Here is a 72,089-nt window from a genome sequence, read left to right on the forward strand (position 1 = left end):
CCAAGCCCTATTGCCAGCAAGTTCTTCACCCTACGCATACCTTCAAGATTACTAATAGTTCTGTTGGTTTGCACAGTGCCAAACTTTCTGAACTTTATGGTTACGGTTTACTTCAGTTGAGTTTCCCTGGCAGAGCTGGGAGAAAACCTCTGCCTCCGTTAAATAACAGGGCGCTCATAGTACCAAACACAATCACAGGTACAAAATCCTCTCTACGTTTGTAGGCAAGCCCCTAAATTTTGCTGGTGAACTCCTGCCATTTTGTTACTTTAACTGCCTCTTGTCCTCTATGTGCATCAGTAAATATTTTGAGAGCAGATGATAGCTGACATCTTTTTATAGATGCATGTTTTGAACGTAAATGTATTAAACACATATGTGGGTGTGTGTGTGTGTGTGTACGGACCCTTTCAAACATCTCTCCCAGTCGGTGACAGTGGAACGCGCGGCGCTCAGTCCCGATTCCTGCTGGAATTTCAGGGTGTTGTTTCAAACGCTGGTATAAACAAAAAGAATAAAAAAAAAAAAGCAGCAGCAAGTCAGCACATCACAATAGCAAGTTAAATATAGACAAGGATTACAGAGCCATTGTTTTCACTCCTGCTAAATAAGACAGTCCTCTTAAAATGGAACGCCACTTGACCTTTCACGCCTCATCGGTCCGTGGCTGTATTTAACTGATGCAGGGAGGCAACATTTCCCCCTTGGACCTGTCCCTGGCTGATATGAGGAGCACTCCTGCGGGCTCACGCAATGCACAGGCGGCACAAACCCAGCGCTCCAGAACACAAGAGGGATTTTGCAGCTCATGGAGGAGCTCTCTCTGGGTCCCACAACGACACGCGCTCCTTTTTCAACTTCTCGCAGCTCGTGCTCTCTGCTGGCCATCTCAAATCGCCGCCGGTTCTCAAACATTCAAAAGTTACTTACTTTGAAGTGGAAATCCTTGACGTGCAAAGCAAGAGGCAGATCTGCATTGTGGACAAGGTGAGTGTGTGTTATTTCCAGCCCACCGGGGATGTGCCCAGCTCACGAGGTGCCATGTTACGGAGCCTGTTTTCCCTCTGCTCTGATCTCGTTCCATACTGGAAACGCTTTCAGTCTTCCCTCTGGGAGACAGTCCCAACTTTTCATGGTCCTTGTCTGCTTTTCCAGGATTTTCTACAGACTAAAGCTGACACTGATTTCCTTTACACCTCCTGGCTGCTCTGTGGCCGCAAAATACAGCCTTTGCCTGTCCCTTGAAGCTTATGAGATAACAGTGTTTATTTCAGAGCGCGATACTTAAACATCTGCTTGACAACGGGTGTTCAATTTTTTAATACATTTGCAAAGCTTAGCATCTCTGCAATGCTGCAGATTCTTGTTAGCATCTGAACGTATTCAGCTGAACTCTACTTACAAGGAATGGGCAGGAAACTAGCAACCTTTGTCTTTCTCTCTCTCTCTTTTTCCTTTTTTAAACAAAGGGACTTGGCTAAGAGTGCGGAGTTTTTCTAAAGTGAATCAAAAACCATAAACTACAGTCACATTTTATGTAAGCAGGATAAGAGAACCGGGTAGGAAGGATTAACAACATAGTAAGCAACAGCTGGAAAAATGTTTCATAAGTATTTTCATCACAGTCTTTGTGATTCATTGTCCTCAGCAGAAGGGCTGGCCTCTTGCATGCCATGCCATGAAAATGAGCATCCCAATTTTTTTAGACTACAGGAAATTTCTGTAACACAGCAGAGTTTTAAGACTTACTGTTTTGCTTAAAAAAAAAAACCCTTAGCCTCACCGGCAACAGCTGGAACTGATGAATAACTGTGCTTCAAATGTTTAGTCTAATGTCTCTGAAATACGCAAGGTGGACTACCACCACACTTCTAGTGCTCCTCATCTTTCCAAGGGTGGTTTTCTAATCTGCGTGCCTAGTTAACGGTAAATGCTTTCATTCATTCATTCATTCTTAGTAGAGCAAAACTTTATATGAAATTTTTGCCTTAGCCAAAGGGGAAACACATCTACAAAATGATCAAACAAATATGATGACTTTTACTATCATCAGTTCTATTTGCATTTACTGAGAAATATTTATACAATTATTAAAAAGGGTTACCTAAATGTTATATTGAATAAGGCTCCCATCCAGTAAAACACCTGAGCATGTTTCTTATCTTAAACTGTCCTATAGTCTCATTAAAATAATTATATTAACAGAAACAGAACTAGGCCCAGAGCCACATTTCAGAAATCCTCCTTCTGTGACACACAGAAGAAACACAGTCTGCTGGGACAACAACAGACCTGCGTTTCAATCTTGCTCTTAATCCCCACGTTTCCTATACCTTTCCCAAACCACGGACTCTGCCTCTGGAGCAAGGGCAAGGGAGTTAGGAGCGGTGACCGCGAAGCACGCGATAGAGGAGAGGTGAAATACCCAGAGAGGAGCAATAGCAAAGATGAGCTGCACATGGCCACAGACACCCTTCTGAGCAGGGACACGTCTTAACGAATTTGTATTTTGAGCGTCCGTTCACCTGGGCGCGTAAATCCCTCAATGCGGGCTCAAATACCCTTGCTAAGGCAAGCCCGGAAGCCTCGAAGCCGAGTTCCTCACTCGTGTGAACACTGATTAGTACGGGGGAATCTTATTCCAGTTGGGTATTAGAGCGAGCAAGAGACCTCTTCAACTAGCTATTGCATAATCTTCCGCTTAATTATATAAAACATTGATACAGCCCTGACATGACACTTCTAATGCCCGTTTTTGGTTCGCGAGATAATTATGATTAGCTTCCTTTCTCAGGGTTGCATGTAATTATTTCTTGTCAGGCTTTATAATAGACGAGAAAAGGAAGCATGTATTTTAAAATACATGTATTTATTCTCTCATTAGCAGTTCAGACTGCGTGATTTTAGCAAAGGCATTTGTAACAGTTCCGGGTCAATAACCCTGAAGGGAAGAACTGTATGACGACGGCGGAGAGAAGACCCCTTCCCTTCTCCACCTATTGGAAGCTCAGGCCGAGTGGTCGGACGATTAACGCTCCGCGGTTAAATACCTTGGTTTTCTTACCCTTCTTCTTAAACTCGGAGGAAGGATCACTCACTCAATATAGGCAAGCTGAGTGGCTAGTGTGAGGTCCTGATCATCTTTAATTTCTCAGGGCTCAGTAAGCATGGGGTACTTCTACACAAAGTCGGTTCTTTCTTGGGGGTGTCTTCGCAGGAGAGGGGCAGGAGATACCGACCAAGGCATCATCCCTCCACCTTGGGAAAGGAAGGGCCGGGGTAGGTCAGTGTTGCCAACTTCAACGTACCGCAGGACCCGCAGCCATGAGACTCACTTAAAGGCACAAAATAAAGAGATAATTTGCCTTCTGGTTTTAAGCCTTTAAGATACATTCACATCACGCCCCAGGCTTTTCCACTATCAGGAAAGCCAGAGGGGGGAAAAAAAAAAAGAAAAATAAAAATAAAGTAGTAAAAGAGGAAAACCCCAGACATATTATCACACCACCATCTCCTCCAGGAGCTGCGGCTTGAGGAAAAATACCTAGTCTTGCAAAACTTGAATTAAATTCACAGAAGTCAGCAACACTGGCAGTTCTTCTTGCACATGTGTACTTTGGTCATACTTTTTTTTATAAAAAGCGACATTATTTTTATTTAATACTGTCAACCGGCTCTCTGGGGACTTTTTTTCTCTGCTGTGGATATGATGTTATACAAGTGGTTTGTGGCACAGTAGCTTTTCCAACGCGTTATTTACAGAATTTAAAAGAGACATAAAAGCAACATGAGGCATTTTCCCCCAGATTTGCTCATGGCAGAGAAATTAACTTCGAGGTGAGATATCACCAAGAATTGCCGTCAGATTTTGGGGATGGGGAGAAAAGGGAGGAAACGCGCGTCTGCCTCAGAGCTTTTTTTCCCAGTTATTCTTCAAAAAAAAGGTCCCCAAACAACTTCCAGCAGCAGAGCAGACGCTGGCTATTTTTAGGCAGAAAGGGGCTACCTTTGAGAGGTGGGGAAAAGGCTTCAGAAACGTTAGGATGGACCACGCTCACTTGAGCAAAGGCATCTGCACTCGCTTGTGGCCGCATACATAATCTGGTACTGCATTTTTAAAGACGATCTGCAGCTGAAACAGGACTTGTAGAGGTTTCTTGCTAAAGAAGCAAAAGAAATATTCAAAAGGAACAAGTTTCTTCTTTGGCCAGTGTAAAACAGCAGGGGAGCCTAGATGATCACACGTCCCTTCTTTCTAGCAATTTATTAATTTCTATGAAAGAAATGCCCATCTGTGCAGCGGAGAGTGCCTGTAATTAGTGCTGATGAATATTCTTATGTGAAACATTTTCAATGAAAAAGACTCCCAAAATGTGTAAGGATTTTGTTGGCTCCCATTTTACTTCTAAAAAGAAATAGAGGGGAAAAAGAGAGAGAGAACATGCAAAAATCATCAAGTCCTAAAAATGAAAGAAAAAGTTTCGTTCTGTATTTTTTAACAAATAATCCACTTCTTTCATCGTAAGTGAGAACTTACGAAAGATACATAGCTACTCAAAAACTGTTTTACTTGTACGTTATTCCAAAAGTCCAACGTAGGTTTAGTTGTAAAGTTATCGACGTGTGGTTATTTGATTTATAAATTTAGCTAAGGCAACTCATAACTGTTTCTGTTCCTGTTAAAACATTCATTGTGCAATATTTTTTTCTTCAAATTAACTTGCGGTAAAATGTATTTTCCTACAAATGTAGTGCAGTGCAATTAATTTTGCATGAGTCGCTTTCAAGGCAGAAAGTACTGCACAGTGACATCACCTCTGGGGAAACCAGGGGAGAAAGCTTTTTCCCCCGTCAGACGTGGCGGAGCTCAGCAGTTTGTGTCTCCCCACTTGGTAGCCACCCAGCGTTCGTCCACTTCACAGTGGAAGTCCTTTCAGAAGAACTGCCTAGGGCCTGTGGAGGAGGACTTGCTTCACAGGCTGTGCAGGCACGAGCCTCCCGTTTCGGTGTGCTGCAAAGATTAGGGGCGCCTCGTCCCTGCAACGAGCCCCCCCAAGCAGCCACGGCCTCAGGCGCTTGTATACTCTACGCTTTTCAAACACAGAACTGCCGCCTCTTGCTGTTTGACCACAAGTTGCTTCCTCCCCTCGCCCCCACCTCAAATTACCATCTCTGGGAATCATGCGCCCATTTGAAACCCTCAACTTTCATTATTATTATTTTTTTGGGTACGCTTCAGCTCTTTATTCTGACCCCCAGACACTCAGAAAACTGAAGGCAAATTAAAAAAAAAGATTTATTCCCAATTTTGTATCTTATGATTCCTAAGCCATATTCCAGACTTCAGAAAACCCAACTAACTGGCCTGTTCTTGTGTTACGCATTTTTGTCTCACGTAGCATAACACAAGTCTATGCATCTATCCAGCTACTTATATATCCAACTCTTCTTGCTGTTTTTTACACCTTCAACCAGAAGTACAAGTTGGGAATAGTTCTGATCAATCTGAAAGTACTGTGTGTCCCTGTCTGAGGGAGGTCACAATCATCATTACCGCTCTGTTAGTAAAGCACTGAAAACAACACTGTCCTCCTCTCTGCACACTATGGCTTAAAGATTGCAATGGAGTTACTCCAGCTTTACTTGCATGACAACAAAATCCAGATCCATGCAGAAATCGTTATCGACAGCATCAGGAATCTATCTGTCTCTCCCCCGTGGAGTGCGGCTCTGACCCAGAAAGTGAGCAGCCAAGAGCACTCACCACCAGCTCTCTTTTGCATGGACATCTCTAGCAAATAAAAATAACTTCTCCCACCATGACTTGGAGGCTATGTTTTAAACAGCACATTCATTTTAGGTGAGCAAATGCAGTCATTAATGTCGGCAATGGATCTCTTCAGGGATATTCCTCACAGCACCAGGACCTTGCCATTTATATCAGAGTCTCCTCATTTGTAGCCGTTGAGGCATGCTAGGAAAATATAGTAAGGAAGCCCTTGCCCAGGAAAGGGATACAGATTTTCACGTAATGCAAGAGCATGTTACAAAAGTCCGTTCAGCAGCTTAGCTTCATAACCTGCCAGACATCAGCCAGGCAAACCACCTTCCCAGGGACACCAAAAATCACTAGGAAATATTATATGTGAAAGATCTCCTAGACATTTTGAGGACACCTAGTTTCTCCACATCTTACTGCTGTAAAATGGAAAGGTGCTAGCTGGGCTACTGGCTGTATCTGTCCAGACGCTCACAAAGAAATATGCGTAAGGCTAAGATAACATCATCACCTCCCGGCACCTTTTGAGAGACGTAAGGTTCAAGACCATTCTTTTCAGAGGTTTAGTTTTCATTGCCTTGTAAGTCCAACGCTTATGTAAAGCCGAGCAAAATGCCTAGGAAGCACCGCCCCTACGGATACCCTGGTGTTTTATGTACGCTTCGCACAGCTCGAGATGACAGGACAAGATACAGGCTTTAGAGAATGAGATCCCATTTTTAGCTCTTTATAACTGATATATCTTTATCTAAACACAGAAACTGGGGACCAAATCTGAAGCTCTCACACGGTCCTTTGCGTTTTCCTTTAGGACTATGCCCTCTCCTGGCCAGTCTGCCTTGTATAGTTGTTGCTGTTTTTTTCTTTTTTTAAATCTCGCAGTTTACATATTTAATTTCGTAAGACTCTTCCTCCTTGTGGGGAATGAGCAGAACCTCTGGACTTCCCACAGCTGCCTCATTCACACACAGGGCTTTCGAAATTATCACCTTTCTCGTTCAAGCAGTCTGTCATTAGAGACATCCTGCTTCCGTTTCAGGGCCAAAGATGCTCGCGGGAATTGAACAACCAGCTGTGCCAAAGGAGGAGGCTTCCTTGGGGAGACCAGGTGTTGGTACTATGTATGTCCCACAAAACGGGGAACGCCAGAGCAACACGGAGGAGGGGATGCAGACACTAACCTGGCTGAACCTGCCTCACTGCTGTGTCAGTCAGTCCTTCATTTCACGGAATCACCGAACGACTGAGGTCGGAAGGGACCTCTGCAGATCATCTAGTCCAACCCCTCTGCTCCAGCAGAGTCACCTCGAGCAGGTTGCCCAGGACTGTGTCCAGGCGGCTTCTGAATATCTCCAAGGACAGAGACACCACAACCTCTCTGGGCAACCGGTTCCCTCTGGAACAGGTTCCCTTCTTCCCTTGCAAGGAGGAATTCACGGTGACTGTCTTTTACTGTCTGTTTTCACAGCATCCAGCACAACAGGGGTTTAGGCCCCTGCTGGGAGGCACTGCAGGAAAATACAGCACATTTACAAACATGTTATAAAGTCTATGCATTTTCTTGCCCGTAAGAATTGAATCTTATGCCTACTACCGGTGCTGGAGGTGATGACAACAGCAATTTCTTCCTCAGTTATTAGTTACACCTGGCAAAATATCATGTAGGTAAACATATTCAAATCCTACTTAAGCAATGCGTTACACTCATTTCTTCCTGCTCCAGTAGACGCTCACCTCCTTTTTATGGCAATATAGCTGCAGACAGTTTCCGATGAAAAAAGGCAACTGGACATACTAACTTCTGCTTGCTCTTTGCTGTTACCATTCGTGTTTCAGCACAGATCTGCAGATGGAATACCTTTGATTTATATAAAACAGAGAGACTGGTCAGGGAAGAAGCTGGGCATTTAGCTCATTTAGCTTTTGTAAAGGGGTATTTTAAAGAATTACAGACACCACTACAGAAGACTAACGCTTCAGCTGATGTTGATTTTCAAAGCTTGGAAGTGCCTTTGAATGACAGGTTTTATACATCCCTTATTTTGGATAGAAAATGCTTAGCCAGGGGTGGGGGGAGACTGAAACGTAACAGACAATGCCCCAAATGATGGCTTGATTCAAAATTCAGTGAAAGCAACAGAATGAATTATTGAGACATCAGGGACGCTCCAACTCTTCATGAACGTATTCTGGCCAACAGCACGCTTTGTGCAGGCCTGTGAAAACCAACCATGCCACAACAGGAATGAGTATTACCGAAACTGTACCCGTTGAGACAGGTTCCCAGCTAGTGTGGAAGTGTCCTATTTCCCAACGTTACGACATTTTACCCTGGCTACACATTTGCCTTATTGCATCAAAGATAACTCACGGATAATTGCAAATTATTAATGTACTGGAGCAGTATAAGACCACAGGGAGCCGTAGGTGTTTTATTAGTCTAATAGTTAATCAGCGCAACCCATGATGGAAATTCAGTTGTATAATGATATCTCGTACATGCATTACTGCAGCATTAAAATACTCCTGGCTGTGATTTATTGGTCCATTAGAACATGCTCCAGGTTCTTTCTGAAATCTTAGTCCTGTGATTCTTCACAAAATACCTGAGCCATGTAGTAATGGATCTATGAATACAGAACAGTATATGCAAATGCTACCGTTGTAACATCTCTATCTACATTTACATAACTTTTATTCCTTAAAACTCCTTAAAACACAAGTTTTCCATTTTTTTTATATGCCGCTCTTGTGCTACAACAGGAGAACAAATTGTGACAGCCAGAGAATCTGCAGCAGAGAGGCAGCAAACATCCCTTCGTAGCACTTGTTACTGTGAAAAGTATTTAGCTTTCCAGCCTTCCCGATGATGTCTAATTGGTCTCCCACATCACCTTCGTTCCCCGTTCTTTTCTGCTTCCCGGCTTCCTACATCCCCTCAAGGGCCACGGGGGGCTGCCTGGCTCGCCGTCTTTCTCTGCCTGCTCTCCCCAACATAACTTTGGACTGTTTAGTCAAATCTGAGTAAACCTAAAAGAGGAAAAGAAGCCCCCGAGAGTACTCGGTCCCGCCTGCCTCAGAGAAGCCGAGTGTTTCCAGGGCAGGAAGGACCGGCGGAGCGCAGCCGTGGCCCCTGCCTTCGCCGGTACCAGCGCGGCGGCTCAGCATGCCCCTTTCGCCTGGGCAACTGGCAAGCACAGGGCAGCCAAACAGCTGGTTTCGTGCTCAGCCGAGCCACGGTGGCAGAGATACGCAGTGACGGCAGCTAGAAAAGGCAACTTGCTCAGGGGAAGTGCTTGATTTTAAACGTCAGCAGTCCGCATAGACCTACAGGTTTGTGCAAGCAAGCACAAACCTCTAGAGCCATGTGATAGAAGAGGGAAGTCAAACACAGAGAGATTTCATAACTAAGTTACATACTTCATTTGTGCCAGGACGGGCAATTCAAATCAAAACAAAACCCTACAAATCGCTTTTCTCCTGAGACGAACTGGTCAAAATGAGATTTTTTTTTAAAAAAAAGCACGTTTCCCAAACTCTGTTCTCCTTGCAAATTACAGTGGAAACAAACGAGGTTTGAATTTTCCACGGAGTAGAATTTGGGAGAGGAGGATGGCATTACAAATTAATTTTGGAATACTTCAATCTGTTACGACACAATAAATATTTCATTTCAACTGCAATTTGTATCACAATTTAGTAGTACATTTATTTGAATATTATTTCATATCAGGTTATTTCCCGTTGCTTGAGAGGGTGTTATATTCTTATACACTGTCATGATTGATGCGTCATAAAATAATGCAGAAGTAATGAAAGGTCCATGGAGATGAGAACTAAAAGCAATGAAACTATCACTGTGGTATGAATTTTCAGCCTATTCCTGAAAGAGCATTTCAAAATGAAGCCTTTTCTATTTCATTTTTTTAAATTTGAAGTCAATACTAATGTACACATCCAAAGTTTAGCAAGAACAATCCTATTTTCCAGGTGGAAAACCGTTCTGACAAAACCGTTCTGAGTGGTTCTGCTCCTGAGCTTCTCCGGGCGAATACAGAAACCTTAGCCAATTTTCTTTAACCAAAGGTTAGAAGGCAGAGAGACATGTCAATTCCGGTCAGATTTGCTCAGAAATAAGTGAACACGCTGAACACTAACGTGTTCAATTGTAAACTGCGATGGCCAGTAAGCCTGCTATCTGTTAGTAGATCACATTCTCTTTACTTCCGCTCCCGTCTTTAGCAGAGGGAGAAAAAGCTCTTTCCAGGGCCGGTCTCTGTTTTTCAGGAAATTTCTTGTAAAGGAAGAGGATTTTTCTTTGTGTAAGACACCCAACCAGCGGCACGGAAAATTGTAACACAAATTCAGAGACAAACTTGGACAGTGTACATCAACACGGCTCTGTGGGACCCAGTAAAGTTATGTGCATTCATAGATAATTCCAACCTCTAGTCACTGGGAATGTGAGTCAGATTATCTCATATGCCAAAGTTCATGTGACCACGTAATAATCTCCAGGAGACTGTTAAGTGATACTGTGCTCTGCTCACGTTTATTGGAACAGACTTGAGCTAAACCTAATTCTGAAACTCTCCCATTTCTGGAAAGACTCGGTTGAGATCAGCGCTAGCTCTTTAGTATACTGGTTTCGCTGCAATCCACTGATTAAAATATTAAACTTAACGCAAAACCATCCGGTAGTTCTGACAATCCTCGTCTCTATGTAGCTACTAACATGTCATTTCCAAGGTAGGGTCACCTATTTATAGCTGTTTGGACATGACCAGCACGCTGGCTCACCAGGCTAGCCAGAGACCGTTGTGGGACACGCTGAGGGAGGTTTTCCCAGCACCCGTTTTTAATGCTGTCTTTCAAAATGAACAGTAAGAAAAAATAATCAGATCTAGAAGCCAAACTCACTTTCCTGGTTAACTTCCTGTGAATTGCTGCTGATTCCTAATACTGCAACATTTTCCCCCTAAGCAAGGACAGGATGTGAAAGCAGGAGTGATGAAGGATTTGTCGAGCGCCGAGTTTGAAAATGACCTCGCTTTCCCATTATCTGGTTATCTATTTTGGGACCAGATCCTCAGCTACAATAACCTGATATCATCCCTTTGAACAAATATGCCTTGGCCGAAGATGTGGCTATCTGTGGTTAATGCACAGTTGGAGTGGCAGAATTTCTGAATTTCTGCAATCACAGAAAATGACTGCCTGTTGGAAAGTGGGTGATTCAGCAGTGCAGTAATACTGACCTTTCACAAAGAGAGCAAAAAGGGAAACGTTCCATGAAAGACCACTTATTTGCTAAAATTCTATTATCCAAATTCTTATTGGTATTCTTCTAACCTCCGACCCCCGAAATAATTCTTTAGTGCAAGAACTGTGTGATGCAATTACATACAGATCACCGGATTTATTATAATTCCTTCACTTACAAATGTGAAAGAGGTATGAAAATGGGTAACTATCACCTGATTAGCTTGTACTTACAAAAGGCAGTATCCAATTCCCATAATATCTTCCTTCTACTTAGGGCTCTTCCTTGAGTCATAGCCTAAGTTACTAATATGGTATTTTAAATCTTAAAAAGAAATGTGATACTTTGTTCATTGCTGCATAAGGGAAGGATAAAACTGGAACTGATGACCCAGAAGAGCCTTTCATTCTCGAATTCCTAAAAAAATGAAAAATTGCCTGGAATGGAAAAGTAAAATCATTTTTGCTAGGAAAAACAGAATTAGAGGTTTTAAAGTCATCCTTTTCTGAGCGAAAAGTGTAATGAATGCAACATAATATCTACAAAATCAGCATTTTTTGCTAATTTTTTTGTGAAGACTCTACTTATGATGACAACTTACTAGAAACTTAACTACGTCTAAAATCTGGTGTTAGACTACAAGTTGAGGAGCTGGAGGGAAAAGTAGCTTGACTGTCAAGACATAGAAGATACGTGCCAAATAAGAGGTGCTTCTACAGCACAAATCATCTTGTTCTAGATAAACCAAGGATGGTATCTTAGCTCTGTTTTCCCTTTGTGTATCTGAAAAATGCTGAAAGGACAGTTAGAAGACTTTTGGAAATAATTTAAACGAATAAAAGGAAGGCAGGCCTAGTAATTACAGTGGAGCGTTTCAGTGTTTCATTCAGTTAGCACAATGGGTGATAAGAGCAGGTGCTGTTCCAGTCCTTATATTTCTTTAGCTCGTATCGATGTACGATGAAAAGAACAAAAGATAATTAACGGAGTATGAAGAGGACACTCTTAGTAGTAAGCTGATGTCTCAGCATCATCTTCAAGTTGATCAATATTAGAATCTATAACTTCACTGGTTGTTTTATGAGGTCTTTAAAAAAAGGACACAGAGTTATCAAGATCGTAAAAAAATGTATTTCATTCTTTTGTGGCTGTAGCCTCATTTCTCTGCTTGGGACAGGACGCCGTGACTCCTCCGTGACACAGGTCGTTCTGAAGAGGAACGTACTTGCGTTATTTTTCCACTTCAGGCCTGTCTAGCTTTTCTCAAGTGAGGCGAACGGCCATCCTCTGAGCCAGCCGGCCCATAAAGCACACGTCTTCCCGCCCTCCTGGCTGGCTCCGCTCCGGGCCTTCCCCGGGGACGTGTGCCCCATCCGGCGCAGCGCCACGCAGAGCTGCGGCTAACCGACCAAGCCCTGCCCGTGCCTGAGCTGACACAACTGCAACCATCTCCAGCCTGCAGCAGCTTGGAGCTGCTCGTGCCCATCAGCGCTCTGCCCGTCCAGCGGCGCTAGGGAGGGAGCACGGTCCCCTCCGCCTCCACCTGCCTGGCTTCAGACGCGCGTTGAGTTGGTGTGCCATGGCTCACACCCCGTGGTGCGGGTGCCTCGGCCGCAGTGGGTCACCGTAAGCACAGATCCTAACGGGCACCTCTTCCGCTTCTCAGCACCTAAGGGACGTGCATGACTTCAGAGGTAAACGTCTTGCCCCTTGACCTAAAATGGAAGCTAAGACTCATTTTTTTGGAGAGCTGAAGTTAGATGACATGAACCCCAGGGCAGGTAGGGTCGGATTTGGAGGGGAGAGGCACTGAAAGCGTCAGGTTGAAAATTCAGAGAGCGACGTGAAGGTAGAGTTGCTAAGCAGGCCTGAACGAGAAACTTTACGCTGCTTGAAAGCAGCACTGTCCTGAAGTCAACACACGCTTAACTGGTGCGGGAAGTAGGGAACTTGAGCTCGTCCTGCCCTGCGAGCGGAGGCGGGGTTACAAGTCTTGCCGTTTCCCCAGCTTATTCAGATGGGCACCTCTCCAGAGCACCAGTTACCCCTGACGGCTACTTACCAGAACCTAGCACAGTAAGGTACCGATCTCCCACAGGGATGCAGGCTCTGTGGTAATAGAGCTTACTGTATTTAGAAAGACAGAGGATCCTCCCTCACGTCAGAGAAGGCCAGTTCCTTGCCTTGAGATGGCAACGTCAGCTCTGAAAACCGGCTCCCACCAGCTCTGTGATAGGACACACATCTGGTTTTGGTCTGCAGTCTTACGTGCCATATGTTTGTCGCCAGCTATACAGCACTTGCACCTATCTCTGACGTATTCGGGGCTCTGGACCTTACAGGTGTGAAATTATTACGTATGAGAAAGCAATGTGAGGTGTTTCAGGGGCTTCTAAAATGTTTAAAAAAAACCCCAAAAAACTGTCTCCCCAGTTCAAGTCCACAGCAGCTGTACAGACCATATGCAGACATGCGAGGATGCGATGTTCTACTGGAAGCTGTGGAATGACTTAAGGGTAGTGAGTGCAGATGAAAATGCTTTTCTTTTGCTTTTGCAGTAAGGGAGAAAGCTCCGCCTGCTTCTCGTATTGTCCCCTGTGGCTCAGCAACTCCAGGGGGAACATCCCTCTCCCGGCCCAGCGCTGTTCCTCGTGGTTTGGGTACAGCTCGGACCTTGCTGATGCCAGGGTGAAATCTGTCCTTGCTTTCAAGGATTCCAGCCCCTGATTTGGGGGCAGTTATTATCGCTTAACAGGCACATCAGAGAGGCTTTAAGTAAAGATTCACTTAACAGTAGTTTCTTCAGATAAGGACTTTGGAATGACCAGTAAATCCCTCTAACACTGAGGGAATGAAAGCGAGCAGGAAAGACCTGAACTTTGCATAGCAGCCATTCACTAGGCACCATTTAGCACAGGTATCATCATAAAGCTTTACGTTATTGAAATCTGTATAGAGTTATCTGCCTGTTCATATTATTACTGGAAAAAGCCTGAGTTACTCCTAGCACTAGTGACACACAGATTGCATATTTGTGTTGGGGGTCAACTTACGTAAGAGCAAATCTCATTTTTTTTTTCCTATATTGATTTGTTGCTTTTGAGTCAGCAAATTTATTTCCTTGCATCAGTATTTCTCCAGACTCACAATCTTTTCAGGAAAACAACCTATCTTAAGGTGCTGAACGATCTCTACCAGCAGAACTGCCTCATGTTCCTCTCTATCCCTTACGAGCAGTTACTATCACAGTTCCCTCTTATATCACGTTTTGAAGAGGGACTAAGGGCTAAAGATGATGCCAAGAAGGAAGGATCAGTAGGTATATTTATGTGCGAGTGCAAAAATTCTCGGTGATGCAATGAAACAGGCATTGGCGTTGCCCAGCAAAACTCATTGAAGTCTTTAGTTTGAAGGTGGGAAGAGACAGACCAGCTTCTACAGAGCAGAAGGGTTAGGTCCCTGTGTAACTGCAGGAGAGATGAAGTGGAGAAATTCTGCCAGGTTTTGCTTAGACTGTGGGAAGATCATGTTCAACTGGAGATGGCGGTGGGCCCAGACTGACGGGTGACGAGCGCAGCCAGGGCAGCCAGGGAAAATGGTGTGCCATGGCTATTTCTCCACCTCTACCAAAAGAAATCCTGCTGCTTTTCAAGGGTTCGTTGTATCTCACCACACTTCATACCGGTATTAACCTATGCCACACAGGCACCTAGTGTCTCCAGGGAAGGAAGCTTGCTGTGTTCTGCCATCAGCTCTTCCGAAGAGCTCTCTTGCTGCAGCCAAAGCAGTTCCCCCCAATTTGGACTCAGTTACTGCTCAGGCTCTGTGCTTAAATGAACAAATATGGATTATTAAATCAGTGTCATGTGCAAGGGGATGGTCTCATTAAGATGAGACCCTTGCCTCTGCCAGCTACATCTCAAACTCAACACATTATTTCTGTAAGTGTTCCATTCGCTTTCCTTATAAATCCGAGGCACTCCTAAGTCTTTCCCTCCAGCAAATTCTCATTGTGTTTCTCAGATGCTTTGTACAAAGTCTGTTAAGAAATCAATATACATAATAAAACAGAGTCTAAAAGGCCTCGGGACTGCCATCCAGCACCGTGACACCTGAATTGCTTCGGTGCAGGTGAACGACAGCACGCAAAAGCAAGATGATTTCAAGCAGAAAGGACAGAACCTGACCCCTTTGCTACTGGCCCTTCAGAAAAACCCCTTCGTATCTCTAAGATACAGAGCCTACTATGCTTGAACTTGACTTTTAAGCTCACCCTTCAAGTTGCCCCGCTGACTTGATCTTGGGGGCAGTCACTGCCTCTGCAGGGCCAGCAGGTTTCCCTCTTGCCCACTGGGATTGCCCACTGCCTTCTATTGACCAAGCAGGGCTGGCCCAGGTAGTATGTGAATCAAATGTGACCAGACCCTAATAACAACATATCCACACGCAAAAACAATTGCTATTTGCATCATGATTGCCTAGAGCACTAGGAGACAAACTGTATCATCTCTTCATTAAGCAGAAGGAGGGGAAAAGGGATTGCAGAACGAAGCAAAATTAATCTGCTTACATTTTGTTTTCTTTTTCAGGTGCCTCCATCATCTACCCTTCTTGATGTGAAACAGAAATTTCACAAAGCATGTGAGTACTACAGGCTGGAGGCATGGTTAGAGGCCTTTCAGCTTGGAAAAAACCGTCAAATTTATTTTTCATGAACTCTCGCATGAAAGCCGAGACTGGCTTGACACCTCCAGTACTAAATTAGAGCAGTTTCTGGAGCAAGGTGCTACTGTAGCGATCACAGACTTGAGAGGCTGGAAGGAGAAGCCTGCATAATTTATCACCGCCAACCCATGAGCAGATCAATCCTTTTCTAGCCTCTGCTTTTAACATTACAGTGTCATTTCGAGACCACAACTGTGTCTGTCCTCCTAGTGTTATATCAGACAAGCTTCAATAACATTGTAGTGCTTCAAGCTGCCCATAAATAGACCATGTGGACCAAAGAGCTACTGTAGACAGGAACTCAAGCACAGAGTGATTAAATGGCTTATCTGGGATCATGCTGGCAATCTGGCAGAGTTCTCAACTGACTCAGCACTGTCCAGTTCCCTAAGAGTCAGGGCAACTCGCTCTCTTTTAGCAATGCTCTTCTTTCTTTCACATCTGTGAGGAAGGGAGAAAACGTCAGTGGGGATAAGATAACTTCTGGTAACCTCGAGTGTCACTCAGATTTGAGATATGCAGGTCTGTGCAATGCTAGTTAACCTGAACTGGACTTCTGAGAACTGCAGGGGTACTTAGCTGGGCAGAAGAAGATGCAACAAGAATTCAGGGTTGGAAGGGAAGGCCCGACAAACTCAAATTAGGAACGAGGCAATTGTTTTCCAACATGCAGCATGGTTCACTGTTGGAGTAAGCATCTGAAACGATGGGCTTTCATTAATTTTACAAAATAAGGTGTCTTCAAGTAAAGACCGGATGCCTTTTTGAAAGAAATGCTTTAGTCAGACACAAATATTGAGTTCAGAGCAGGGTAAGTGGATGAAATATTAGGCTTCTCCTCTGTCTTTAGCATTTTATAAAACACTAAAGCTCAAGGCTGCTGTGACTGCACCAAGATTCAGTTGATGAAGCAAAAGGCTGTTGACACAACTGCTCCAAAACTACTTGTTTTCACTCCCTGTAAGGATTTGTAAAATGCAAAACAGGAAAAGTTTGAAAACTCAGCAGCTGAATATGAAAAGAGTGCATAAGATTTAATATTTCAGCAGGAGTATTTCTTCCCCTCAGTTTCTGAAAACGCAGCGCATTTCTGCATAGACTCTCTTAAATCAATCGGAAGTGGATTTATATTGATCCAGCCTAAATCATTTGAAAATCACTGGCACAAAAATTTATGCCAGTTTAGCTATAATCAGGTTTTCAATGGAATTGGGTTAAAATGGTGCAAGGTTGTGTATAAGCCCATTTAATGGTACCTGTATTCATATTTAGAGGTGCCTTACTTCTCAGATATTCCCAATGATGTAAGCAGAACTGAGTGTGAGGAAAGACAATAAGCATACGAAAAAGCGTGATTGTGAATGGAAACTCTGACAACGTGGCCCTTCATAACACGTGTAAGGGCCGGCATATTCCTTCAACGTTTTTTTTTTTTTTCTCAATGTCCTCAGTTTCTCAGTTCACTTCCCCCTGATCTGCAGACCACACCATGTCAGTGTCCTGTGTCCTTTCTTCCTCTTCCAGCTCATTGCTTTGACCTCTATTTTCCAACTCAGCCTAGACGTTGTTGTCTGAACAAGGTTCCTCCCTCTTGCATTTCCGTTTGCAAAGAACAAACTTTCCCTTTTCGTCTTTGCATAGCTCAGAGGATGACAGCTTACTGAATACAGTTCTCTCAGGCAAGAGTGGAGAAGGGCCTGAACTGATCTGCGGATGCCTTTGGTTTGCTTGCTATTTCCAACTAGCTCATGCATTCACTGCTGTCATTTCATGTGTGCCAGACTCATGTGTTCCCTATAATCTCTCGCTAAAACACACTCCTATACACAGACCCCCTTACAGTCTACCTGCCTTCACACATTTTCCCTTGATCACCCACGCAATTAAGCTTCCTCCTCAGCTGGTATCTTGTCAGTCCTTCAGTCAGTGAGAGGAGCCCCTGCGCAGCAGTTTCACAAGCATCATCTCTTGACACTGATCAGTTTTTGCTGCCTGATTTAAGAAAGGAGCAGAAAGACTGACTTACGAATCGTGGCCGAAACTGTTAATCATTAAAACGAGAGAAATGGGATGCAAGCGGCACACAGCACGTTACCGCGCAGGAGTTTCTAAGTCAGGCAAATGTTCGGTCGGGTCTGTGTTTACATGTCAGGCAGAATATGGACTCGCAAGGCCAGGAAGAAATATTGAAATGCTTCTCGGGCCTTACTTGAGCAAAACCGTCACTGACTGAAACCACCCTCGCAAAGCCTATTGTGTGGTGTCTGTTGTACGGAGGTCAGAGGAGCAATCCCAGTTGTATCGCTGGAGATTCTGGGATCGCTTAAGTTTTTTAGCGGAGAAGAGCCATTGAATATTACACTGTCATCCCAAAGGAATTCAAAGCTTTTCCCCAGACTGAAGAGCACTGTTGTGGGTCAGCCCATGGTCACTTTAGCCGCTGCCCCGGGCAGGGACCAGCAGCGCCAGGGTCAGCACAGAACAGCAGCTTGCCTTTGCAGCCTTCCAGCCGTCAGCTGCACAGGCGCTTCCCGTAGCAGATGTTAGACCCAGGCCGTTATCCTTAGCAGCAAACGTTGCACCTGCCCACCATGAATCTGTCTAATCCTTTTTAAACCTATTTATAGTTTTGACCTCAGCAAAATCCTCTGGGAAGGAGTTCCACAATGCGACTCTGTGTTGCAGACAGAAATACATCTTTTGTGCTCACATGGTACAAACCTCTACCCTTCTGTTGCTTGATGTTTTCCGCCTGAAACTGGGTGGCAGCCAAGTGCCTGAGTGTTGCTGGTCTTCACAGAATCACAGAATCGTTTAGGTCGGAAGGGACCTCTGGAGATCATCTAGTCCAACCTCCCTGTTCAAGCAGGGTCACCTAGAGCATATTGCCCAGGATCACATCCAGACGGCTTTTGAATATCTCCAGCGAAGGAGACTCCACCACCTCTCTGGGCAACCTGTTCCAATGCTCTGTCACCCTCACAGTGAAGAAGTTTTTTCTCAGGTTCAGATGGAACTTCCTGTGGTTCAGTTTCTGCCCATTGCCTCTTGTCCTGTTGCTGGGCACCACGGAGAAGAGGCTGGCCTCATCCTCTTGACACTCCCCCTTCAGATACTTGTACTTGTCTTCACCCTGTACCATCTAAGGCATGTTCTGAGAAGCTTCGGTCAAACTCCTGCTGTGCCCCAGGTGACTTTACTGCGGTCTTCCTCATTCCCTTTGCTAGTTGGCAGAGATGAAACCAAGTCAAAAAATTTACTTAGGAGAAGGAAGCCTCTTGCCCCATTTCCTCAATTGCTTATAAGGAGTTAGGCACCTAAGGTTTTCTTTATCTCTAAGGATGATGTTTTTAATTGGGAAATAAGTACTGTGCAGACTAAACTTTGCAAGCTCTTGTCCTTGGCAACAACTCTTCACCTTTAACTTATTTTTGTCTTTGCAAAATGCATTGGACTGGCGCGAGGGAATCTTGCAGATAAAAAAAGAGAAACTATAATAATGATGCTAATCCAAGTATCACATAACTAAAATAAAATACCTCTAGAAAGGGTCATATAGTGGAGCCAGTGATCGGGTCATTAAATATTTTTAAGGTTACTGCACAAAAGCTACTGGAAAAGCTCTTGAAAGTGGAGGAAGAACAGAAAAGGGGGGGGGGGTTCATGCCCTCAGCAATACTGTAACAAACCGATGGCTCCAACCTCCTCCTGGAGGAGGCAACTAGAGCTACTCCTTCAAGTCGCAAGAGCGGGCTGAGGGAGAGCAGGAATTGCCTGGTGTTCAGAAGGAGCAGGCAGAGAAGGAAGGCCAGGTGGGAGGAAGCCTGGGGATGGGGGGAAGACAAAGGGGAAGTTGAAGGGGAAACTGAAAACATCAAGTCCAGAGTGCCCTGGCCTGCAGATGGGAATGGAGCGCTCAGAGAATAAGGAACACGCAGAGCTGCCAGCTATCCAAATAAAACATAAATTCCTACTCCTTCAGCTCAAAAATTGAAGGCTTCCCCATCTGAGCTAACATATGTTACACAGGGTATTTAAAATAAGCAATATCAAGGAAGGCGCATCATTAAGAAGGAAATTGTCAGTAGATGGCACTCAAGAATAAACAACATCATTTCTGGGCACTATGAAAATTAGGAGGTTTGCTGTACACTCTGAAGACCTCTTCTTGCAAGTATTTATTCAGAGACTCTAAGATCAATGTTCCCTAGAAGACAACTGAAATATATTCTGCGGCTTTCCACTAGAGAAGGGACAAGGAGAAAAACAATGCAATTCCTTCTTCAGGTTGAGGACCAGTCTCTCTTTCAGCCTCCTCCTTACAAGCTGCAGGGTAGTTAGTGTGTTAGGAGCCCTCCCTCTGCCGTGTTTCACCTTTCACCTACTGCGTGCATCCTGTACGCATCTCCTCGGAAGTCACAGCACAACAGGAGGCCTCTGAGATGTCATCACCCTCCAAAACACCTGGTCAGAGCGTACCCAGTCTGTCTCCCTGCACAAAAGCAAGGTCAGATGCTCCTTTGCAATCCCTTCAAGTGTGACAGTTCAGTGAGTCTACCAAAGTCTCCCAATAAGTGCCTTAATGCTTTTTATTGCCTAATACGAGGAGATACCATAATATCGCAGAGGACAAACGCTACCAGCTTCACAGGAGGCCTATGCACAGCTTCCCTCTTTTCCTTCCTGCGGCTGCTGCCAGCTCTGTTCTCCTCCCAGTTGCTTCTCAGTAGTGCTCAGCTCAGTGAGGCCTGACTAGCTGGAAAGAGAGCAACTTTTGAGAACCAGCAGGTTCTTGTTTAGCCCAAACCCTGAAGGAGCTGTGCAAGCCAGGCTGGCTCGGTGAAGAGTAAGAACAAAAATCTCTCAGTGATTAGAAATCACAAGGCAAGGCTTGTGAGAGGAGCTGAAAGCACACAAGGGTACTAAAACTTATCTGGGGTTGGGGGCGGGGGGGTGTCTTTAATTTTTTTTCCTTCTAAAAAGTCTGCTAGGGATTTCCAAGCTCTGTATCTGCAACTTTCCTGTTTTAATGACCTCTGAGAGCTCACATAGTAGCATGACCCCTAGAGCATGGGCTTAAGGAAAAACTCCACATTTTGCAAGCTCTGCGCTAAAGCGCAAGAGCTGAACGCAGCGCGGTTGCTCAAAAGGACAACTGTTCTTACAGCATCACATTATTCACTTCTAGAGGCTGGCCATGTTGTTAAACAGCAACGCTCAGAAAGGTGAGAAAGGATGCTGTAAGGATTAGTCATTAAGAGTAGCACCAACGAGAACGGTGACTGCTAAGCCAGCGCCTTGCCTGCCGGCTCCGTATAATCAGCGCTATCTGATAGCTCAGTCCTGCTGAGAACCTGCAGTTCCTCTGATTTCTCCACACTGGCTATTACAGCTGGATTCTCAGGTTGAAGAAAGTTAATGAAATCTGTCAATTTTGATGCCTGGAGAGACTCATGTGCCCAATGAAAACACCTGCTGGGGACTCAGAGAAGCTGAATTATGCTATTTATGGCTTTCCCAAGCTGGTTTCATTGTACTGGCCTGTCAATCAACTAGGAGCCCTTCATGTGTCTCACAAGATGAAGAGACCCAAATAAGCTATATATCTAGGGCACAGAGGCTTGCAGAGAGATCTTTCCTCTGCTCCATATTAAGAGATCAGGCTTTGAAAAAAGAGGTCCATGGTCTGATCCTGCCATAAGTGGCCTTGAGCTGGAGGCTCCCCACAGACAGGAAGGCAGCTGCAGCACACACAGTTCTTAACAAATCTCAAACTCCTTCCTCCCTGGTTTTACCCTAAGTAGTTCATGCTAGCCCAGAGCCACAGCTGTAATCCATACATGAATGAGTTTTCAAAGGGACAGGCAACATCGCCCTGTGCAGGCTGTCTGACTGCGGAGCGCACAGCCCCAGCACTACGTCCCCAGCACGGATTCACAGAGCACACTGGGTTGGCAGTCACATCAAGACACTGTTTTCAATAAATTTTCCACTCTCTGCGCTCATAACAACTCAATCGGAAATTAGCAGTGAAGGCGAACCACTAGGCACGGGCCGTTTCTGCAAATGGGCGCTAAGAAGTACAGTGATTTCATCTGGAAAAATTGCTCATTCATCTGTATTGGCTTTGTAAATGTAAATGACCAGATTAGGAGGAAACATGATGAGATGTATTTCATGTTATATTTCTAAATTATTTTTCTTCTGTCTTCGCCACACAATAGCTAACAGCAGCAGACGAGTTTACGATGAATTTCAGCATCCCTCAAACGAGACAATTCTAAGCTCCTTTTACCACGTTATGCCTGTCGACACAATTTAGTTTACTAGAAACCACTTGAATTTCTTGTTACTGCCATAGTGAGGCTTGTATGCACTTAAACTCTCCTTTTTTGCTTTGCAAGGCTCAGCACAAAGTAAGCAACAGCTCCTGCCACAAAAATCAGTCGCTGCCCTCTTCCTCCCCAACACGCAGTCCAAGATCCAATCCTTGAGTAAATTGCTTCCTGCCCCTGCAAAACGTGCATGCCAGAACAGAGACCTGAATTCTTCCCCTGGCTTGCTGCTTTAGCCATGAAGCCAGCCGGCCCCTTACGCTTCATTTTGGATCTACACAAGAAGCAGTAGCAGGAGGAGGACCCAGCCCCTTATTTCTGGCACATCTGTGCAAACCTCTCCATACAAAATACCAGAGTTTGCCTGCTGGTATAGATTTGTGTAACTTAAACTTATGGCTGATCTGCCAAAAAAACTGAAGCACACCTATGAGAGCTTCGAATACTTTCACTTCTTTTGTAATAGCTAGCCAGGAAATGAGAACGGCATTACTGACCTAACATAGCTGAAAAGAAAGCAGAAGCCAAACTGAGTTAGCATCAACAACACTCCTCTTCAAAGTAACTACAAATTTAGCTTATGCTTACTCCCCAGTTTTTCAGTCTCTCTCTCTCTCTCTTTATCGCACGTTCTGTGCTGGAATTATAGAAAACTAATTCTGGCCAATTTGAAAAAGGAAAAGGTCACTGCAGGGAACGCCCCAGCTGCAATCACAATGGTGTAGCTGCTGGGTGGCCCCACAGAAGGTGCTGTGCGCTTCACAGACACCTTGTTTTGCACCCTTGTTTCGCACCACTTGTTTTGCTCGTCAAACCCTTACATTCAAGCCCTGATCCATGTGTCTCTTGCTCATGTTGCTAAAACCCATAACTTCCATTTGCGCATTTCTAGCTGGGGTGCTGAACTCCAGCTGCTTGCTCCCGGCTGTCAGGCTAGCAAGGAGAGCAAGCACCAGACTGGGCACCTGCAGCTCACTTTGACTGAGCACTTGAATTTCATTGGAAGGGCTGTGAAGGAAGAGATTTTAAATCAGCCTGAGAATCCTCTCATCAGATATCTCAGGAGTTTTGCGTTCAGAAACGTACATGTGGTTATAAAGAATATTTGCCGTGTGTACTGAATTACGAAACTATGGCTGAGGTTCAGCTTACCCAACTTGTTTAGGTGCAGTACACTTAGTCACCTATTACCTTAAGCAACGCTCTGAGGGTCAAATCTTTAAGGCTTTTTTGGTCTTTTAAAGATATCACTGACTGGGATTTTTAAAGTCTAACGATTCCCACTGAAGTGAACGTGATATTTAGGACTTGGGTCTTTAAGGCTTAATTCATGATGTGTGGGAGTCATGCTATTGACTTGGGTGAGTTTTGTGTCGAGCATTTTCCCAAAAGGGAGCTTCATTTTCCCATCTATAAAATAAGAATAATTTATCTACCTTTCACCCACCTTGCGCTCTTTTTGTCTATTTTGGCTGGAATCCCGTAAGAAACATTCAGAACTAAGACGGACTTAAATGCCTGCCTAATAACCTATTGAACTGGAGGGAATAAGTATCTAAAGCACAAAAGATAGGCTATCCATTCAATGCTTGTAAAAATAAGCTGGCCTTCAGAAAAACAGAGATGTTTCAACTAGCAATAGAAGAAGTGAAGATCAATTCAAAAACTTTTAACGGAAATTCACATGATTTCTCTTTTTTGGCAGCTGCTGTGTCTGATGTTATTGCATTTCATTAGCAGGATTACAGATATCATTTCAGATGAGTAATATAATAAAAGAAAAGGCAGTGAATCTATTGAGACATAGCTTGAAGCAGAACTGGTCCTCCCTGCTCTCTGGGATATTGTTCCCAGCTGAGATTTACAGGGCTCTAACAATGCATCACAAATGACATCCTATGTAAACAACTGGAGAACAAATGTGAGATGCTATTTAAATGCCTCATTAACAAACGGAAATTTCATAGCTAGATTCTTTGCTTTTCTTGCCTTTGCAGTAGATTTAATTGACAGATCTAGATGAGAAACAACAACATTTGTTTATCAGAATTGCTTATTACTACTCACAGTGGATCTTATTGTAGTGCCTAGGGCTCATCTGAGAAGAGGACAGTGCAAGGCACTGTACAAGTAATCCGGGCCCTAGCGAATGTGCAGTCTCCGACGCAAAGAGTTAAAGCCTACTAAACTGTTATTAGAAAACGCCAAAGTAGTTTTGATTTTTGAACAGCTCCTAGGTCAATTTAAACTCAGGTATTCCATTTTTGTCTGAGTAGCAGTCTGTTGACTTCCAGCCTTACCCTGATGTTCACCAGTAGCTTTATGTGGGCTAAATGTTCACTGAAGGAATTCCAGATAATAAAAACCCCAGGGGGTGTTCGCGGCTTGTGAAAAAAATTTCATGTCTGTTAATTCCATGGATGCCTGTTGATTATGGCAAGGTCAAGATCACTTCAGGTCTTTAACAGTGCTCTGCAACTACAGCAAGTTTTTGACAGGAGTTCCTCTCGCTTTGGACATCAGACTTGGGCAGAGGGCCCTACAGAAAGATCCAGTGGCTTCTTTTGGGGGGCGCCGTACGAACTGCGTCTGCATGAAATGCTCCGGGGACTTCTTGTGAAAGAGAGTCCAACGGGTGCTGGCGTAACAGAAGAGGAAGCAAATCTCCCCCGCTAGAACGAGAGCGACTTAGCTCCTTCCTGGAAATCTCCAGGAGGGTGTGAGAAAAAACTGCAAGGCCCCCGGTGTCTCCTCTGCTAGACAGGTCAGAGCAGAGGCAGCAGCTTCAGCTGCTGAGTTCAGACTTCCCACAGGTCTCCTCTGCCTGTGGCTTCCCTGGCTCCTCCTGGCTTCAGCAGGGCCAAGAGAAGGTGCGAGATAACAAGGAGTGGTGATTCAGGAGGTAGGGTCAGGTGAGCAGGCTGAGACCAGAGGAGACTGTGCTATATGTGAAGGGTGTCACCATCTCACGGCAATTTTTCATGCATTAGTTTGCTCTCTCTCTTGTTCACAGCCTGTGTGTTTATTTATGTTTTTGGCCTGTTTGGGGGTTGGGGGAAAGAAACCCTAAGCATAACCAAAATAAGAAGCCTTTGCTATTTGCCACTATTTCAAGTTAATGAAACCACTGCATCAAGGACAGAAGCTGAACAAATTATTACAATAAAAATAGTGTAGCGGAGGGGAAATCTGTGCCTCTTTCTAAGTTGTCCCCACATTGCAATGATCTTTAATTTTTTGCTGCTGGGAACGATTCATCATTGAAATAGTTGATGTATGAGCTATTCTGGATCTGCAGCTCATTCACAAGCTGTGCTGCTTTGCGCTCAGGGTCTGACCCTCGTTGCTGCTAGCGGATGCAAAGTGCCTGCTCCTGATCGCCCTTTGCACGTCTGCCTCCGTATCCCCGTCTTGCATTTGCTTACTTCCATTCCCCCAGCGATACTGCGCCAACCAACACTAGACTGTAACTAATTCCTATCCCTACCAGTTAGTCTCCAGTGTTTGATGAAGGACCCAAGCACCTTCCTCCTCACCTGTTATCTGGGGAAACAGAAGCACAGGCAGCTCTGGATCACTCAGAAGACTCTGGGAAGAAAAGCCAGTCTCTGAGCTCAAGTCCACTGCTCCACCCGCCGCTTCCCCTTTCAAAGCGTTTTCATTTGTTCTGTGGACATCTAAAAACAAGCAAACACAAACAAAGAGGCGAACTGACGGGACTTCTGAAAGTGCTCAAAGCCTGACCGCCTCTAGTTGAGAATTACCAGGTAGGGAGTTGTCTGGAATACATTCATCTTTTAGGAGCACAGCTTCGGGAGACAGCCCCAGTATCTATTAGATCAGAGCAGTGGTGGCTGTAGAAAGCCGACACTTGTACTGTCTCTCAGCGCGACCATTGACAAGGAGCGTCCTAATTTACACTGAGACGACTGCAGCCACCCTTATTGAAGGAACATTTCTGATCCCTAAAAAAATGACACTGTTCTTGAGGCTTTAAAGATCTATTATAAACCTTCCATCATACCCTGAGCACCTGTGTGAATCCAAACTCAACATACCGGCTAGCTGCCTTGATATGAGGGAAGTTTTGGACATGGCAGAGTCTAGCGAAGTTTTCTGTACCGTCAGAACAAAATTCACTACATCCGGATAGAGGCAGCAGAGGTTTTCAGATGCCCTTCAGCATTCACTGTATAGGCTGGGAGGAAGCGTCCATCCCTCAAAAACCAAAGAGTCGGAGCGTGGATAGGAACGGTTGTATTGCCCAGTTACCTCCGTAATCAAACGCCTCCTGGGCCACGTCTGTACAACTGCGGAAGGGCAGTTTGCTGAGCAACTTTAAGGACGTTATGCTGCTTTCCGCACGGCAGACGTGCAGACAGGCCGCCGGGGCTGACTGCTGGCCGGGAGGGCTGGGGATGGAGGGTGCTGTGCTAGCCTCCTCTCAACCTCCTAGAGGTGACCGGATGGGGGGAACTAAACTGGTCCCGGCAAACCTCTCCCAAACAGGGCACAGGAGAACGACGGCGTCTCTGACTCGCTTGCTGCTGTCTGGTCTGCCACCAAAGCTGGGCAGCTCTGTGCCGCCTTTTCCTCGTGGCTCGCAGAGAAGCCTCTTATCAGTGGGGAATTAACTCCAGCGTGGGCAACTAACAAGTGAATTTATCAGAATTCAGTTTGCATGAAGGAAGAAACGATGCCAGTTCAAACGTGTTAACTGCTGATGGCGTTGGTGTGGCCGTCTGACTCAAAAGAAACAAGGAAAAGTGCTGCTACGAGTGGTTAGTGAGGGGAGGCATCCTGATTAGATTAGAGAGTTATCCCCTAGACAGTCAAATACTGGAAGACAGTTATACTTCATTAGCTAATTGACTAAGGAACGAAACAGCCGGCGCCTGGGCTAGGACTCTTCCCTGCCTACGGGAGCGTCTGAGCCATCTTCGGCATATCACCCCGAGCGGTCCTCCTCCAGCTCCTGGCGGGGGAGAAGCAGACGAGGGAGACCACCGCCAGGGCGCAGCTCCTCCGCTGGCGCAGGCATTGCATCGCTCCTTCCGCGGGGACTGCGGCCTCTCGGAGCCGGTTTTTGTCAGGATATCTGTTTCCTTGTTTCTCTGTATCCTGCTCTAGGATTGCTATTAACGAAATAAAAGGTGAGTCTTGACTCCCTTCCCTTGCCCACGTGCGTTAATTGAAATGCAAATCCACACAGAAGGATCAAAATTAATTACACTTTCTGCAGCAGGCCACATGGAAAATGGAAATGCACTTTTTTTTTTTCCTGAAGTGGAAAGGAGAAACAATGTAGCAAAAATATTAAAAGAACATACAAATGTTGCTGACACACTTGCTTGTAAGCCTGCAAGTTGCTTTCGCAGTGTCCGCAGTTGCTTTCAAGTGTTTGAAAAGTGAAAGCTAAACCTCACAGTGACTAAACTGACCTTTACCTGACAAATAATATTCTGTTTACCGCTCAAAACAATGGACCTTCATTAAGAAAAACTATGCTGACTCTTAAGAAATTTGTCCCTTATTACCCAATTGTATCAGAACTAAAATCTGAAATGCTCTGCAGGGAAAAAAGGGGAAGGAGGGAAGCGCTCTGATCCTCAGCAAGTTCAGGTGTTCATCGCAGACAGTTGTCTCAGTGAAAACCTAAGGAGGTGAATTTGTGCTAAGCATGCTCCTTGCTGTAGAGACGTGTTAGAGGGGCTTTGAAGGTCTTCCTGGATCGGGCCCTTGAAGGAGGAATACGCCTGGGGAAGGAGGTGCTGAGCTGGGCAGCTGTGCTCAGGTGCCAGCAGCTCCGGGCATGAGCAAAGGTTGAGACTCTGGCACGACTTTACGTATGGCAAATGGGTGCTCACAGCTTTTCAAGCATCGAAAGTCCAAGGGAGCGCTCAAACGGACAGCTAAAGGGAAGCGTGAGGCCAGACACCTTGTCAGGTTGGGCCTTACTTGCTTAGCAGCCCGTGGGCAATGCACGTCTGCCTGCTCCTGGGCCACATCTGTCCTTAACTCTGTTGGACTGAGCAAATGCCCGGAGGCATCAAATTAGCCTGCTCACGGCTTGCTCTCCCGGCGCAAGTAGTGTGTTTGCAGCTAGCTGCATTTACATACAAGAAAAACTAGAAGGAAGAAATGAACGTTTATAATCAAAACGTGTTCCGTCTCCCAACTCCACACGTCATTAAGAAAGCGGTTGTGTGTGTCCCCACAGCAACCAGAGGTCAAGGTGCCTCTGTAAACACACGTAGCTGGAGATCTGCCCTGGAGAGCTCGCTCACAAGCGGAACAGATAAGAGGAAACAGAAGCTGAGAAAGAAAAGGGATTTACCTCTGGCTACAGATCCATTAAAAGCGTCTACTTTAGTACCCCACTTGGCAGGACACGCTGGATCCGCTCTTTCCACAGACTTCCCATGAAAACACAGGTCTAGTTCAAGATGCTGGTCTTTCTCTTTAGTTATTCTGATAGGGCACACCAAAGGTCCTTCCGCAACGAAAGACACCCCCCCCCCCCCCCCCCCGATCAAGAGGTGGATCCCGCAGAGCCGTGCTGCACCGGCAGCGGGGCACCTGCAGCCCCGCAGGAAAGACCCGGACGACTGCGCGGGTCCAAGAGGGCCTGGGACCAAAGGAAGGGACAGTGGCCTCCCAAATAAAAGCCGCAGCTTCGAGTCATTTCAGCATCCTGCTCGCCTGCTGCCAGCTCAGCGAAGGGGGGGTGTGCAGACCTAGTCCAGCAAAGGGTGCGACTGTCAGCCCAGCGATACCTCTGTCCGCTCCTGGTTTCTCAGAGGCGTCCCGGAGAACGCTCAAACACGTCCGCTAACACCAAGCAAAACAGGATTTATGACTGCTGCTGTTCAAGGTCACGGACAGGGAGCAACTGTACTTGTTCAGCATCTGCTTGTCAGGGAAAGACCTTGCCAAGTTAGTTTTCACACAATCTATGTGTCAGAGTAACGTCTGTCTGTCTCTCTCTCTCTCTATTACACCAGAAAACACCCTCTCTACACGCGTTATTAGGTGAATCTTTCCTAGCTACCTCTCTTTATTGCTGCCTATCAAGTATCATATCTGCAATCCGGTTTAAGGTGAATGTAGTTCAGCCATGCCCAGTTCACCTGAGCAAGTGCTGTTACATTTCTCAGCTAGTGCATAGCTTTTTGCGATCATATACGGGCATGCTGGTGCCACCGTGTTACCCAGAACTTCCTGTATTTCTGCAAATTTTAACAATATGCTGCTGCTGATTAATTACAGTAATTTTGTTGTTCATATCATCCTATTCATATCACAGCAGGTATGGCCTGTAATTATTAGCCTATTTGTTATTAGAGATGCATGAGTGGTGAAATACAATGAGAAGCAAACAGTTTAACGGATAATAAAATCAGCCATTCATGGAAAGTCAGTCCGCTAATTATCTCCGACCACTGTCCGTCAGCTCCACTTTGCAATTCCTAGACTCCTAATTCCCCAGAGGAATACCTTTTGCAGAGCTGCATCCTAAGGAACGTATCTCATTTCCCCGCACAGGAGGTCCTCACTATGTTTTTACCTTTGCTCTCATACAGGCTAATTCAGCTTCATAAATACTTTGTAACAAATGGCCATTTGATCATATAATTTGCTCTAAATCAGGCAGTGCACTACAGAACTTTCATAAAAGGAACTTTAGGAAACACAGTAAAAATTAGAGACCCCTTCAATTTCATAACTATTGGAAAATACCTAGCACTTGCTTAGATTTCTTAGTTGTTAGATATTCAAAACCGCCTGTGGTATTTAAGCTGTGGAGCACACATTAAAGTCAATTTGAATCGTGTGGGCAAATTTGACCACCACATCCTGCACTTAGCAGCAGAGGACCATGTAACATATCCATCAGCTGAAAACAAAAGACTGAAGACTATATAACAGGACACGCTAGATGCAGACGACCCATCTTGGCACACTAGTATTGGCAACCGGGCATGGAGCTGAGGCTGTCATTTCGGAAGTGTTTGGGTGGGTGTTTAATAGCCCCACATCTCCTATTCGCATCCAGTATTACCAGGTGATTTCATTCGTTGGAAATGGTCAAATTAAAGGTGGCTGCCATTTCTTATACATCCTTCTCTAACACGTTATCTTGCTTATGTTTTAATTTTTATTCTAAATACTGACAGGTACAACAAATAACTTCTCTCATTCATTTTTTTTAGAACAGAATATTAAAAATTGTAAAGAGAGTCACTTTCCAAGGAAATATCATCTTGCTATGAAAATTAATACGCTTTAAGGTTATAGCATTAAAATTTTTTCACTATTTTTCTACAATAAATGGCCTCTTCTGTTTTGGACTGAAATATTTTACAAAGTTGGAACAAATTACTGGCTGAGAAGATGGAATAAGGTAAAAAGGTTAATACTCATCATGAATCACTTGCATTTCCAGAATAAAGGGACCTTGTACACATACAAGGAACGCTGTCTGAATTGTAGGAGAAGGAAGATGGTGACGCTTAAAAATTGAGGCCTCTGTGACTGTGCCTTTCAGCTGGGGAACGGGGAACGCTCTCAGGTGCATATGTGCATGCAGTTGGGGGTGATGGTTTTAAAGACATAGAAACAAACGTTCTGTACCCTCAAGCGAAGGATAAGTCAAGAGGATAGACATAATTAAACAGGAGATGGAAAACCAGGAAGCCGTTTTGATAGCTATTTAAATAGGCTGCTGAGAAAGAAACTAAAGCTGTTCTACCCAAACGCTAGAAATCTAAGAAATACGATGGAGAAACCACAACATCTGTCTCTAAAGAAGACGCTGCTCTATTAGGCGTTATCAGAAACTTGGCCACTGTTGGAGGGACATGATATTGGGTTAACAGACCCCTGGTTTGAACCATCATGACCATTCTTATGTTCTGGTCAGCCTGCCTCTGCATTTTTCAAGTCAAAAATCATGAGAGATACGTGTGTGTTGCAATGTTAGCTATTTTTACAACTTTGTTCCAAGCGTGAAGCACATAGCCAAAACCACGACTCCCTGCGTAAGGGATCTAAATGACTCACAAGGGACCACCTAGAGGAATACGATCTACTGACGACCATGTGGAGCTCATGGCTGAGCTCTGATGCACTGTCATAACGTTAGCAAATAAATAATAAGTATGAATACATGCCTGATTTTTTACTCCTCAGGAGTCACAACATAAACAGCAGTCACCTACGCTCTTGGCTTGCCATTTAATATCTGCAAAAGGCACCAAGGCAAAGTGCTAATGAAGAATGAACTGGGAAGTATACTCTATAGGAAAAAAAAAATCCCTGGAAAAGAGAAGTCCCCAGTTTCAACTGGAAGCAAAGGGAGCTTTGCCGGACATGGGAGTGCAGAGAGGCCCTCAAATGCTGCACACAGCTGCAGCTACATCTCTGTGTGCAGTGAGCGCTACGACTCGGGAACCGACTAGCCAAACTCTGCTGCCAGTAAAGACTGAAAGCAGGAGACCTTTGTGTTCATACTGAGACCAGCGCACTTAGATGAGTTCTCCCACCCCTTTCGCAGAGCGTTTTCACTCAACATTACTCAGTGTCCTCCCCCCGCCCCAAGTTAAATGCTGAGAAGAAACACATCCCAACAGCTAATGCCAGGTCCCTCCAGCAAAGTACGCACCGCAGCCCAAGGATGGCCTGAGGAGCAGGGACAGTGGTGCAACACCTTGCCCAAGGTCACCACAAATGAGCAGCAGCAAAGGCGCAGACTTCCACCTGCCTAAATCTTTGAGCACGCTTGAAAATAATGGTGTACTGAGGCTAAAGCACTGAAAACAAGGGATGACGTGCCTAAACGCACAACCTCTGGTTGCCCTTGTGAAGATTATGCACCATACCTCAAAGCACACTGCCGCAGGATCAGGTAAATTGGCTTTTATTGAAACATACCATCATATAGGGGGGGCAGGGAGGAAGATTCCAATTTCACGCAAGTACACTGTGCTCCAGGCTCCCAAATAACTATTGATATCTGCTGTCCTGGAGCAAATCACATCTTCCTTCCTGCTTCTTTATGTTATCTTTAATAGCCATGCACCGTTGTGGTGCCTTGAAAAAATGTTTGTGACTTGATGGATAGGCGGCCTCCCCTCCTGCTATAAGCCCTGGTTCACAGGTTCATCCACTGCCTGGTCTTGCCTACAAAACTCGCCTTGGGCCCGGGGTGCTTTTGAAATGAGAGCGTGCTGGGTCCCACTCGGGCACGTTAGGGCACAGCGCACACTATACAGCTCCCTGCCTCTCCACCTGGCAGCTAGGGTGGGGAACAAGCTTTCGCGGTGATCGTGGAATAATTTAGGTTGGAAGCAACCTCTGGAGGTATCTGGTCCAGGCTCCTACTCTGAGCAGGGCCAACCTTAAAGTTATGTAAGATAACTCAGGGTCTTCTCCAGTTGAGTTCTGACTGCCTCCAAGAATAACGATCCTACAGCTTCTCTGAGTAACCTGTTCCCATGTTTGACCACACTCATTGTGAAGAATTTTTTCCATTTGTTTAAAGTATGGGAATACAAGTATCTTACATACAGGAATACTAACAATTTTAACACAAGTCTGAAGAAGAACGTGGCTGTATTCAACCAATTTCACCCAGACTTGGATTTGAAAAGACAAAGCCAATCTTTCAGGCTGTCTACTGTTTTAAGGCCTGTCAAAGGACACAAAGACAGATGCTGTAGAAATGTCTGGGGGTGGTGGGGTGGGGGTGAGGCTGTAGCTACTTCTTCACTTCCCTCTGTCAGAATTTGCTGTCCCCAAACAGTCAACACCGGGGGCCGTGTAAGGTCTCCTCAATCTGCTCTAGCGCCAAGTCTTCCAGGCCAGCCCAAACAACCTCCAGCAATTTGAAGCGGGCGAGAGGGTTAAGCTAAGCTAAGCTACATGTGTTTGCAATGCAAAGGATGGGTGCTAACCTTGTCCATTTTGACAGCACAGCTGTAGGGGCACAGCCCCCTGCATAAGGGGGCTGGACAAGATAACAGCTTGAGCAGCCATCGCTATTTCTGCGGGCCTGCTCTGGCATTTGCTGTGACATGGAGAGCCCCAGGAGCGGCTGGGGAACTGTCCCTCTCCAAACACTTTGACAGGTCTCCATCCCAAATCAAGGACAACTGCCAGATGCTATTGCATATTTAGGAACAACCTTCAAACTAGACCACATAAAAGGCTACTTCTAGGAAACTCCCTTAAGTCGATGGATATCAGGGAACTCATACCTACCTTCATGCAGTACTAGCTACCTGAAGCCTCTGCTTTTTGTCTTGCTATTGGTCTGTCTAATGGGATTATTGATGGCACATCCCCAATTACGGACTAGTGCTAGCTGTGTGACCCTAGTCAGGCTCTATATTCCTAAATGGGAGTTGTACCTTTGCAGCTTTCCTAACTGGTTGCCAGCTTACTGTTCAAATTGTTTTGCTATATATGTTAGAAAGCATGGGCCAGAGCGGTATTTTGAAGAGGTGGTTCCAACCTCTTCCAATATATGGGTGCAAAGAGCTATTGGGACATATCCAGATACAGACGCGTTTTCTGCATGAATACCTTTCCACTAACCATACACAGAATCATGACGGTGACCTCAGGGAAAATCCAAACCTGGGAAATTTCTTCAGGTGCAAGAATGTGGCAGTATTCTCAGAATTCAAGCCAAAGTGTTTCTGTACTGCAATTCACAAGGAAGAAAAAAAAAAAAAAGCAGTCCTTGGTACCACTGCTTTTGTTCCTCCTTCCAATGGAAAACTGGATTTTCCGGACAGGAGAAAACGAGCACAAAAACAATATTTTAATGATAAACATGAAAAGATTTGACCCATCAACCAATAGCCGAAAATGAGAAGACTTTTGTTTTATAGGAGGAGAAACGCATCCCTTTTCTCTTCCCTGTAAATTTCACTGAAAAGGGATCAGTGTGGTTTGGTTCCCTGACAGAAAACACCAAATCCTTCAGCCCAGACTGTAGAAAAAGCATCTCAGAGCAGGGGGACTGACCACGTTTAGTAAGGAGTTTTCACAAATATAGTAATAAACAGTGTCCTCTCTTTAGGTAGTCCCTAGCAGCAATTATTCCATGAAACTTGGGCATTCACACGCAACACTGCATTTTTCATGTGCTAACAGAGCAGTCAGCATTGAGATTGTCCCATTCAACACTCAAGAATGGGGAAAAGGGATTTCTGCTCCAACCTTACGTACTGTGTGTTCCTACTACTTTCTCTTGCATTTGCCTTCTATAGCTGAGGCCCACAGGAAGGATTTCTCACCTCACATTTGTAGCTATCAGCTAAGAAAAAGACAAATTTAGATCCTCCACCACGAAATTAACTGTAATTCTTTGTGAACTGAACAGGTCCCCAGTGGTACCCTTCCCGTGTTGGCCTGCAACTGGAACGCAGTAAGTATTCACGTGCATGTCAAACAGACCTCTCACATACTACTATGCTTGTGTTAAGGTCTCCTCCTAATGATATTGCTCTCTAGAGATTAACACTTTTTCATTAATTGATATCCATGATCAACTTACTGGCATCCCCATCAATAAAGGAATCTGATGATTTTCACAACCACTGCTTATAAAAATGTTTCAGAACAGAGCATCTGATGGAATAATGATGACGGGCAGTTTTTTAACGCAAAACCATTTGTGGAAAAACCAACCCTCTGCAATGTCAGTTATAATCCTTGTTCAGAAAGCGTCATCAGAAGACACAAGTGGCTGCAGGATATGGCCTCTTTTTTTGTGCCAATTCACCAGGTCTTGGCAGATGTGGCAATGGGAGGTGGAGCTGCCAGGCACCCTATGTCCAGGCCATTTTGTCTATGGACAAACAGCTTTGTAGAACCCCAGGAAATGAGGACTCAGCACCTGGTAGGATTTAGCACCCTCAGTGACTTAAGTAGTGAACAGACACATACCGAAAAGGAGACACTCTCTTTGAAGTGGAAAAGAGAAAGAAGTGTTGCGGCCATGCCAGTGGCCACGGCAATACCCCATGCCAGTGGCTGTCGAGGTTTCCTAATGCCCAGCTCACTGCCTGTCTGCAAAAAGAGGACTAGACATTAGTATTCTGTGCTGTTCCTGGTACGCTTCGGGTTCAGCAGAACAGGAAGCAGATGGCTCAGAATTCTGTAAAAAGGGGTCGATAATGCCCAAACCCACAGGGTCTGCCTAGGTCAGGCCGCTGACATCACAATCTTGGGCTGCGGGCCTTTGCCCAAGAAAAGGTTGCATTCATCGTGGTGGTGCCACCTATCGTGAGAGAGCCTGAGAATGCAAATGCTCAGGCAAAAACTATCGAAAGATACCAATGACAGAGACGCTGCCTAGCATCTGCTTTCCCATTAGTCTTGCATGACAGAAGTGCTCTATGAAATCGCCTGTGTGATTGCAATGGCAGGTCTCAAATGTTCTAGATTAACGGAGATAGCATCTATAATCGCTGTGCGTTGCTGCCCAGTGTCACGGCATCCTCAAGCTTTGGTTAAAACGAGGAGAGAATAATTCTCGTACAAATGCTCTAAGCTGCAAACCTGGAGCATACGAAGCAAGTTACCTAAATGAATCGGAGCGCAACTTGTCTCTTTTACATTAAGGCACAGTCACTAGAGTGCAATGCAAATTGGAAAAAATGCTTTAACTCCTTGACCATTAATTGCGCAGCCTACGCTTTAGCTGAGTCGCTGAAAGGATATGTGCTGCTCACGCCATTTCCTTTTGCCTCCTTATCGTTACAGATGGGCCCTATTTGAAGGATTCCATTAGCATTCAAAGCCTTGCAGTTTCTTCCATCATCACGCTGTATTTTACAGACCTGGGTCAGCAGGTCAGTTGGACCACAGTAAGTATGTCCTTGTAACAATCAAAACGATACATCTTAACGTATAATATGTTTTAGGATCAAATTACTTCAGCTTCCTCGGCCTGTCGTTCCCCATGTCAAATGGTGTAATTACTTCATCAGCAGTCAAAACGGAACTAAATTGATAGTGAGCCAAGTTACCAATGTGCTAACTCAGATATCCAATTAAAGATGAGAAGGTGGACATAACAATATCGCCTGAGGGAAAAAAATCAATTTTTAAAAACAATTTTAGCTTATCTCGGGGTGACATGCCTATACAGGATCTGCAGCCAAATACATTCATTTACTGCATTGCTCCTCAGCTTTTAGCCTGGAAGGCTATTAAAAACAAAAGACGGATTGCTGCTAATCCTTTTACTGAAACAGGGAAATTATCGGATGGAGACGCCTGACTCCTTTCTTCACCCAACGGCAGGGCCAAGGATGCCCAGCCAGGCTCAGGCGTCACAAAACTTCTTAATCTCGCTGTCAAACCTCGATTGTCAAACAAAAGCACCCGCCAGGAGCAGCAACACCGGTATCGTGCTGTGGGTAGGATCACGGTCTGCTTTGCCTTTGGACTTCTGTTATTTGGTCAGGGTGGCAGGGGAGAGACAACACGTTCCACACGAACCAGGCTGGGGGGGACTCGGACCTTCAGGGCTCCGCTGTGCCAGATGCCATACACAGATGAAGCGAACACAGGCTAAAGACAGAAGTTGCTAGAAAGGCTTGAGGGGACAGTGAAGGAAGGGGACGTGAAGAGACCTTTCCTACAGCGCATATTGGTGTTCGAGCTCAGAGTAGTCTCACTACTGGACTGACCTAGCATGTTTTTGTGTACCGCTTTAGCTGGGATAACAAGATACAGCTGTAAGGGGCAACACAGCCCACAAACCTACGTTAGGAAATGGGATTCCTGATTTCTACAATGAGAAACATGAGTAAGATAGAACTACACGGTCTGGAAAGTCATAAAAGCCACGCTATGATTATTTACAGCATTTGAAAACCATGGTCAGTTGCTTACAATTCTTTTAACGAAGTAACTGAATAATTCCTAACTGTTGTCATGGCTGTGGGCCAAATGAATAGACTCACACCAGCGGCAGCTCACAGATCCCACCCTTGCTCACCTGGGGTGACCACATGGCCCACTGACAGGCTGCCGAGTGCCTCATCCTCGAGCAGCTCGCAGTTGACACACGGGTTCCTTTCACCAGTCGGTATGCAACAGCTCTTGCCAACCTCGTCTGCAAAGAGACCCTGGCACCAGTGTGGATGTCCTGCAGGGCAGCGTGTGGACTCCGAGCAGTTCACATTGCTTGGAGTTCCCAGCAGAGAGGGCAAAACACTGGTTATCTTTTCTCCAGTCCAGCCCTCCAAAACCTGGACAGCCCAAACCTACTCCAAACTTCCTGTGCAGCCCAAGCACGGGGCTGGTAAACAGCAAAAGAGCATTTCATTGCCCTTTCCTGTATTGTGCTTCTAAGAGAGGAAGAAACCTCTGTGCTCAGAGGATAGGGGCAGGGCGCTTTGTAGATCCTTACTTCCTCCATTGCTGAAGGGGTAACACAGCAGGGCACGATCTGATCTTCCCACTGTCCCAGTCAGATAGCAGTCACGATGGGTTAGTAAGCACTCCTACAAGACACTTAAAGAACAGACATGCTATTCTACAGCTCCTTATCAAATAGCCAGTGTGTTTGAGGTGGATGTTACAGCTAGAAGCTGTCCTGACCTTGGGCAATGGCAGCTTCTGGACCAGCACTATAAGGTGACCTACCCACCTGTCCGGCTCCAGGTCCCATGCTTTTCTCACTCTCCAGCTAGCCCCTAGAAACACACGCTCTGGGGAGTTTTAGCCCCGTGAGTAAGACCACGACCTATATCTTGCCTTCCCAGTTCTAACACAGGGCCCAAACCCCCAGGTGGTGTCAAGCAGCTTACTTCAGTGGCGTTAGACCAGCTCGCATTGCAAGACCTACCTGTTTCAGTGCAGATTTGTCAGCTTACCAAGGCTGAGGCTTTGCTCCACTGACATCCATAGGGCCATACTGATTGATGCTAGTTGGTGTCCTGTTTTCCCCCAACTCATCCCACCGTCTCTCCGGCATTTTAACATTATCTCCCGTAGAACAACAAACGGGGAATTTCCTTGCAGAGCAGCAAGCGTGAGTAATGCTGTCTCATGTTCGCTACAACTAGAGTAATCTGCAAGAACCTTATTTACACTCTCCTTTCGTGGTAGTTTATGTAGCCTAAGACAGTAACATAACTACAGCTTAATATCCCATTATAAATAGTACAGTTATGACTAGGCATTGATACTGCAGGTGGCGGCATTTTTTTTATGATTTAATCTCTGTAGGAAGTTGGCGCCGTAAGTTTCTGAATATTCATCTTATCCCATTCTGCTCCATATCCTAAATTGTCTCAGTTCTCAGTGAGAGATGTCTTTTTCTTAGCCATGTCATTTAGTTTAAACACTCAGAGACTTTATAGCTAGTCTATAGCCATAGAGGAGAAGCGCATGGAAAAACCGTATTTTAACAATAGCAATCAAAAATGTATTTTTCCACAGGATGTATAGTTTCACTGCTATTTTACCGTGCTTAGAGCTCCCGTTCAAACCCCCTTGCTCCTCCAGAAGATTTATGCACGCAGTGAGGGACGCTTCTGATTTAAAGGGTTGACATCTCAATAAACAAGGCACGGGATAAAAATAGTCTTATCTCTTGTCAGCAAAATGATAGCTGAGGTAGAAAGGGCCAGATTCAGAACGCCACGTTCAGGTCTGTAGTCCAAAAATAGACACAGAAGCACATGGAGATTTGTTGGTGCTCCAAAGCGAGCGTGGATCTGGCTGGGGGAAAAGCTAAGCACAGAGGTGGGTCTGAACTCCTAGTGTCCTGGGGCTTTTGACTTCAGTCGGCATCTCACATGAAATGCCTGCTTGAGGAACAAGAACACCAAGTCTTCTCTTGAGGATTTACACTAACAGCAGCTCGTGTTTTTTTAAAGGACAGGAGAGGAGAAGGTGGTACCCACTTGAGGGGGAGCAGTACCCTCTCCAGGCATGTTGTAAAATAAAAGATCAAAACGGTTGTCTGTTCCTAAGAGAACAAACAGTTTGGATCCTTGAGTCTAGCAGCACCTTTTGAGTTGACAAACTCCAGCTTCCCTTTTGGAGCATGCCTAATCTCTGATTTATAGTCCTTGCCAGATTTTACCATGGTGACTCAAGACTTTGTTGTCCCCCATTCTCTACTCTGCCTTTCCGCTGAAGGTTGCCACTTCAGAGGAAGGATGTTTCCTTTGCAGCTTCTGCCTTTTTCACGTGCGGTTGCACACTGAGCAAAATCTGTTTGGTGCATTGTGGTGCGAGAGGCCAGACATCTGCTGAGAGCTCAGACTGTACCACAGCCCCCAAACCAGCTCACCCGGTTTTCACTAGTTCTAGCGGTTGGGTTGCTCTGAAGGAGGACAAATCGGGGTGAAGGATTTGCAGCTGTCCTCCACTGGAGCAATTAGAAGTCAACCTCCTTTTGACAAACACGGGATAACATGGGTGGAAGCCCGAATGCAGCTGGTTCTTTTAGAAGAATTCAGGTGCCCATGGCTCATCCCCAGAAGGTTTTTTAGGGCAAAAAACAGTCTCTTCACATCGTGGCTTTTGTTAGATCCCTTCCTGTCCTACCTTCTCTTTTATAAAACAAATATTAGCCAAAACATGTAATTTACTTCTGTGCAAGCTTTATCAATTCTTTTACCCTGCCTGGCAGGGGGTACTTCAGGTTTGCTGACTGATGCTGCAGAGATACTAATGGGAGCTGAGTTTACAGATCTCTCTATGTGTCTCCTGCAAAAATTGCACCCCCAGGGGTGTTTGAAATTCCCACTGCTGGATGATGAGTTTTTATTTAATGTCTATCCAATTCTGGGTCTAAGTTTCTTTGAAAGAGACCCCCCTTCTTATACGTTGCAATGTAATAGGTGACTTTTTGAAATGTGGCTGGCATTTTACTCCTAAGAATACACATTACTGCTGTTGTCAAAAGGAAAAAGAAAGCCATCCTTCCTGTTTAAATTCGGACTTCTGTTAAAGCTTTCCTCATTTGAGCAGTGATTGCACTTCCTACTTTTTCAGCTTCTGTTGTCTAGTTGCTCCCAGGGCAAGCTGCCAGAACAATCAAAATAGAACTGAGAAAATAGCACAGAAGTGTGAAAAATATATTTTACCTCCAAGTCTCTGAATTCCGTAAGAAGGATTAACCCTGAAACACAGTACTTTAGTAAATAAATATTTTTTGTAACTGTAAATGAAAATTAGGGATTACTTAAATACCTTGACTTCTGGGAGCCTGAAAATACTGAAGCTGGCAGCCAAACTGCTTCATTTCCTTAGATTATAGTTACTTGGGCTGTAAATTCTTTTTGTGTTCATACACTCTGCGCACACACACTCACTCTAAACCCTCCCTATTTGACTCTGCTTCCACACAGCCCTGATGCAAACAATAAATAATCACAGAAAAGCCTTTGATCTGAGTTACCACTTCAACAGACTTCTGCTAGTGCATATCAGAGAGCTAGCTGAAAAACAGAACTGTTTTTAATAGGTTTGAAATTATATTTTACATCATTTTCCTGGAATAATTTCAATGTTTTCAATTAATTAAGATTCAGCTCAATTTAGAAATGTAGAGACTAATACTCCTTAATATCTTAGAAGTCTAAAACTCATGTTTTCACTAATTGGTCTTTTCCCTCCTGGCTGGCAAGTGATCTTATCACCAAGTTAGAGACTGTGGAAAATGAACAAGACGGCAAGAGATCCATATTTGAAACTTTGCTTTTTCTACTGCTTGTGGGGAAACTCGTGCTGGACTGAATAATCAGGTGTGCCTGTTCTCTCAGGGGGAGGAGAGCACTTGGGTCACAGCGTGCTTCTCAGCAACAGCTTAGGACACTTTCCTTTCTTTGACAACGGGAGAAGAGATTTTGATAAAGGTTTATAACCTCCTGACGAGATCTAGGAAGAAGCACAGACAATGCAATAAATAAAGAACCTAAATAAATAAAATAATAAAAGAAGAAAGACCGGATTTGAGGAATTTGGAGGCAGAGGAGGGCTGGGAGTCCCCTCAAACTCTGCGGTCAGTAGGAAGATGACAGATGTAGAAAATCTGTTTGGTCGTTGCTTAGGAAGGAATTTGAGGTCAAGGTAAGAGAGACAGCTGAGGGTTTGTAGGATGCATCAGCGAACAATGTCAGTAAATATATTTTTCAGTGGACACACATCAGAGCTTGCATATTTTGTGGCCAGTTCAACTGCAGTTGTGGGACAGGACCGCCCAAACTAAATAACACATGGTTATGGAGATGTGGGTACGCAGAAGACTTTGCGGCATTGCCAGAGAAAAAAAACATGTGATTTTGTGTAAATCTGTGAGCAGCTTAAGAACGACTACAACACAAAGTCCCAAAGAGAAGGAATTGCCCAAATGTTTCTTCATCTCTAAACTACTTGGATTGATAGAGAATTTGATCCTAGAAGATCATCTCCAGGTAAAAAAAAAAGTCACTATTTCCTCCACAGCCACTTTTCCGATTAGAATTATTTGTAGCGCAAAACACCTCTTTTCTACAGCTGACCGTTGGTACTTGGCAGAGATGTCTGCCTGGACACACACTATTACACACAATAAATGTTGCTCTACCTTGGTGCAGCTGGCCAAGTCCTCAGCTATCAGAGTCAAATGCTATGAACTTTCAAAACGCTGTAACCTTTCACAAAGGCAAACTACACACACAAGATCTGTTTTATTTTTCATTTAATTAAGTCTAATAGTTTTCAACCTCCATGATTATCAGGAGAGAACAGCTTGCTTTGGCCTGATTTCTTGCCACGGTTTTATATTGTTTGTGCCCTGCCTTGGGCCACATAAAAGTTTTTGCTCTTTGTTACTGCCCAGTGGCAGCATGAAATCAACTGATAAGGGAAGAGGAGCCCTCGCTCTTGCTGAAACTGCCTAACTGGCTGATTGGGCTTCCTCAGATGCTGCTTCTAATAAGGCCAAGCAGAGCGTTGCAATTATTTCCCTTGATCTCGGCAACGAATGCCACAAGCTCACGATGAACCATGCCAGCATGACAACTCTTCAGGCAGCAAAGGGAGTTAGGGAAGCGCTTATAAGATTAATTCTAAGGGAGGCGAATGTTTAGCTGCTGTTGAGCAAAGGCTATGCATCAGTCTTTATATTGATACCCTCGAGGTTTTGCTGCTTCAGGCACAACAATCCTGCTCCTACAGGAACAAGGGGCTACTCCATGTACGGTACCGGTAAGAAAAGCCTCTGCCCTATCTGTTTTCAGAGGAACTACACAGATAGACCATTGGTCAAACTCTACCCAAATCTGAGAGTAGTTTCAGTCCCTCCAACATGTCTATGTTTGGCAAAATTATGACGTGTGGAGAAGTTCTGCCCAGCCATTCTGGGGGTAAGGAGAGCACAAAGAGGTGAGCGAACCAGCGTCTGGCAGAGCGAGCTGCTTTGTCCACCTCGTCTGGTGACCGTGGTAAGTCACTGAATTTCTCTGCGTCTCAGTTTCCAGATCTGTGGCAAGAAAATAACAGAATTTTCCTCTTTTGCAAAGTGCTTTGTGGCTTCTAGACAAAAAGCACTGTGGAAGGGCGAGCTGAGGTTGTTAGTGTTTAAAAGGTGTTTTAAAAGTGCCGTTTCATTTAGGTGTCTACATGGCAGATGATGGCTACAGATCTTAAAACGATACTCATTATAGGCCAGATTTCAAAACACTTTCAAAGCCCTGTAAAGATTTGGCAGCAAATCTGAGTTCACCTTGGTGTTTGGTTACAAACAGCACTTGAGTGCTTCACTGAATATATGTATAGATTTCATATATATACACGCACATGCACACATATATACACACACACACACACATATATGCAAGTCGTAAGAAAAGCATTTGTGATTAGCGGTGAATTTTCCATTTTGAGTAGGGAATATGCAAAGGCATGTGCTCTTAGGGAAGAATCCTGCCCCGAGTATGAAGTGGTCTGATGCCACACCGGTGGTTTCAGACAGCTCAGGCTTAGGAGAAGAGAGAGGATGGAGCTGTGTTTTCTCCCCCTTCTCCCCCAGAGGAAGCATAGGACTAGCTCAGGGTGAAGCAGTGTGTGTTGCTGTTCACTCCCCTGCTCCCGGAGCTGTCCTCCCTAAGGCAGCCCCCATGTGCCTATGAAATCCTACAGCGAATCCATCCCTACCTCTGGTATTTGCAATAAATACCAGTTTTGTAGGCTAGACCTGGTAGCTGCTACATGAGAACTGGAACAAAAATCATTGCATAGTCAAGTAGCCCTGACGAATTTTCCTACCCGATGCAAAACTGCTCTTAAGGATTTTTGCAGCAGAAGAAAATAATAAAAAATTTAAAAAGGTGAAGGTTTAAAGATGATGCTAAAATGATGCAGTCATCCTCCCCAGCTAACTATAGGGCCTTTAGTGAGGTACCAAAGCATACGAAGCAGAAACTGGTCCACAAATTAATAATGCTTCTTAATGATCATTAGCTCAAGAATACTTAGGGCTGGGATTGCAAAAGGAGTCTAAGGGAGTTAGATCCTAAATTTAATGTGATTTGAGGATTTGGGGAGATTGAGCTGCCTCAGTCTCCTGGGTTGCTCTGAAATTGCAGCTGCTCTCTGTACACTTGCGTATAATAATGGTCGGTCGGTCTGTCTGACATCAGCAGATCCTCCTCCTTACGCAGTTCCCACTGTCTCTTCTGATCCCGACTCAGACCTGCAACCAGTGTCTTCTTTGTCTCACATTTATCGAAGAAACTAAGCTCAGTCTGCTAGATAATTTATATCCTGCAGCTGGTTTTCCATCAAACAGTTACCCAGCTCATGCTGAAGCTATTTTATGTCTCTCACCGCGCGGAGAGCTGCAGGCGGCGGCCCAGAGCCGTTGTCCCAAGCGCAGGTATCCTCCCAGCGCACCCGCCCCTTGCCTGCTTGAACCCAAACACCCTGTTGGCACTGGAAAGGGGAGCATCATGCCCAGGGCTGATGAACTGGGAAGCTGCCCCTACATGGCATGGAAAGAGGCGCGGGAAGGGATCAGCACGGCAAAGGTTGCATGGCCTTGCCTCTGCTCCACTCTGCAGCTTGTCATCGACGCGACAGCGTGAGACCATGCCAAAAGGCAACGTGATACAAGCCAGGGTGTGTGGTGCGGTATTACGGAAAGGGCACGGCATAAGCGCTACCGAGAGGAGCGAGCTGACGCCCTCGTGCAGAGATTGCTAATCCGGGGGCTGTTACTTTATACAGGTTCTGGGGGACTTTTTCCAGGCTCCCTCCCCTATTTATAATTTCCTTTCGTCCTTTTCTGCCTTTTCCCGACTAGTACGCGCAGTACTATTGACTCACACTAGAAACCTTTCCATTGCCTTTAGTAGTCTCGTTGGGATGGTGTCAAGCACTAAGGCAGCTGCCCCTACCAGCCGGAAAATCCACCTCACCTTCCCTCTGCCTTGCAAACAACAAATAGCTTTAAATAGCTTTTTTCACCTCTTGCATTCAGTCTCCCTAAATACACCCTCTGCCTGATGAGGGCTGGGATTATCATCCCTGACCTCATTGTTATTCGATTCGGCGAGGTGCTAATTGGTATGATAATCTGAAAAAGGGATGAGAAAGAGGTCCCTGGAAACTCCTGGGAAGCAGGTCCAATCTAGTTCATGCAGGATGAAATGCCTTGCTGTTTTAGGAATTAAATATCCTGCACTGTTTTTTCATTTCTCTCCAGCTGAATGATGGAAATAAACACGTTGGAGGCTCCTACGTTAGCTTGCTTTCAACATATTTCAGATCTCTCTTTTGTTGCTTATTTAGCAGACGCTTCCAGCGTACGTGCTACTGAATCCCCACGTCCCCAAGGACTAGATAATTCAGCTGCTCCGAGAGGCTTGAGTTAAGCACCTTGTACACGGAGCTCATGCCTGCAGGAGGTCTGCCCAAGAGCAAAACTCTCCCCAGGCCACTAAGAGGTAGCTAGAGAGTATCATGCCAGAGACTGGAGAGGAGGGAAAGTAAGAGAGCTGGACATTGCAAGATAAAAAACAGGAAATCGAACGAACGGATGCAGAAACAAAAGGGGCAATCTCCTGATTTGTTTCTCCAGAAAGTTAATGATACTTCTGTTGAGCTGTGCAGATTTTAATGGAGATGTAATTCAGTATTCTCCTCTATGAAAAAGATGATCTTTGTTTTTTTTCAATCGACCACCACCATATTTTGCTTAATAATCTAGGCAAGCCCACAAGATTATAAAGAAGTAGTAATGTGCATCTGAATATTGGATGTTTTTGACATTTCTGCGGAACAGAAATACTCAGCGTTGTGAATGACCACTTTTTCGGCTTTTATCAAAATTGTATTTCTTTTTTGCAGAAACTACAAACAAGTTACAATGCCATTATTTTATTTTTTTGTTTAAAATTTCATTATTATTTTTGAAAGAGATATCAACAAAAACCAGTATCTTAGTAATTTCCTCAGTTTTTGAGCATCTGTAAAAATAACAGGTTGACTTACCCTTAACGCAACTAATACCTCTCCAAGGCCAGCAATTTGGCCTGATTATATTACTCAACTCTAGGATGAGCTCCTCTGCGCAGTTGAGGGGAGTCCCCGCGTCCCTCCTCCTACATCAGGAGCACCTCCTCACCCCAGCACACGGGTCCAGCCATCACGCGGCCTGTACTTTGGGCTGCGTTTCCTACTAACCCTGTATCTTTCCTTCTCCTTTCAGCATCTGAAGTTAGCCAAAGGGCGAGGAGGGAGCGCTCGGTGCAGTGACAAGTAGCCGCAACTTGGTGCCAAAAGTCCTGCCAGTCTTTCTCTGGTAGCTTTGTAGTACATTCACGCCAAGCAGATGATAAAAGCTGGCAGTTATGGCTGCATTTTGTGGTGCAAGTCTTTGCCGATAGAAAAAGCTACATCGGGGAAAGCAGCTCATTCCCAGGGCTTACACTGACCTGCCCAGACCCTACTGTCTGTGCTTGTGTTTCCTACACCCACATCTTCTGTGTTGAGTGTATTAGGTAAAAATGGTAGAGACTGTCTCTTACCGTGTGTTTGCAGACTGCCTAACACGGTGGGCTCCCACGAATAGACCAACACAGCAATAACTAAACCAAAAATCTAACAATCCTTTGGCCCTTTTGTGTTCCACAGCAAATGTGTCTTCTCAACCATTCCCTGATCAAATGTTTCCATACCCGCATACACGCACACACACACACGCACGCATGAGGCTGCTCTTGGGATCATGCTGAATCTAAACGGAGCACAAAAGCCACGGTGTCACGTTGAATAAAATTGGACCTTTTCCTTCTGAAGATGATTCAAGCCTCTTACTTCCGGAGACTGAGTTCTCCTAATACAGACTGAGACTTCCGAAACCGCTCACCCCCAACATAGGGGGAAATATGGTGCTGGAGGGCCCCAAACAAGGAAACCTAATTGCAGGCTGTTTCTGCAGGACAACCTCTGTGTCGTTTCAAAGCTCTTCTGAAGAGAGGTTGAAGGAACACCGCACTGTGGGTCTAGGCGCCTGCCAAATATTACTTTCGAGGAAGGTAGTCTAAATTAAATGTCGCTCCTTAAATCACAAATATTTATTCGTTGCGATTCAACAGCAGTGCAGATAGCCACCTTGAAGCCCATTAGTTATGAATCTTTATCCCTTACGCAATGTTACGCGCTTGCGTTATGATTTGCCAGTTACCGTCCCTTGTGGACAAGTTGGACTATGCCACTTTAATCCAAGATTTCATTCCAGCGGGGACAGATGATCAAATCGTTCAAAGGGCCACCCCAGGTGAGCAGGCCCAGTTCTTCCACCCTCACCCTGACTTCTAGCCATGATCCCTCCCTTCCAGCTGACCTTGGATGCTAGCAACCAGGATCCAGGCTAGCGAACCAGTTACGTTCGCTCCTCTCATACGCAGTTGGCTTTTGATTGCTATATCGCTCGCTTAATTGCAAAAAACACTGGCACAAAGCACGTTGCCTTCTGCTTTTAGGGCCTTCATTTTCACTGCTATTAAGATTCAGAATAGGCATCTGACGGCACAGCTGAAAGTATAAGGAGGACATAACTGTGATTTTGAGCTTCTTCCGCAAAAACCTTCCTGATGGGGTTAATGTTTTGCACAGAAACCTCTCTCTTTTTTGCTAGATGGATTTCATTCCTTTGCTAAACAGACAGCAGGAAAAAAAAAGCCTACATGTCATTTAAGTCCTCAAATGAAGCTGAAATGACATTTGAAGGATGAACAGGCGTTGTGGATAGGGTTATTCTTTTTATCATGCCTTTACTGGTGCACACTCTGATACAGCTATTTTCTTTATCGTTTCTAGTTTTTTCTAACAGAATACACTGGGCCTCTTCTGATATACCTGCTCTTTTACATTCGCCTCTCAACCATTTACGATCAAGCGGAGAGTACAAAGAACTTCCGCCACCCCGTGGTTCAGTAAGTGACACGCGTGAACTGTTGGGTGGAGGACAGGGAGCCGGGTGCTCCTGAGAGGGATGATACACGGCACGTCCAGGGCAGAGGAGGTTACAGAGGGTTTGAGCCAGCTTCCCCACCCCACCCAAACTGGTCCTCAGAGGTAGCGCGAGTTTCAGATTAAGCGTTGCTATTTCAGTAACGTTCCTAAACCTGACCAAAAACAGGATACCAGTCGCAACGGTCACTGCATCTGCTCACAACGGGAGAGGTGGTTCTTACCCCAAATAGCTTGTGCTCTAGACATACAAGCAGAACAGAAGGTGAAATACTAAACAGAGGGGGTAGTAAGCCAAAGCCATGCTCGACAGAGGGGAGAGGACTCAGGTTCCCCCAGCCCACTCTCTTCACAGTGCTTTCCAGCTCCGAAGGGCACATGAAAAGATGGGTAGCATCAGCATCCAGAGCAGCGGCAAACTACCTCCCTGCCAGCTCTCACCTATAACAACGAGGAAGTACTTCAAGAGGTCTGCGTCGTGATCCAGGTCAAGAACAGTTGATTAAGGGAGAAACTTAAGCCGCACAGGAATGCAGAACTAGTCATATGACTTTTGAAATTAAACTCTCCAACGTGCAATTGCCATGGCCGCACACAGCGTATTTGACTTCCGAAGGAGTTTTAAGAGATAAAAAGCTTCAGTGACAAACAAAAATAAGAGCTCATCCACAGTTACAGAAGAGTAAAGAGCACACGTTTTATCTACCTATACATACACACACAGGGAGAAGCTCATGCATAACATGGACCTGTTAGCTTTTCTTCTGTCCCTCACTCGAACAGCAACGCTAAGAAGAACGATGAAACACTTCAGGTATGACGCAATAGGAGCTGATCACACGGAAACGCATGCTGGTACTGGATCGTCTGCCAGAACTCAAGAGTGCGCCAAAAAGCAGTGAAGAGAGGACAGTCAACCGATGTGACTTTTTAGGAAAAAAAACCCTGCCCTTCCTAAGCCCTTCTGGAGGGCTCCTGGAGGAATAAAGCAGACCTGATTCGCGGGAGGGGTAAAGAAGGGCTACAGGTGAGAAGGTAGCTAGCAGCTATGCCTGCTGACTGCTGGGGGGTTCAAGGCAGTGCCTCCACCAGCTGAGCCCCTCTGCAGGATGCTGGCTAATGTGCCAGGCCAGGGACTTTCACATCTAAGGAACTTGCTTCTCTTCAGTCCTGTGTCCCCCACTACGGGGACATTCGCGTTTGGCAGAGGGGTGGGACATGATCAAAGAAACCCCATCTGTCTGCTGTACACGTCAGAGCTGGGACGGCGCAGAGACTCCAGAACAGTACGGCTTGCTGCCCCATAGCACTCGGACCCGGTACATAGCAGAGAAACGCAGTAAGCAATATTACCGTTTACAGATGGAGGAAGAGAGACTTGGAGAGAGAGAAGGGAGTTAGTGGAGCTGGGAATGAGAACACAGAGTAGCTGAATTCAAACCTGGAGCTACGAGATCCTTGCCTTCCTTCTCTTGCTCATACGCTTAAAAGGAGAGAGTTTTTAGTAGCGCAGAAGAGCCAGAAATACCTTGACCTCCTTTCAAGGGGGAAGGAGTATGCAGAAACCTTCCAGTGATCACTCTCAAAGGGTTCATTTGAGGGCTCCATCCTAACCCGAATTAATTTTAAAGTTCCCAACAAATCTGAAAGTTGGCTCCAGCCTTTATTTAAGTTGCTAATTGTCTGAAATTTTCTTAGCTCAAATCTTTCTGGTTTAATTACTCTGAAATTGTTTAGTCTTTGACTCTGGCTACCATACGAGATGCACAATAAAAGTATTTTGAGATTTCACATGCTGAAAACCACTTTTCATTTATGTCTTATAACGGGCTTGCAGTGAGACAGGCTCTGGCAGTATGGTAAACGTAACCAAGATAAAACGCTACCAGGAATCACTCTTGACATTTGTTTTGAAATTCAATCTTTATGAGCTGCAACTCATTCTCTGAAGCAAATCAGCAGCGCCTGTCCTTGTTTCACAATCTTCCTCAAACGAGAATCAATAAAATAATTTCTACAACAATTACCACAGGCCTTTGTAACCAGCTACGAAAAAGCCATCACAATGGATTAACTTTGCAACAAAAATCTCATTTTGAGTCCACGAGGAAATGAAATACAAACTACCTCCATGCAGCTACTTGAGTTGGCAAAGGACAAGGAAACCATTGAGAAGCTATTCAGAACGTTTGCAAACGTCAGACGCATCCTACAGGAGCATTAAGGTAGACCTGACACGTGGGAGACGTCTGCTTGTGTACACAGCTGCCCCGTTTTAATGTTCTGTCAGGGCGATGTTTCACATGCGGAGCTCGAGGAGCTCTTTTTAATTCAAGGCTGGTAAAAATAAGCTGCTTCCCTGTAAAATGGAAGCAGCGTTGTATAACACTGAAAATGAGTCCATTAATCTTTGGTTCCAGATGCTTCAATTAAGACAAAATCTTAAATCCTAAGATTCAGTGCGACTTTGCAGTTTTGGAATATTAGTCCTTATTCTTTTTGTGACAATAAAATGTGAAGAAATAAAAAGCAATCTTTCACTTACCTTCATTTCCCTTCTTGTTTTTTCCAGCTTGGCCTGCTTCTGCCATTGTTTACACTATATCAGACATCTTCTGGAGACGTTATTTGTTCACAAGCTCTCTGGAGGGCACACTCCTCTGAAAAATATGATTCAGGTAATAACATATTTATCATTTTATGTAAGAACGACAGACAAGATCCTCCTATTGAAGCAGTCCTTTGAAGCTAGGAAAATTAAAAATAATCTACTTTCCCGCTCCGGCAGTTATGATTAGTCAAAATTTAAATACAGGAAGAGTCTCAGGGCCATGTCCCCAAGGACATGAATAAGAATCCACGTCCATTTTTGCTCTGGCATATCAATGTCCACTTTGACTCATCCACCCAGCAGGCTGACTGTCATGACCAGGATATTTTTCAGACTGAATGCTAATTTTTTAACGAGATATGCTGCTGCAAAAACTAGTAATGATGACGGAAATCACACTCTACTTCCTCAGTGCAATAAAAACATGGAGTCAGAGACAACCCTTGCGTTAGGAAATTAAACTCAAATTACAAATAGAAAAAATATGTTCTCATTCTATAGATGGAGGCCTCAGGAAGGAACAGACTGAGCTGCCTAAAGTCATCTGAGTCTTCATTAGGCCTCTTGAATTTCAATCATTTGTCATTATTTCATAGGCTCGCCTTCCTCTTATTTTACATACTCAATCATTTTGTATCCCCCTCATCCCATTCAGAGTGAGGTAACGATCCTCCCTTTTAAAGATTTTTTCAATACATTTACAATTTTAGTGAAGGAGGTAAACATATGCTCATGGTAGGTGGCTCAAGCCCACTCGAGTTGGAAAGGAGCTAATGAGTTATGCACAGCTAGGGATGCCGCCTTACAACAGGCAACGTTTGAAAATCAAGAACCACCTACATGGCTTTGGAGTGCCACTTCTGAGGCGATGAACCCATGCAGGAGTTAAAGACCCGCAGTGACTGCTGTTCCCTAGTGTCTGTGGTACACCTACCACAGCGGCACTGCGTAGAAACATGAAAAAGAGGAAGCCTGACTCGCCGCCCCTGCGCAGGGGGTAGAGCTGCAGCCAGCCCCAGTGCACTGCTCCTCCTGAGAACGTACGGACGCAAGGAGGTCCCTAAACTAGACACACAGAAAGGCTTTATCCCGTAACCCGCGGTAGTTTCAGTCGGTCAGTCTGGTCGGTCAGCTGGTGTTGTTTCTTTCTTGCAGAACGGATGGGAGCAGCGACCCTTAACCAGGGCAAGACCGTGACCAGACGGTCGCCTCTTGGGCTGTCCCATATCTCTATGGTTTCAGACATCAGGAAAGGGCAGCCGAGGTGCTGCTTTTTCGCAGATGGAGGAGGTGGGGCTGAATCCGTAGGCACAGATGCAGCGTGTGACTCAACTGCACGAAGCTCACATGGCTTTAATGGAACTGTGCGCCTTTTCTGCCCCAGGGTTAAATTAGACCTTTTCATTTTTGCTCTTTATCATCTCACCTGGTTTACCAACACCGTTTGGCTAGCTCTGTCTTGCTTGGAAATGATGAGTTTAAGATATAGTCACAGCTCAACTTCTTGAACCAGCCTTAGACTTTGAATAGCTCAACTCAGAAACGTCTCTTTCAGTGGTAGGGTTCCCTCATTCCAGGGAAGAACACAAATGCCAATCCCTGCAACAAACATCAAACGCATTCAACACACACTTTTTTCTTTTTTTTTTTGGCGTGTGTGGCCATAGAGCATCTTGAAAAAATCTGTATTACTGTTCCTTAACTCAAGAAGCCACTGCAAAGTTGATCAGTGATCATCTGGGTTTAACATGTTACTAGAATATATATAAATGTACAGTTCACAGTTTCTTATGGCCCTTTCTAACAAAAGAAGTATCTTTTGTCCATTTCAGGGCTGTGCCTTTTACTGGGGATTCACTTCCTGGATTGCATACTACATCAACCATCCTCGGTATACACCACCATGTATGTATAAGTAGAGCACAAATTTGATTTTGGTTTTAAAAAGGTTTCAGTGTGCAACTTTTAAGTTCTCCAAAATCAGGTAGAGGTTTTGGCTTAGACATCAATTTCGCTTAGACTAATCTGCCCAGAGATAAGGCTGTTAGCGGGAAGATTATGGTGAGGGTGGTGCTCCTACTTTATCACTAAACACAGGTTCCTGTTCAGCAGTAGTTACTTGCTGTACAGTTTTACGAGCAGGAGATATCGGCCACGTGGAGGAAACAAAGATCAGTGTATTGTGCTCATCTTTACAATATGTTTGTGTTAGGACTATGTGAGAGTACTAGTACCGTGTTTTCTTGGAAAAGAAGAGATATTTATTTGCCAAAGAAACAGCCTTTTTTTTTTTTGTGAAACCAGTAAAAGTCAACCAGATATTGCTGATAAAAATGAAAAAAAGAATTACCTTATTATTTCTAGATTTCACTCATTATTTTGTACCTTTTCATTATAATTTATTGCTACACTGTTATTTCTTTCTGATTTTTTCTTCTTGTCTGTTCTGTGAACTTTGATTTGATTTGATCAAAATTGTCATGATTTTTGTTTCCTGCTACTTTTTTGGGGTGGCATTTTTATCGTTGCCTTTGCCTTCCTTTTCTTCTGCAACTGATACATATCTACGAGCTTCGGGGAGCGTATGACTTGCTTTGTCAGTTTTAATTACACATCTTTGTACTCACAGTGAAATATCTCACTTTTTTTCCAATCCAAACGTTCTGCCAAGTGGCATTTGCTTCCACTTTAAAATAATACAAAAATTCAGTTTAAAAAGGATGTGATTCATTGAAAGACATTCGAATTTGGCGTGGCTTTAACAGTAGTGCTGCACACAAGGTGGAAACCTGAGACAGCTCTTAGCAGTCCAGGCCATGAGGATCAGTAGGTGCAGCTTCTGTATTCATTTACAGAGAAAAGTATTTGCTCACGATGCAGTCTGAAGCCAGAAATCTTGTTTACCCCTTCAACCTTTTCCATAGCGAAGGCCTTCGGAAGAAGTACTTCTAATTCCTTGCCACTGCCTTAAAAGGACATTTGTAGGTAAATGGGGCAAAGCTGGAAATCACCAGCCCTCAGGCACAGGTAGATGGATCGTAAAGAACAGATGAGTTGTTCTGGATGCAGGTGACCTCCACAGTCCTATCCAGAGGTGATTATTTTGGGGACAGGTAAGGAGAGGCAAGCGGGTAATTGCAGAGGTGGCAAATGCCACGATGCTAACCAGGCATCTGGTTAGCAGCTACATACTCAGCTGTTGACATGTGCTAGCCGTTCTGGGGAGAAGTTTTAGTGTATGCCCTTGGCACCGCAGAGGAGTTGCGTGCCAGTGAGGAAAAAAAAAGGTTCCTGAAAGTAGAGGCTCGACGCGACTGGCTCAGCAAAGTGATCTGTGTCCCTCAGCCACGAACAAGGCTCACAGGAGAAATGCAACCTTTGGAGATGCACATGGTGCAGCACTACCATACCTACAGCACTATTGTACATACTACTACACCTACCGTTGTCTGGGGACAAGAGCAGAAAGGAGATGCAAGCAAAGGGCAGTTAAAAATCGCAAAGGTTAAATGCATCTCTCGCATGGTTAGACTGTGAAGCAGATACTAGATATAGAGAAGAGCCTCACTGCTAAAAACATAATAGGTTATGACTTAGATTCTTGGCTCATGGAGATAGAGAGGCTTATCGATAAAACATATGGCTAAAGCGGAGATCACATGCAAAAGATGTAACTCTTGGCCTGGTTCTGCCACTGATCTTCCCTTAGCCCTCTCCTTGCCTTTCCAAGCTATACAGCAACACCGACTGCTTTGACAAAGCGCTTGGAGATGTGAGGCTGACAAACGTTAGAAAAAGTTAGGTGAAAACTGCCTTGAGATCAGTGGTGAGGACACTGGCCTTTCCTAGAGTGCTGCTACTATTTGCACGGTCTTCATATCGTGTGATAATCTTTGTTCTTTCTGCAGAGCCTATCAAGAGAGAAGTATTTCTTCTCCTCAGCACCGGATTAATTTCACCCATAGCAAACCACGTGCATACTGTAAAAAGCAACTTCTAATTTCATTCTATTTTCCAGCATTTGGCCACAGACAAGTTTCTTTTGCTGCTCTTGCTTTTCTGGTATGTACAAAAATAAAGTGTTATTAATGATTGTGGAATAGGAACAATTCATGCTTTAGCAAAATGCAGTAAAGCTGCTACGCAAGTGTGCACATGCACGTCCACTCCTGCAGCCCTATGTCATTTGGCTGGATTTAGTGACACTGAGAAGCCATTAAGGTTTCTGGGCTGGGAAGTCTCCTAGTATTACTTGCCTGTATGCAGCTTAATGTAACGGTGGAGCGCGTGCTGTGCCTGAGAGCCATGAGAACATCTTCCGCGTTATTACTACTCATAACTGTGCAAAGCATTTAATATTTAGACAGATACAAACTCGCAATTTCTAAAACGCTAAAGAATTATATCCTAAGCAGACTCTCCGATAGCATTGAGTTCCCCTAATAACTTAATTTCCACCCTCAGCAGCTATTAAAAACAATAACAAATCCCTGCCGAAACGGGTGAAGCCAAGGGAAAGCACAGCCGACGAAGGATGGCCAGCGCTTGTTTGCCAGCCTTACGTTTAACCCTGCCTTTATGTAGCTACACTCACGGACACCACTTTCCCAGTGCGGTGATTCAATTTTTCACCCCGTCAGAAGGAAGGGGCTCTGCACTGGACCACACAGAGATGAGGGCAGTACTGGCATTTGGGCAGCTTTCTGCAGCTGGGGTCCCGCGAGGGGCCAAAGTTCAGAGTTAGAGCATTTTGGTCTCGTCTAGAGACAGAGCAATGCCACGGAGGGTCAGCACGGCCTCAAAAGGCTGACGGCCCGTGAGGGGGGATTTGCAAGAAATAATTCCCTTGGCTGGTTTCAGAGAACGTTATGTTAAGGCGCCGACGTTGGGGCCATTCAGTCAAAAGAGGCTGTCTCGTAACAGAGTTTAACCCCCGTAAAGGTAGAGGGCGGGTTAAGATCTGTGGAGCTGGAAAGAGAGCAGCAGACAGAGAGGTTCCCCCATGGGTGGCTCGGTGAGCGCAGAACGCGGGAACCGCGCGTTTCGGGGGACTGCGGCTCAGCCAGACGCTCAGCGCACGCCGGTGCTGCACCTTGGAGAGCTGAGTATTAACTTATCGATGGTGGGGAGCTGCAGCGGTCAGCGCCTGGGAAATCCCGACACAGACCGGTTTCCAGAAACGGGACAAGAAAAGAGGAGGGTAACGTTTCTCGGCTCCTCCGGGCACAGGCCGCCCAGAAAGGCGCTCAAACAAGCCTCGAGCCGTGTCTAAGCGCTTGGGACCCTTGACAGATCAGAGCTGCGGCGGCGTTTGTCTCCGGGGCTGGCCACGCAGCCCTCCTCCGCTCCTCCTGCCCACGCAAGGTACAGCAGAGGCAGGCAAAACGCTCGCTCGCCTGAAGATGGTCAAGGCCTGAGAGGGGCTCAGCAGCCGGCCGGGCTCCCCCTAGGGCTTCCCCATGGGGGCAGACACGGAGCAAGAAAGAGGGGCAGCGGCAGGCAGGCTTCACTATTTCAACCTCCCAAGCAGCCTCGAGGCTTTGCCCCCCAGCTCGGCACGGCCCCGGGCCTCCGCCTCCCCAGACACCGGCTGCGCAAGGGGCTTCCGCTGAGCCGCGCGGCTCCATCTAGAGCCTTATCAGCCACCTTTCCAAAGAGCAACCTAAGAGCTCATTACAGTTCAGCTCAGCTGCAGACTCCAAGGCATGCCGGAGGGCGGCGGGAAAGAAAAACCCTGCAAAAACACCCTTTGCTTGTTTTACTTATAACTGATCACAGAATTAGTAGGCGTTAACTGCAGCCAATGAATCGCTTTTGCCCACCCTGGCATGCGCATCGCACGTTTGCATATACAGAGTGTTTCATGAAAACACGCCTAACTTCCAAGCCTTTTTCCTTAAAATCACGGTGAAAAGAAAAAATAGTGTTCCTGGCCCATAATAAAAAATACATACATTAAAACTACTTCTAATGCTGTGGCTTCCAGTATAATATTTTATGACAGAATTTCCTCATCTGCTTACTCAACTGTCTACATCTGCTGTTTATGATAGGTGACAGCCAGTTAGCTGTAATTAAAAAAAATGAAAGGACTGCAGGATTTGACCCGCCACTACATATTCATGCAGAACAACAGCTTTGCTAACAGAACTGATTTAAACTTTCCTAAAAAAAAAACAAAAAACACCATGGAAATCTCTCTGCCAAAAAAGGAGAAAATCTTCAGCAATGCTTTCTACAATTTTCTTTGAGATAATGGGACACTTCAATACAAAATGAAGTTACATATTCCTTTCAATTAGTTTTAATTGAAGTTTGTTACGGTTGACTTTTTGAAAACTGGCTCCCCAAAATGACTGTTTTTCCCTTTTTTCTCTATTCATTTTATGATTTTCCACTTTTCATTTCCCTAATTTTTAGCACTCTTCCTTTTTTATTCTGATTTCCTAGTCTTGCCAGTTTTGCAGAGTTTTAGAAAGATAAATTAAATAAGAAGACATTTTAACACTGCATTTTTTCAATCTGAGAGGGGAAATGAAGTCTTCAAACCCAGAAATGAATAAAACTCAGTTCAGTCAGAGACTGACATATATACTGCATTTTGGTTTTCATCATAAAAAAGATGAAAAATGAAAACCATAAAATCAGATTGTCACACTGACAGGTTTTCTTTCTTAGGAATTGAAACTGGTTTTCCCATCAGTTCCCACTTTAAATATGGGCAATACTTGGCTTTTGATTACAGCAGTCGTAACCAGTAGTGAAAGCTACAGAAAGACCGCTAAACCTGGGATCAGCTTTCCACCTACACCTTTGCAGGCTGGAGTGACTGCAAACCCTGACCATGATGTTCAGGGTCACGCACTAAGGTGCAGCGGGGTTTATGTGCGCTTACCACAGCCTCTTATGCATATAACTGAAATGTTTCTTTTAATGTGTTGCAGATGTGTGAAGCTGGAAATCACTTTATCAATGTAGCTTTAGCTCAGCAAAAGCATTCAGGTTTGTCTTTTCTTTGTTTCCTTTTTGTCTAGTGAAGACTGAAGTGTGCTTAACCTATCCATCCTCTGCTGATGTGCAGTAATTTATATGTCTACATCCAGAGAATAAAGAAAGATGAAATAGGTACCACGTCATCAGTATAATACGCTCAAAATAAGCATAGTGACAAAGACACATTAGCAAGGCTGTAGTTGTTCCAGAATTTGTAGCAAATTTACCTTAATTATAAACAACTGCAATTTGAATGTGCATTTAAGCACTGAAGTTCTCTAAAGCATATTCGTTGATTGACAACGAAGGAGTCAATCTTAAGTTTAAGTTTCAAAATGTTTTAAATTAATTTGCATTGCTTTGAGATACACACGCATCTCATGCACAGGTACACACACGGATGTACAAACACACAAACTCATGAACAGGTGTACAACATATAGGAATGCTCCTAAAGGCTGTGCCAAACATGAGTTTTCCAGAATATTTTGTATCTTGAGAATAAAAGTCATACTGTATATACCAGTAAGTAAAATATACGTTCGGATGTATTACAATAACCACCATTATTTCCCACTGTAACATCCCAGGCAAGAAAATAATTCATCATAGTATAGTCAGCTTCACACAGAGAAGCCAGTTTCTATTCCAGAAAGCGTTTCACGCGCTGCAGTCAGGCAAGTGCTTACGTTCTTGGTCGCCACGCGTCTAATGCGGTTCAAAAGCAGCAAAAGCCAAGTACATTTATTAGCACGCTCAGTGTCTGTAAGTATTGAAGAGAGTATTGTACGAGAACCCCAAAATAAAACGTTGCCCGTGTCGCGTTTTACAGGAGCGTTATCCGTGATAACGCCGTGCTCCCCTCCTGCAGTAACAAAACCATGGTTTTGCATGCTTTCTTTTCTCTCTCATAAAGGAAGTAAAGCCTGTTTTCCAAGTCCTACCTACAACCCCTTCACGTGGCTCTTCCTGCTGGTATCCTGTCCCAACTACACGTACGAGGTACGTAACTTTCTCGTGATTATGGGCAGAGGGCAGGTCGCTGTGCTCATCAACCAGCCTCTCCTCCTTCAGTCTCCTTGCTCCCCGCAAGCGCTTACGGACTCCTCAGCCAGCCAAGCCTTTTCCACCTCCCTCTTCACCCCAGCCAGCACACTGCTAATTTTCCTCTTTCCCTTTTCCCGTGTGACTTCCTCCTCCAGTGGGAGCTCTGACTACAGTTAGCAATGCCCTTTTTTCTTGGCAACAGGTCGGGTCCTGGATTAGTTTCACAGTGATGACACAAACGCTGCCAGGTACGTGTGAGACTGCATGAAGATGGACCCTAAATTGTTGTTTGTGGAAATGAATTCTGTAAATCTCAAATTTGCCCCAAATTTACAACATACGTACAAAATTCTGCCGTCAAGTACCCCTTGTGACATGACTGTAGGAAGCTCTGAAGTGCCACCCTCAGAAAGCTGTGGAGAGCACGAACCCTGCTGCAACATTTCCAGCCAACTTGTTTTGATCAAAACCTGCTCTCTGCTATTTGTGAAACAGTGCTGTTTCTTCAGTTTTCACAACGCAAACAGACTTTGAAATGTAATAAAAAAGTATCAGTACTTTTCACTTACAAACGATCACTTCTGATACAGTAAGCTTCCTTTTCATTGTCAACCTGGAAGAGTACTTCTGAAAGAGCGAGGAGAAGAGATGTATTGAGCACTAGCGATGAGCAAAGACACAGACAGGTTTCTGAGGGCATTTCCCCTGCTGCCCCAGGAATCCCTAACAACCACCTGCTTACTAGGGTTTGCAAATCTTCCTCAAGATTTGCTTGCTTGCTACCTAGCCTACATCTTTAGGGACCCAAATACTCCTGCAAACGCCTTTCAGCCTGAAGGGAGAGCTACCTGAGACACCCCATCCTGGGTCCTGACAACCACCGCGGGGGCCTGGGCAGCTAAAGTTTGGCTTTGTGAGACCTAGCTGCCCAGGCACCTAAACCCAGCAGGGCACCTACTCTATAGTTGCTCCAGGGCCCTGCTGTTGCTCCGTGCAATAGGACGTGACAGCACGGCTCCCTGTTAAGGTCGGGTGCCAAAGGCAAGAATGAAGAAGTGTTATAGGCCAAAAGTACAGCAGAAAAACAGTTAGCTAAGCAAGGTCATGGAAAATCCTGAGCTGAGCCTGCACCACGCCAAAGGGGGCCTTGTGATTTATGGGGAACCCGTAGGGGATATATGGTGGGTGCAGAAGCTGCAAACAGCTTCTGCATGAATTCTCCAGTGGCGCCTGTGAGCCTCAGGATAAGCCAACCCAGCCACAGCAAGGCTGAGAGCAAGGGCAGCGTTAGCCTGTCCCCACCCACCGAAGAGACCGCAGGCTTTTCCATGACCCCTCTGGTATCCACAGAAACGGGCAGCCAAAGAAAACACATGTTCCTTTTTTCTTTTTTCTTACTAGTTGGCATTTTTGCTTTCCTGATGGTCATCCAGATGTCCCTCTGGGCCAGAAAGAAACACAAGCTGTATCTGAAGAGATTTTATCCAGAGGTGCGCAGAAAAGCGGCTATGATTCCTATCATCTTCTAAGCTCTTCACAAGAGTTGAAGCCTAAACGTAGAGCTCAATAACTGACGCTGGACATAAATGAGCCGTTTCGTTCTGTAACCAAAGTCAGCCTGAGGAAGAGCTTCTGGGTATCTTTTCCAGAAAATTAACAGATCAAAACGAAGAGCTTTTAATTAAGTGAAAAGAATGCGGCTCTTGAATTCTTGGTTCCTGCGAAAAGATATGATTTAATTAGGTTTTGTGTAACGGAGCTAATTGGGAAGGGACAAGAAAATTGCTCACGCTGAATGTTAGGATAGATATTTAGCTGGTGAAAACAGGCTCAGAGTCTGTTAATATCGACAGAGCACACCTCATCTGCGTACATTCAGGTCTGGTGATTTTAAGGTTGCGTGTGAGATGTTGACCGGATTCTCTGTCTTTTGCATCAGAAGATGTTTCACAGCCTTATTTTTACTAAGCTGCTGCACAGAAATAGCACGTTCTGCTTCAGCTCCTCTAAAGTATCACATCAAAGAGTGACGGGTGCGCTGCTAACACGGTTTAGCACAGCTTTACAAGGTTTTCTTTCTTTTTCTTTTTTTAATTGAATCTGATAGCAAGTTGTTCAATACAAATTGGCTCAAAACGATCACCACAGAGAGGTCTGGTTTTCTTTTACTTCCAAGTAGGCAGATCAGCCCTGCCACCACAGAAGAGGCCTGCGCCTGAGGTGCTTCCCATCTTGCCACTCATTTTGCCACGTGGCCTTGGGAACGTTAATGTGCAAAACGAGCCCTCCGTCCCCCATTCCCACACTGCACGCCTTTGGGAGCAGCAGAAGAGGCTTTCTGAAGCAAGCAGCCTGTTATGATCCACCCTCTTGTTCAGTGCCCCACCACATCCGGACGTCCTTCACCTTACTCCTACCACGCACTGCGAGATCCCTGGGCACAAGCTGAAAGCAGTCCTGACAAAAGCACACTTCAGCCCCTGTCCGAACTGCCTCAGCTGGACACCCCTGAACAGCTTCAGCCCCCCTTTGATTTGGTTGCTTAGGCCTCGCTGCTGTTTTGCTTTCCAGGGTATTTTTGAAGGTATTCACCGGGCTTGTTGTTCAGGTTTCTGAAACTTCTGTTTAGGTCCATTTGCAGATCAGTGGCACCTTTGCGCAGAAGCACAATTTTTAGCCATTTCAGTCACAGACAGCAAAAGGACCGGAACTGCTTTAGCGAGCATTAATGCCTTAACTCCCCATAACTTAAGTCTGGTTTTCATTCTGTTTCTGTTGCATGCCTTTCCTCTCCCTTAGCCCAGCAAAAAAAGCGTGCCTGAAGAACTTTACTCATTAGAGAAACACCAAAGTACAGAAGCAAGGTCCTGCCTCAAGATACTGTTATCGTAGCACCAGCTCAAGTGCTCTACCAGAGTTAAATTGCTCGATAAATCGCGTTCATATCCCTCTTCTAACGTCCAATCTAGAGGCTCACAACGCTATTCCTAGTAGCCGCAGGAGCAATGAGTTATGTTTGTGGATGGTGGCAGCTACTAGAAACGTGCAAGTAGAACAGTAGCCAAGATGCAAGGAACGTTTCAGGATTTCTTCCTGCTTAGGCAGATAAAACGCGCTTGTAACTAAGAAATCCAGACAGATGCTGTTAGCAGCGCCCAGGAGCGCCCCTGTATCTTGGCCTCGCTTTCAGGGCCATCCACAGGAACCGGGCGGAGCTGCAGAGCTGACAGTGCTCAACCAGTATCGCCTATGTACTTACAATAACTGCGTTGCATCTTGGTTATGTACATAAATCACCTCTCATATTTTTTAACCTCTAACCTGTGAGCACCTGGATTTTTTCATTTTTGCTTCCTCTCAGTGCAAAACCACAATGAGCACCCAGTTCCCTAACCCTGACTGTTAATAAAGATCTGTTTTAGAAAACAGTATTTTCTGTGCTCTTTAGTCACCGATACAGAATAACAATATTCTGAGATATATTTTTCCCTACATGAGAGCTACATGAGAGTCATAGGAATGTTTTCTGTTTTTTTTTCCCCCATTCCCGCTGCTGTTTTCCTCCTCCCCCCTCCTTTTAATTTCAGGTGTGTTACATGTCTCGTTCCTAGCAATTTTCAAGAGTAAAATACTTCATGTGGGAGGGGTAACGTTTAAAAGACTAAAATCACTTACTTATGTGGGAAGCTCTCGATTACAATGGTTCAGCTGAAAGTCTGCTCAAGGCAGATCCATACGAGGCACGTTTCCAGAGCAATTCCAGTTGCTGCAAACGCGGGTCCTACTCAACAACTACCTTAAGCAGAATAAGGACCTTGGGAAATCCTTACTTCCCTGCTTGCTGGTTGGTCATTCAGTACCTGGGGTGGGAGGGAGGAGCTGGGTAGTAAACAACTGAAGTTTTAAAATCGGGGTAAGAGCAAACACTGAGCAAGACCAAATGAAGGTACTTCACAGCGGTCTGTCTCCGAGAAACGTGGCAGATATTTTGGGATAAGAGATACGGTCTTCAATAGCTGGAATTGCTTTCAATAGTGTTAAATGGCTTCACAAATAGCAGCAAATCCAAGTTCCTGCATGTTCAGATCCCTCTGTATTACTCTGCCCTCTCTGCTTTCCAGGACAAGGGCTACGCGATTGGAAGAGGAAACCTGTCTTCCTGGCAGGGGGGATAGTTTGGCTTTGAAACAGAAAAGCGTATAAAAAAAAACACAAGCAGAAAGCGTACAAAAACGGTCAGCCTTTGTTTTGATAAATGGGACCTTGCTTTTGGAAACAAAAAAGCCCTCTATATTAGCATCACTCTATACAAGGTTGTGCCCACCAGTGATTTCAGCCACAAGCAAAAAAACACCTCCTGAACCAAAACCCGTTTTCCTTACACAAACGTTTTCGTGGGAAAGTTTGTCACGGCTCTCCCAACTGCCTGGGGAAAAAACGGCTGCGGGAATGCCTTTGCTCAGCTGATAGCCTAGCCCAAAACACCTGCTTGCCAGCCCATCCGGGCAACCGCTCACATCCTGACCCTGCCGCTCACAACCGGTTTTCTGCTGCGATCCTTCACCTGGGTGAGTCTCGTCTTTCCTGAAGGCCAAGCCTGAGACTGGCAAATTTAGGGGGCCAGAAACCAAACCTCTAAATTCCCGTCTCTGCGCCTCGTGGCCTGCTCTTGCCGCGGGTGGCCCGGCCTCGGAAACAATGGGCACCAGCCAGGTGCTCCGAGCATTGTGACGGGGAACCGAACAATGGCAGATGTTGCTACGCACAACTCTGCAGCCTCCACTGGCATCCCCAGTGTAAAGAAGCTCTTAAGACCCAGCCATACGCTTGTCTTACGAGGCAGCCACCACATCTTCTCAGCCGACAGGACTGAAAATGATCTCAGTGATTTCATCTTTCCACGCTGGAAGCAGAGCTCAAAAGGACACTGAAAGTGGGAAAATGAATAAAGGTAGCTGGTCATCCCTTTTTAAAGATGTTATTATCATCAAAATAGCTTGTACTTTCCAGTGTTTTGTATAAAGAAAGTGATTCCAAATTGGCTTTTATCACACTAGGAACTGAGATAAAGCAGCCTGATATCAAAGCAGTTCTCTGAAAGAGAGCCTGCAGTGATAGCTAAATATAATAAAATAAAAAGCACTGAACGTGGAGACTTCTCAAGCACACTGCAAGAGGAAGAAAGCTATAGGACAGTAAGAGACTATTTATCTATTTATAGTTTTAACAAGTCCTGCTGAACTAAAAATTAATTCAAACCATAAAGAGTTTTCCAGCAAGCTAATATTTTCCACAGGATGCTTTATTGGCTTCCCTTCTCTGTAGTTTCTTGGGCTCAAGTTTTGTCTTCAAGCTATATTCCCTGTCGTTAACATCCATGAAGGCCCTTAGAGGAGCGCGCCGTATGCCAGGTCCTGTGCTTCCACCGACAAACGTCAACGAAGCGTTTTGCTGTCGCTGCACGCTAATGGATATCTACGCGAGTAGTAAGTTATTACGAAAAGCCTGGTTTATCACAGGTGAGCGTACAAATGCTTCCGTGCAGCTCCAATTAAAGGCAATTTTAACATCACGCAGTTTTAGCATCATACAAAAAAGGATCTACGTTAACGGCCTCTGCCTACGTAACGTTCAACTGTATGCGACTCAAACCTGCAATTAATCTTTTTTTCAGGTAGCAGACCCAGAGCAGATCGGGCCCGGAGCGCGGCGCACGCGCTCTGCTTCCACAGCCTCTCCCGGAAAGACCCGCCCTGCATCTCCTCGCCACGTACAGGTCTGTCTACAACCCCTCCGTCAGAGACGCTGACCAAGAAAGGGAAAAGTCAAAGGAACGGGTCCTAAGATACGTGCGTTTGGGTCAAAAAAAATCCCGCCAGTTCTTAACACCTCTCCGCAGTACCTAGGCTGGTAATGCCTTCCTGCTTTTATCTTATCTCCTAAAGTTTGTGAAGACTGCAGAACCGAGTAAGAAAGAAATCATTTACAGTTAAAAGAAATGTGGTAAGAGTATTCAATAACACTAATGAATTCCTTATTTAAAAAAGCAGACTTCATATCTTTTATCAAAAAAAAAAAGCACCTGGTTGTTAGCCAGCTTCCTCCTGAACACAAAGTACAATTCCTGTGAAAAAGTAATACCGCTCCACCAGCGATTCCTTCTGACTTCCAAGTACCCTGCCACTCTCAGTAAGGAAGGCTTTTGTCTTAAAATTACAGCTTTCACCATGTAGGGACTCTTTCTTTCGAGTCAGTAGTGAACCGACTCCAGAGAAAACAGACCACATCACCCGCTCTTTCTCTCTTATTCACAGTGAAAAGTTGATGAGTTTTCGGTTGACCGGTGAAACACAATAGCACAAAGCTAAAAAACAAACAGAAATATTTTAAAGAAGCTTCATCTCCTCAAGACAAGAATAATTTTTCCTCTTTGACTTTTTTTTTTGTTTTGTTTTTAATAATGTGAAGCCATCTCCTAGGTCCAAGGGCACCCTTTTCAGGAGAGAACGACGGAGGGGCAAGGACCTGAACGCGGTCACAGGGTGCTTCTAGGGATTAGCAGCTATGTCTTTTCAGAATGAAAATTCACTCTTTCTGACAACTGAGCTTGACAGAAGTGGATTGAAGATGACACATCTCCAGTATTGCATCTAACGAAAAACAAAGTACCCGTTCTTAAATCAACGGGGAGCGTTTGTCGCATATAAGAACACGGTATTCTTCCACTCTCCTATTTACTCGATGTCGCTGCAGAACGTGCTTTGTGCTGGGACTTGTAGGACTGTTCTCACTCTTATTTTGCCTTTTTACCTATTGGAGCTTGATTCAGTAGCCAGTGATGTCAAGGGAAAAATCAACGGCTGATTTCAAAAGACTAAGGATGAAGAATCTACGTGTACCTCAATATCAATTTCTGCCCAATTGCTCCACTCACACTTCATTACTTTGCTGCCATTTTTAGGTCTTGCCATACGAAGCATTATGCCATATTTATAGGGATGGAAAGGGGATGCAGTGACTTGCCAAACAGCACACCAGAATTCAATTACACAGCACAGAGCTAAATCTTGAAGCAGCAGAACGCAACCCTCCGCACCACCAGAGCCCCAGTCTCTTCAAAGAGACTCTCCCCCCGTTCCCGTCGCTCCTAAATTCTCCAGGGCTGAAGGTATTCACAGACCTCTCTGCAAAAATACAGCCGTAATTCTTCCACAGGCTTGCACAGTATCTTATTATTAAACTTTACGTCTGCCACAACAGGCGCTTCAGCATATTCTCGTGCACGTCTGACACTGTGGAGGGCCCAGCAGGTAAAGGAAAGCCGGGATACAGTGTTCACCTGGATAAAGGGCTGCAATAACCCAAAAGCTGTGGTCTCCCCAGGGACAGTACTCAGCTGCCTGAGATACCTGCTGCAGCAGAGGGTAGGGTGAGACATGGTAAAGATTTACTGAAACCAAATAACGGCAATGCTAGATCTTGATTACCGATCTGAAATGAGCTTGAGAGGATATAGTACCTCGAGAACGGTTAATTAATCAGGTAATCCATGTTGATTACATGCAAACATTTACTGGGAACTGCTCCTCAAACATTCTTGCACGTGGTTTGGAAATATCCGCTTTAGGATAGTTCTTACTCGCATGCTATGAGCGCACTCAATCCCAAGAGCTTCTACAGAGTAATGAAAGTTATACAGGGAATTATTCCTGGTAACTAAGCGAAAGCATGCTATTTCATTATCTGCAGTCATTTGTCTCCAGCTTTTTGAGGGAAACAAAGGGCTCTTCCTACCAGAGACGGGGTGGCCAAGTTTCCTGCCCTTAGGAATTGCAATACCAAGCTGTCAGGAGACGCAAGACTCATGTCTGGTATCTCAGAGAGCGCGAGCTTGGAAGAGGGAGGTCAGGAGCTGGGCACCGACGGGCGACAAAAACAGTCCTCCACGAACCGCCCTGCTCCAAGCTCCAACGGGCCCGGGCCCTTGACGGAGCGAAGCCCGTCTCAGCCACTGCTTCTGCCTTCTTTCCTTCCGTTTGCAGCAAACACTTAGAAAAATGACTACTTGGCAAGCAGTTTGTACAAGCGTACTAAATCTGGAGAAGCGCAGCAGGCAATATGGGGCGTTCTTGCCTACTGCAGCTCTAGCGTCTTGGGACTGCAGATGCACACACCATCCAAAGGGAATATCCAAGGAGGCCAAGGGAAACGCTTTGTGTAATCACATTGCTATGCTGCAATTATATGTGAATAAAGCATTATAAGATATGTTGACAAGATCCCCACTTCTCAGCAGCCCCTAGAGCAGTCATTTTTTCAGATATCATTGAGCAAATAGAAATAAAATCAAATCCTTCAGCGCCCACAAGCGTACAGGTGACATACACAATCGAAAGGCTGTTACAAAGAGAGAAACTGCAGGAGTTTTCCTACTGAAGATAAGGAGAGGGAGAATTAAAGGGAAAGAAAAGTGCTAGCACTTCTCTTTTTCTTTCTTTTTTTTTTTTTTCTCCTTTTGGCAGAGAAAATAAAATTGATTCATTGGTTACAGTGCAAGGAGATGAGCATCTCTAGCAGAGATTAAGGACACAAGCAAGGTCATGTCACATAAAAATTTCAAGCAGCAGCAGCAGACAGGACTGCCTCAACTGACTTCCATTTTAACTGCAACTCTCGATAAAACGGTCGCATGAAGAGAGAGGCTGGAGGATGGTCAAAAGGTTAAACCAGGCAGGCTGGTAGGGAAAACAGACAGAAACGTCCTTTTCCACCAAGGGTCTCTGGAGACAGGGTTTCTCCTGCTGCTGGCCTGACGAGGACAAAGACAGAAAGCTCTCTGAGTGAGCCTCAGCAAATGCCCCCACTCCTCTTTTCCTCTTCACCAACGCACATTTTCCCCTAAACAGCCCTCAGTCCTTGCTCCGTCACCCTCCCCAGTCCTGCCCGTCTGGTGCTTTCCCCAGGGCAACTCGTCGTTTCTCAGCACCTGGGTTCTCTGCCCGTAGTCAGCGACATGCTCATGGGGGATGAACGCCGACAAAGGTTCGTGGCACCAAGGATCAGGCCTGCTATTTCTATTACTTATCCAGAGCTTCTAACCCATTTCCTGGCAACGTTTTTTTCTCCATTTCAATTTCCCCCCTCCCCTGAGGAGATGCTACGCGCCTTCAGGCTGCAGCAAAATCCTCCCCAGCCGCAAGACGTGAAAGCCACCTGTTCTTTGAAAGGAACGCGTCTCAGCTAGGATTTTTCCTTTTTGACTGTTTTTTTTTCTAATCAATGTAACTAATTTATCAGTCTGCTTGCACTTCGCACATAACTGAAACGCTAGGCCTTCCAGCACAACTGAGGAAACTCGTCTGCCAATCCGTCCAAAACGGCCGCTTCTTTTCCTTCCAATTCTTGATTTACAGAACGTGTTGTATAGTCACCAGGAACCAAAACGTACTGCTTCCCACCAGGGGCCCCCCTCTCCAAAAGCCCTTTTCCGGGACCCAGTTGGACGCGGAGGTTCCTCCCCTCCCACCAAGCATCACTTCAGCGTGAACGACCCTAAAGGACGGCCTTCCCTTGCGTCTGGTGAAAGAAACAGAGGGGCTGAGCGCTTCAAAGCGGAAAGCATACCGCCTTGGTTTCCTCGGCTGAAAAACCCTTGGCCTGCTCTGGACACGGGGGTCTCTGGCACGGCTGGAGCTGCCCCAGAGCCAGACTCGACGCTTCCGACCACGGAGGAGTCCCAAAAGCCGCAGAAAGATGCAGCGCGCTGCCAAGTCCACCTCTGAGCAAGGAGGCACCAACGCCAGCGTCCCTTTGCCGGGCTCCTGGCAAGCGCTTTGCTCCGGGGGAGCTACTATCCTTGAGGCCCTGCCCTGTCCCCTGCCCGCGACACTTCCCCGAAAGCAAAGGCTGCCCACGGCTGCGGGGGGCTTCTCTCACCTCCTTGGCTGCCTTCAATGAAGGAGATGGACGCCAGCAGGCGAACGATCTGCTCCAGGGGTCTGGGTTGCGATGCGCTGAAAAGAACAGCTGGGTTGCCAGTGACATATTTACCAGGAATTTAAAAGACAACAGCAGCCATATAATCCAGAGGATTTAATGACAGAGTAGAACGAATGCTGAATAACTGCTCCTTTTGATAAACGTGCAAACGTGTGGGGGATGCAACCGTGATTTACATTCTTCCGGGAGAAATAAACAAATCAAGGATTCACAACCTTGTGGAGAGCAGATTTTGTAAATGTGAATTTCACTGTACTTTCAGCCTGGAGGAAACATACTGTTTAACCTTTTCTCTCAGTACTAGAGGCAAACAAAATGTGCACTTTTAAACTTGCGGGAAGTTCCAGATTTTTGCGGTGCCACTGACTTGTTACCCTCTCCTCCCCACGTTAGCTTAGAAAAATCAGCTGCACACACAGAATATTTTGCAGAAGAGTAATTTAAAGCTGGTCTATTGTGAAGCCATAAAACGATCATACCAAAATTGTAATTTGGATGGTGTCAAAACGTTTGAGCAAAATATTTAATTTTCATAGTGCTGAAATATTTCCCTGCAACACTGTGAAATCACTGCAAATTACAGTGCTGAATACAACAGTTACATTTAAAAAGGATGTTTATCATCCAAACTAATACAAATAGACAATACGAAGGAAACGAAACTATTTCAGAGAAAACGCTGTCTGACTTGAGCTTTAGGATGCCTTCCTGCAAAACACCCAGATGCCGACAAAAGAGCATTCCCCTGCCCCCCGCCCCAGCTCACTCCCGAAAACGTCTTTGCTCAGCGCCGTGGGATGTGCCGAACAACCAAACGTAACGCAACAAATCAGACAGCACTGGAACGACCGCCGGACCCTCAGGGACGGCCAAGAAGTAGAAGATCCTGTTATTTACTGACAAAATCCTTTTCCAGCTTTCCAGCACAAGAAAAACTTGCCGGTTTTCGTTGAAGTCCTTCCTGAAACGCAGCTCCTTTCATTCTGCCTCAGCACCTGATACAAACCTTCGGCTGCAAATCTGCCAGTGTATTTGCGTTGCTACCAGTTGCTCCGCTGATTCTAGCTATTCTGTGTCCAGCCCAGCTACTACCATAACTCTTGCTAACATGCGCTACGTGAACGTCTCCAGCCCACATCCCGAGCCAAGAAGCAGGCACATACTTAATCTCGAGCAGACCGCCAGCCCCAGGCAAACCAGGAGGCCAAGTCTTCAGCAGACCTCGGTACCTGATGTTTACCACCGAAAGCAGTATCAAAACCGTTCCTCTGCCCACTGTATTTAGCTATGCAAAAAGGCCATTCCTTTCGCATCAGCACCAGTTCTCAGACAGTCAGCAGATGAATATTGTGCCAACCTCACGGGGTCGCCCATTTGCTCTTTCTCTTGGCTGCTGAAGGAAGCAACCATCCTTGTTTCCTACTCCGTGCTCCATTCCCCCCGGACAGCTCACAGCAGGTTTTCCATGCTTGGACTTCTTGTTAGCTCTTAATTTAATGCCTATAGCAAAGAAGGCGGCATTGCTGTGCTAGGTGCTGCACACAGATGTACCAAGGAAGACAACCCCTAGGCCCATCTGAGCATGGCGGGAGGCAACAGACAAATACGGCAAGCTATGAGGGAGAGAAGTCTTGGGTTTTGTAGCATGACGTGGAAAGAAAATCCTTCTAGAGATTCATTACCAGACGCACCTGAGATAAACCGGAAAAACAGGACTTTCCTGGAGAGGAGACAAACTTTGTATAATTAAGTCCACGCTACAGAAAGCAAAAAGATATGAAGGACCTGCGCTTTTAACATTTTTGTCTTTTCATAGCCATTCACAGTCAGTCAACCCAGACTACGAGTACCACTGGTCTAACACTAACAGTTAGTTTGATCTAACCGCACTTGCTGGCATTACAAACTTCTTGTCACTCAGTCAGAAAAGCGACATTAGCTCAGGTGTTGTCGCGAATCTAGCTGCTCTGTTGGCTTTGTAAGGTACCCGGGATTCTGCTTTAATTCAATGTTCTCTAATCATTTGGATTTAAATCAATTCAGGATTGTCAAAAGCATATGAGATCAAATGAAAATACTACACTGAAAACGCAAGTAACCATGGAAGGTAGATTTTTAACTGCTAAGACTATATCATTAAGGCACAGTTGATGTCATTTACAGCAACATCAAAGCAAGTGTTATTAAGAGAAAACGAGGCATTTGTCAATAAGCATTTTTAGTGCTATTGAAAATCTCAGAATTAACATACTTGCAATATTTTGACTGAAACAAGCTCATTCAAAGGCTCTTTCTAGCACATTAGCATCTCATTAGACTTTGAGGATGTTTCAGATCTTCCTTCCTTCACCAGTAAAGAGAGAAAGCAAATCCCAATAAGAACGATATAAAGCTGTAGCAGTATATACATTTGCTGTTGCATATATACTTTATAATAAAAATGGTCAGAGTAGGAAAATCAGCTTTTTTACAAGAAAATATAAAGCAATTTCCATAATCCCAAAAGGAAACATGGTCCAAATTCTGCTATCCTCACCCACTATTGATGAATTTTTGATAACATTAATGACCCATTGGCTTTTACAGGGCTCAGTAAGAATACCCTCACTGAGATTAGAGGTCTGCCTCCGGCATCGTAAGGTTAAAACAAGCTGTTAATGAGTATCACGTATGGGCATACATTCGTTATGAGAGGGTTTTTTTTTTTAAAACATTCAACTGCAGGAGGAAACTTCTGAAAACCAATCTGAGCTGTTTGCAGAGCCCTAAAAAAGCGTTCCCCTGTCTCCTCTCTTCCAAGCACCCATAGTGTCCTGTACATAAAATATCTCAGTAAAGAAATACATACGAGAAACGCCACCTACTACACCAAGGACAGACAGATTTAAATTGGGGTAGAGCTATCCCCAAAAGATGACTTTTTTTTGCAGTGCAACGCAAGGAGATTTCCTTACCGCAGACAGGCAAATAAAAACAAATGCCTGGCTCTGGCCGCTCACCTTTAGGAGTGACGGTGCTCCCTCTAACAGCCCATGATATCAACGCCTGCCCAGACTGCCTCCCTGCTAAACTTTACAAGTGGGAACGCAGTGATGTCCAGGAAAGCCTCAGGAGCACAGGCAGGTTTGGAGGGGGTGCAGCCGTGGGTGGCCTAGTCAGGAGCAGACCACGGGGGTGACCACACTGCAGCACACCAAGGGTCCACCTATCTCAGCACCTTGCCTCCAAAATAATCCAGAAAGGAAGAAAAAGGAAGAGCACAAGGTCAAAGCGACCACATGTGCCCTGGGACTATGACTCGGCGGGTGTCTCGACACGGACAGAAGCAGACAGGCTCAGCGTACGATCCAAAGGGCCAAAGACAAACCTGCTCTGGGTCAGAAAACATACAACAAGAGGAGCTGCTGTATAATATGTGCCCAAGTGAATATACCCCGCTTACAACGTATGCATGCTGCAGGCTAGAGTTGGCTTGCATCTGACCAATTCAGAGCACAACGAGAGAGGAGCGGAGACGAACTACGGTCTTCCATGCGGGTGTCTTGCACTTACCTACCCCGGTGCTAACTAGTGATATCCCCCCTCCAGCACGTAACGCGTCCATCAGAATACAAATCTCTCCTCGTACTATGCTGAAGCGTGCAAACAGCAACAAACAGTTTTCCTCCTAAAACGCTCTGCACTCAGGCACAGTTGAACTTACAGGTCCGAAATGGCTTGTGCCAACAAGACAGGACCGACACCCTTCTTTAATGAAGGCCTCCACCACGAGATGTGGTGATGCCCTGAGAAGGCCCTTCCGGTTGGCTTAGGTACAGGTGAGATGAAAAGCAAAAAAAG

General features: G+C 45.2%; 1 protein-coding gene across 1 annotated transcript; it reads left to right on the plus strand.

Moving 5' to 3' along the window:
• The first annotated feature begins 521 nt into the window (after positions 1-521).
• On the plus strand, positions 522-59,913 carry TECRL (trans-2,3-enoyl-CoA reductase like). Its single transcript, XM_009683758.2, has 12 exons — positions 522-987; positions 15,632-15,683; positions 34,494-34,538; positions 35,879-35,982; positions 47,447-47,562; positions 50,172-50,277; positions 52,043-52,115; positions 54,229-54,272; positions 57,155-57,212; positions 58,120-58,205; positions 58,453-58,498; positions 59,652-59,913. Exons 1-12 carry the CDS (start codon positions 754-756, stop codon positions 59,777-59,779), a joined length of 1,092 nt encoding a protein of 363 aa, XP_009682053.2. The 5' UTR covers positions 522-753; the 3' UTR covers positions 59,780-59,913.
• Positions 59,914-72,089: the final 12,176 nt, after the last annotated feature.

This window comes from Struthio camelus, chromosome 4 (genome assembly GCF_040807025.1).
Source record: "Struthio camelus isolate bStrCam1 chromosome 4, bStrCam1.hap1, whole genome shotgun sequence".
Classification (NCBI taxonomy): domain Eukaryota; kingdom Metazoa; phylum Chordata; class Aves; order Struthioniformes; family Struthionidae; genus Struthio; species Struthio camelus.

What these genes read in the sequence shown, in the direction of transcription:
- TECRL (XM_009683758.2), top strand. Translation starts at nt 754, where the DNA reads ATGCACAGGCGGCACAAACCCAGCGCTCCAGAACACAAGAGGGATTTT. An exon ending in AGCAGGTCAGTTGGACCACA is followed by an intron (nt 35,983 to 47,446) that starts GTAAGTATGTCC and finishes TATCGTTTCTAG; the next exon opens with TTTTTTCTAACAGAATACAC. An exon ending in GATGACACAAACGCTGCCAG is followed by an intron (nt 58,499 to 59,651) that starts GTACGTGTGAGA and finishes TTTTCTTACTAG; the next exon opens with TTGGCATTTTTGCTTTCCTG.